The 71,047-nt window shown below is 47.7% G+C and overlaps 3 protein-coding genes and 1 long non-coding RNA gene across 9 annotated transcripts; 1 reads left to right on the top strand and 3 right to left on the bottom strand.

The window, feature by feature from the left end:
• Positions 1-1,960: 1,960 nt before the first annotated feature.
• Positions 1,961-8,794, bottom strand: LOC109748984 (uncharacterized exonuclease domain-containing protein At3g15140). The gene is made up of 6 exons (XM_020307987.4): positions 8,399-8,794; positions 6,965-7,167; positions 4,100-4,180; positions 3,607-3,732; positions 2,762-2,885; positions 1,961-2,668 (listed from the first exon to the last, which is right to left on the bottom strand). Exons 1-6 carry the CDS (start codon positions 8,777-8,779, stop codon positions 2,471-2,473), a joined length of 1,113 nt encoding a protein of 370 aa, XP_020163576.4. The 5' UTR covers positions 8,780-8,794; the 3' UTR covers positions 1,961-2,470.
• Positions 8,795-27,513: 18,719 nt separating this feature from the next.
• LOC109748989 (acyl-coenzyme A oxidase 3, peroxisomal) lies at positions 27,514-39,913 on the bottom strand. The gene is made up of 13 exons (XM_020307990.4): positions 39,249-39,913; positions 31,441-31,558; positions 31,243-31,350; positions 30,982-31,154; positions 30,797-30,896; positions 30,549-30,623; positions 29,889-30,019; positions 29,216-29,351; positions 29,014-29,133; positions 28,772-28,918; positions 28,450-28,554; positions 28,270-28,371; positions 27,514-28,167 (listed from the first exon to the last, which is right to left on the bottom strand). The coding sequence occupies exons 1-13, from the start codon at positions 39,731-39,733 to the stop codon at positions 27,919-27,921; spliced, it is 2,049 nt and encodes a 682-aa protein (XP_020163579.1). The 5' UTR covers positions 39,734-39,913; the 3' UTR covers positions 27,514-27,918.
• LOC109748990 (uncharacterized) lies at positions 34,837-38,980 on the top strand. The gene is made up of 2 exons (XM_020307991.4): positions 34,837-35,081; positions 38,768-38,980. The coding sequence occupies exons 1-2, from the start codon at positions 34,838-34,840 to the stop codon at positions 38,800-38,802; spliced, it is 279 nt and encodes a 92-aa protein (XP_020163580.2). The 5' UTR covers position 34,837; the 3' UTR covers positions 38,803-38,980.
• A 6,066-nt stretch (positions 39,914-45,979) lies between the features above and the next one.
• Positions 45,980-51,280, bottom strand: LOC109748983 (uncharacterized). 6 transcript variants are annotated; one of them, XR_012189204.1, is made up of 11 exons: positions 50,957-51,280; positions 50,677-50,851; positions 50,406-50,505; positions 49,996-50,053; positions 49,709-49,886; positions 49,227-49,290; positions 48,437-48,487; positions 47,237-48,286; positions 46,680-46,917; positions 46,537-46,596; positions 45,980-46,320 (listed from the first exon to the last, which is right to left on the bottom strand). It is a non-coding gene; the product is annotated as an uncharacterized lncRNA (long non-coding RNA). The 6 variants fall into 6 exon arrangements; XR_012189207.1 differs by having other exon boundaries at positions 47,237-47,452; XR_012189202.1 differs by lacking the exon at positions 46,537-46,596 and having other exon boundaries at positions 47,237-48,322.
• Positions 51,281-71,047: the final 19,767 nt, after the last annotated feature.

Here is a 71,047-nt window from a genome sequence, read left to right as displayed (position 1 = left end):
TCTGACCTCAGCTCAAGGCACTACGACGCCAAGATCCAAGACACAGCTCACCACCGGTCCGCTCGCCTCCGTCCCGGCACGATCGCCGGTAGGCCTCGCCTCAGATGGCTCATCCGGCTTCGCCTCGCCCCTGCCGGCTCCCCGACTCCGTCACGAACGCCTCACCTCCAAGGCTCCAACGGCTCTCCGGGTTTCTCTCAAGTTTCAGTCACCTGTCCAATACGCTCCTACAGGACGACCGCTAACCAGTCGCCTCCGACGGTGCCCGACCGTGAGCCCGCCTGACATGTGGTGTTGCTTTGTCTTTCCTCCTCGCTTGCCATCTCTGTCTCCATACGGCAAAGCTAGGTCCGTCGCTGCTAGGGAGGCAAGCTTTTTTGTGGCCTGGAAAAACAACTTGGTGGCGACGCTGGTGAGGTCCTCGGCCATGGTGTGTAGGTTGAAAGCCAATACTCTGAGAAGTGCTCGGTCCAGCTCCTGCAATGAGCATCCAGTGGGGCGATTGTATATTCATCAACATTTTGTCTCCCTCCAGCGACAACCTTCTGTTACGGCAATGGTAACTTTCTATGGCAAGCTGACCTTCAGCAGTTTGGTAGAATTCCTGGCATCCAACTATTCAAGTCACTATAATCCCATCACCAAGTAGATCAGCTCAGGTACATTAATTCTTTGGAGAAAAGCATTTCATTACTTCCACAATACTAACTTTTTGTGAGTAAATTTGGTGTATTTCATGAACCAATATATGAGTCATGCGTTTCTCCACATGCTCATCTATAAAATCAGTTTACTAGCCACATGATCTACCAGTTTGGACATTTTCTTCTTACCAAAGAGGACAAATGCACCCAATGTTTCCAATTTTGTCATCTTAATATTAAAAAAAATATTTGCAATAAAGTCCCGCTGCAACGCGCGGGGTATTTGCTAGTTTTGTTAATACATGAGCGCTATTATTTTTCAAGGAAAATCTCGAGGGACCATAATCATCTCACCAAAGTAAGATCACCACAACACGATTGCATTGGCCTTGTACAATGCAATGTGTTTAGAAAAATGCCTAGAGAAATAAATCAATTTTTCATTTATCGTCAACAATTATTTATAGAGAATAGACGTTTAATTAGGTACTCATCCTATAGGAATAAGCATTGGTACTTAAAAAACACTTTATTTTACTAAGCATGTTTATTTCGATAGAAATTTTTAATCTATTTATCAATTATGGCAGTACAGAGAATACTAGAAATAATAAAAAATTATAACCAAGTCCATGGACTACCTAGTAACGACTACAAGCACTAGAGCAAGCCCAAGGCGCGCCACCATCGTTGCCCCTTACTCACCGGAACCGGGCAAACCTTGTTGTAGTAGACAGTCGAAAAGTCGTCGTGCTAAGGCCCCAAAAGACCAACACACCAAAGCAGCAACCATCACCGATGAAGAGTTGTAGATCGAAAAAATCAAACCTGTAACTACACAAACGAAGACACAAAAATTGGATCCAAATAGATCCATTAAAGACCAGCACCGACCGAATCCCATGAGATCTGACGAAGACACACCTCCACACATCCTCCGACGACGCTATTCGTATCGTTGGAATGGGGATACGACGTTGGAGACATTATTCCTACTAAGAGACATCGCCATCGCCACACAGCCCAACCAAGACGCTGAACCTAACAAAAACGAGAATGGAATCCCTCCCACCGACGGGGGGCCGAGATCGTCCGCACCTCCATAAACCAAAGGCCATAGAAGGTGAGGTGGATCAGCGACAGCGCCAACGGGAGGAGGAAGGAGACTTTTCTTATGAAGTAAATACAACCTTTTTTGAGAGAACAATACTTGATTGTTTATATGTGGCTTCAGGTAGTCTATCAATTCGGCATTATTAGCACGTTGCATTGCGAAGACCTTAGCATCTCATTTAGGTTTGGCCATCCTCGTCGGATTGTAGACAAAAACTGATATTACCTTTGGGAATCATTTGGTACAGTCTGAATTATATATCTCTCCGAAATACAATAAATACACATGTGTTCGGCATTCATTTCAACCACAGCAACTGTGCATCTTCACATGGGTGCTGTCAAAGCATCAGCCGGTGGGAAAGCCACGTCGAGACTTTCGTGACTACCCACACACTGCTCAATTTGTACTTTGCTTGGCTAGGTGCTACGGTGACATCGCACACATGGATGCTATTTGCCATTTGGTCCCTCCCTTCACAGGCCACTACCTAGCTCCATGCACCCCAAGCCGTTGCTTTTTTTAGTCTAAAAAACAGATGCTTACGCCGGTGTCAATTAGGTGTTACCGTATGCATGTAGCACGTAAGTATGTCATTGCCAGATTTTTCAAAAGGTAGATTGGACCCAGTAACTCCTATGCTTTTTCACTGGAGTGCATCTTGTCATCTTCTAGCCGCACGAGAGTAAAACCCACATTTAACAATATCCCGTTACCTGATTCTGTTATTGAAAAGGAATTTCACGTCACTTGTATCCGGTTGCCTCCTCGCGGTGATTTGTATCACAGAACCATCAGCAAGCATGCGCTGAACAACTCTTGTAATGTTTTTCACGTCATCCATGCCGAGATGGTGGCTTCCAACAATTGGGATTTGAAGCTCCCTCATCATTGTCATCATTCCAGTTGCCTGGCAAAACACAAGCCATGGAGTGCACGCTTTAGTTCGAAGATAAACACCTCGTGAACAATCAGAAACTCTATTCTAATCTAATTCACTTACTCTTCTATTGTAGAAGTTGAGGTAGATATCCTTCAAATTGATCCACTCCATAAAGTAAGATGGCAATTTTATTTTTGAAACCTTGCACTGCTCAGGGACCTTCGTCTTCAAATCCCAATTACCACTGGTATATTGACAGAAACATGAGAACAGACACATTATAGAATCTTTAGCACTGAAAATAAATTCCACCATGGAAACCTAGCTTGGGTTAATAAAAAATGTACTGCAGACAGTGCATTTTGCATTTGGCAAAAACACATTAAGCCAAAAGCAGTAACCCACTGGTTCCTGACTAAACCAATTTTGTAACATGTGCGTTGATCTCCAAATCTAGTACTCCCTCCGATCCATATGACTTGTCGCAGCTTTAGTACAACTTTGTACTAAAGCTGCGACAAGTCATATGGATCGGAGGGAGTAGGCACTTTTGTGTTCTGAGAACTTGTGGATAACTTGAAGAAATTCCAGCCAGGAATTCCAAGTTCTGCCATTTTCATTAAACATTTCTAATCAGTTCTTAATATCCATGATCCCAACCCTTTTGTGTTCTCAGAACTTGTGGATAATTCGAAGAAATTCCGGCCAGGAATTCCAAGTTTTACCATTTCCATTTAACACTTCTAATCAGTTCTTAATATCCATGATCCCAACCCTTGCCTAAAGATCTGGTCTGGGAATGCTAACTCTGCTAGATTGGCTCAGACCAAAGGCATGTCAATTAATACTGGACAATGAAATTTTATGTTGCAGGACTCGATGATCGAATTAGGAATAAAATACAAGACACTTGTGAATGACGGTATTTTTCTTTAAGAAAATGTAGTATTAGGAGCCTAACGTACCAAGTAACGAATGCAGAACTGTTGAGGGATTCTCCTTGTTTCTGTTTCCACAATTTGTGACCTCCAATCCAGTCTTCAAACTCTTGAAGAACTTCCCCGAAAGGGATGGCAGTGTCATGCCATACACTTAAACATTGAACAACAGATAAAGTTGTTAGTATGTGTGACTCAAATTATTGAGAGCAAATGAATACATATCAGGCTTCTAGACTATTTTAGTGTGATAATCTAATGACATGCTGCAAAAGTTGTTGCATATACATCCTCCAAAAGGGTTACTAATGCATCCTTGTTGCTATGCAATGCATCCTCACGTGACCAGCCAAGTGACAGGTTACATCCACGATAAGACAGAGGGCAAACCAAGTTTGAACAAAAAAAATCTTGAATTCGCATGTTAACAGAAAAGGTCAATGTGTGCTAATTCTGTAAATTCATATCTCAAATAATGAAATAAATAGTTCTGAAGAGAGCAAAATAGTGCTGCACATACCGGTCAACTCCAAATTTTCCATATTTCCCTTCTATATATTCTTTTATTCGTTGCTCACTCATTGCAGTTGGGCGCACAAATCTACAATCAACATACAAGAGGGCAGAGTGTTGGCTAGTGGCTAATGATACTGTCAAAAGAAATAAGAAAATACCAGAAATGTATTAACTATCACAATCTACAGTTGTGCATAAGCCAAGAACACAGCACAGAAGAAGCTGACTTGTACAAGAGGGAAGAGGCATATGTTCTGGTGTCAGCATTTTATTTACTTATTCATGTATTTATTTCAATGTGGAATTCAAGCTTGTGGTGACGTATAAGAAGGAAATAGTCACATTCTCTTAATTATGGTTCATAAGTATTGATATCCTATGGTTTTATCAGATCGTACAAAACAAGAGAATGATGGATTCAAGAACTGGTTTTCATTTTTGAGTACATACCAAACTCAAAAAGAATTTGCTACATCAAATCATGGTTGAGTCTTGAGTGCATATGCATATAACCAGGAAAAATGTAGTGCTGCTCACCATTAGGTCAATATTTTGTCATGGTTCTCCATAGAACCCTTGATAGACTCCCCCTAAGGTAATGTTTTACCAAGTATATATATATATATATATATATATATATATATATATATATATATATATATATATATATATATAGGGATTGACTATTCGTCACCCTGGGTGAGGAATAGTTATTCTTCACCCACCTCTATTTTATCATCTATGCACCGTAATTTTACGTTTCGTAAATTTTGTCTTATTTTAGACATAAAAAGAGAACGGAAGAAAACCTACACTCGTCGTAATGTTTTTTTTATGTTATGTAAAATTACAAATGTAAAAACATAGTGTAAAATGTACATAAAATACAATTTTTGACCTATATTTTTTTTGTTATGCCAAATTTTATGCAGTAAATCAATATGAATGTAACTATTTGTATTTCGAATGTAATTTTTTATGAAATGATCATAAGATTACCTAGGATGAAGAATAACTTATTCTGCACCCTAGGAGTAGGATTTTCTACAAGTGCTTGCCACAGAACTAGTTAAGGGTTTCATTACATTAGAGAGATGCTCCCATATTTATTTCATATTTTTTGATAACTTTTAAACCGTTAAAAGTTTAGCGACCCTTAACTAGTTCTGTGGCAAGCTATGGTAGACACAGTTTTACCTATATATAGGAGTAGGATTTTCTACAAGTGCTTGCCACAGAACTAGTTAAGGGTTTCAACGGTGCAAAAGTTCTCAAAAATTCTGAAAAAATACTGAACCAACACACCTATAATATAACATGATCCAACGGAGGGATTAAAAAATATGACTGTATGTATCCTGGACAAAAAAAAAATAGTTCAGTATATATTTAAGTCGCGGTGAGCTGAAATGCTTATTATTTTTGCCAAGGACACATAGATGCATACTTTGACAATCCCTCCGTTGAATCATCTTATTACATTAGAGAGATGCTCCCATATTTATTTCATATTTTTTGATAACTTTTAAACCGTTAAAAGTTTAGCGACCCTTAACTAGTTCTGTGGCAAGCTATGGTAGACACAGTTTTACCTCTATATAGGAGTAGGATTTTCTACAAGTGCTTGCCATAGAACTAGTTAAGGGTTTCAACGGTGCAAAAGTTCTCAAAAATTCTGAAAAAAATACTGAACCAACACACCTATAATATAACATGATCCAACGGAGGGATTAAAAAAATATGACTGTATGTGTCCTGGACAAAAAAACAAATAGTTCAGTATATATTTATGTCGCAGTGAGCTGAAATGCTTATTATTTTTGCCGAGGACACATAGATGCATACTTTGACAATCCCTCCGTTGGATCATCTTATTACATTAGAGAGATGCTCCCATATTTATTTCATATTTTTGATAACATATATATATATATATATATGTCACTGGCAGCTTCTATGTACCTATCTAAGTCTAAGAATATTACCTTTCCCACTAATCATTTAATTTGCATCTTAGTACTCTGCTTTAATTGATTTGATTATTTCACAGCTTAATCTGCTTAGTCTCTCCAGTGTGGAACATAATAATAGAAGTGTAGGAAAAAAAAGATATGGAACACGTATGCCCCCAAAAAAGGGTCAACACAGCATCTTTCTTCTCGATTTCATCTTTATGTTAAGCTGGACATTTTTCATGCTCTGTCTGAGCTTGAGAATAGTTGCTGGTGATTGACTGAACATTCATAGTGTAGATTAGAGAGATCAATGTTGGAGGTCCTAACACTCAGTAACCGTTACTCGCTCAGTCACCTGACCTGGAAGTGATTATATGGTAAGCAGGTTTTTACTCATTTTCTTCTAAAATAATGGATCTACGTATTTATATTACTAGGGGATTAAAACTAACATCTTATTCTATTAGGAAAGCTAGAGTAGATGGAGCAGCAGTAGCAGCCATCTCCGAAAAAATGAGATGCAATAGCAGCAGCCCCTGGTGTCAGAAAGAGAATGAGCATGAGCTTCTGCCACTTGTGAGAGCAGCCAAAGCAATAGCAGGCTCCACCTCCGCAAAATGGAGATGCAGTAGCACATCCCCTGGTGCCACAAATTGTTATAGTGACTATCCCAAGTAATTTCCCATTATATTATACCAGTGCATTGAGTATTCACCCGGTTATATCAGTTACATATGTAGAGAACTTGGTGAAGGCACATGTTACAAGCACTCAGCCGAGTAAATCTGGTTTTTGTAACGCCTTGCTGGCAATCCCATGAGTCATCTATGGTCCAAAGAGTTCGATAATCATTCAAATAAGCATATAGAAAACCAAATAACTTTAATATTCCATGATTTACAAATAAGCTGTACCTGTGAAATGAATCAATGAACTCCATGCTATGTGCGTCAATCATCACAACCGGAAATTCAAGAATTTCAACCTTTCCCTCCAAATCAAGAACTAAAAAATAATCCAGTTTCTGAGGTTTCACTTTATCTGCAGCTGAGGCACTCACCGGTAGGTCCATCGACAAATTATGATTGAATTTTTCTAGATGCAAAGCATCATCCATCTGTGGAAATACGAATCTAAATTACTAGTGCTTTCACTAAATAATCAAGTATTAATGCAGTATTTTTATTAAGGGCTACAAAACTGTTTAAGGACATTCAAACGGAATGAACACTGCTACGCCAACCCAAAGATTTACTAATTTACTAATGTGAAAACTCATCTGATTACCATGCCACATAAAAGTTGGAGTACTCATCAAGACTAATTCGGAATGAACTGAATAAAGTATTAATTGGGCTTTAAAGAACCCATACCTGTTTAAACAGATACAGGACATACTGTCAATACGAAATAAAAAATAAAGTAGCTTTCCACATTGTACATTCCTAAAACAAAACTATCAGTTAATATTGATGCCACAATATTTATTGAACTTCTAAGTAGAGTAAGAGTTCACGAGTGCAATGTTCTTTAACCTATTAGGGAGTCGTATCCAGATTTTCTAGCAGTCCAAAATTCAGCCTTCCCTTCTTGTCTCCCATCCGCTGTATATAGAAGAGGATAACTCGATATCCTGTTCAGCTCTTCTCATATAAGTATGTCTATATAAACTACTAAAATTCATGGCTTCTAGACATTTTCCCGGTAAATTCTAGAAATTTCTATCATTTATTTTTTAATTTCTTTTGCTTCTGCTTGATTTGGTAATCCTAACCTAATTCCTGATATTACGTAACAAATTTTACCAATAGCAGATAATACAAGCCGATTCCAGAAAAAGCTCCCTCTGATCCATATTACTTGTCGCTCAAACGGATGTTTAGAAATACGAGTTTTTCCTTATAGTTAGTCCGGACAATAGTTCTGCAAACTATGTTTTAAATCTTCGCCGAGTTAAAAGATATGATGTCTGTTCTACAGCTACACTGTATAAATCAAAATTTGACTCCTAACACATGCCACTCTTGAATTACGAAGACGTGTATCTGGACCCAAATGTTTGCTTTATGACACCACATACCACCTTGCCGTCCGTGTCACTGAAGAAAAACGCAAAATAACCATCAACAACTAGAAGATACGCCTTACAGTTCCAAGCTCATGATTTCACCAATGCCTCACCCCAAAATAACCGTCAAAGACTTCTTCTCCTGGCATTAATCGAGTTCTTATGTGCTAGCAAATGTAACCAATTTATAGCTACCTACGCGAACACAGAGATGGCTCGGCACGCGGAACAAACTAGTAATGAAGCGACAATGAGGGGAACAGACGGGAAGAAAAATCACCATGGTGCATTTTCCCTGGGTGTAGTACAAGCACGTGGGCTTCCACGGCCGCCTGGAGGTGTACCTCAGGGCTTCCGCCACCTCCCCCTCCTCCCTCGCAGCAGGAGGGAGAGGAGAAGCTTGGGAGAGACTGGCATCGATGGGGAGGCTTCTTAGGTGAGAGAGGCGACGAGTCGAGACAGAGGAGGTAGAGAAGGGGCGCAGGAAGGAATGGAGCAGGGAGGAGGTGGTGGTGGAGGAGGGGAGTAGAAGGAGGCGGGAAGAAGATGAAACCCTAGCGAGCGCCATTCCAAACGATGCTTCCGGCTGAGTTGCGAGAAGCTGATGCGGATAGGGGATGATGGCATCGACTGGGTCAGAGAGCCAGTCTGTTGGGCTCATGGGCCTCTGGGGCAGAGGCAATTGCACCCCATGTACAAGATTTTAGCTATGTCTAAAAAAACAAGAATTTAGCTTTGTCTAAAAAAATGTGCAAGAATTTAGCTACGCTAAAAAAGATTCTCAAAAAGAAAACTACGCTAAAAAAAGGGTACAAGAATTTAGCCGTGGACTTTTATGTCAGTACATGCAAATAGAACACATATTTGTAAGGGAAGGGATAATCACAAATATGTGACAATTTTTGTGGACGATGAAGACCAACACAAGCATATCCATTGCTTTGCATTGTGGAAGATAAGTATACTGAAGAAAGATGGTAGTATAGGTTTCAACTTTCAAGACCTCTAGTGTTGCAATATTGCAATGTTAAATCCAAACAATGTTCAAGGCTTTTATCTTAACCAGATTCACTATGCGTGATGGAGGATTTTGTATCATGGAATGTTAGCAAAAAAATGGCATCTTTTCAATCAAGTGAGTGTATCACCCAGAATGGAACCATTAACATGGAGGAAAACTAAGGAGGACCAACAGATTTGACTCTTGTGCCATCAGCCCAGTGTCAAGTGTCATCTAGTCGCTGAAGGTACGGACGAAGATTAAAATTCAATGTTGACGAGCACTCATGGGGATTTACTCCCTGCCTCAGCATCCTTGCCAACAGACACATCATTACTAGCTTTGAGTGCACCTTGTGCAATATGTGATACGTCTCCAACGTATCTATAATTTTTTATTGTTCCATGCTATTATATTATCCATTTAGGATGTTTTATATGCATTTATATGCTATTTTATATGATTTTTGGGACTAACCTATTAACCTAGAGCCCAGTGCCAGTTTATGTTTTTTTCCTTGTTTTTGAGTATCGCTGAAAAGGAAAACCAAACGGAGTCCAATTGACCTGAAAATTGACGGAGATTATTTTTGGACCAGAAGAAGCCCACGGAGCATCGGAGATGAGCCAGAAGAGTCCCGAGGCACCCACGAGGGTGGGGGCGCGCCCTACCCCCCGAGAGTGCCCCCTACCTCGTGGCCGCCTAGGAGACCCCCTGACTTGTTCCCGACGCCAAAACCTCTTATATATACAGAAACCCCCAGAACATAACCTAGATCGGGAGTTCCGCCGCCGCAAGCCTCTATAGCCACCAAAAACCAATCGGGACCCTGTTCCAGCACCCTGCCGGAGGGGGGGATCCCTCACCGGTGGCCATCTTCATCATCCCGGCGCTCTCCATGACGAGGAGGGAGTAGTTCACCCTCGGGGCTGAGGGTATGTACCAGTAGCTATGTGTTTGATCTCTCTCTCGTGTTCTTGATTCGGCACGATCTTGATGTATCGCGAGCTTTGCTATTATAGTTGGATCTTATGATGTTTCTCCCCCTCTACTCTCTTGTAATGGATTGAGTTTTCCCTTTGAAGTTATCTTATCGGATTGAGTCTTTAAGGATTTGAGAACACTTGATGTATGTCTTGCATGTGCTTATCTGTGGTGACAATGGGATATTCACGTGATCTACTTGATGTATGTTTTGGTGATCAACTTGCGGGTTCAGTGACCTTGTGAACTTATGCATAGGGGTTGGCACACGTTTTCGTCTTGACTCTCCGGTAGAAACTTTGGGGCACTCTTTGAAGTTCTTTGTGTTGGTTGAATAGATGAATCTGAGATTGTGTGATGCATATCGTATAATCATACCCGCGGATACTTGAGGTGACATTGGAGTATCTAGGTGACATTAGGGTTTTGGTTGATTTGTGTCTTAAGGTGTTATTCTAGTATGAACTCTAGGATAGATCGAACGGAAAGAATAACTTTGTGTTATTTTACTACGGACTCTTGAATAGATCGATCAGAAAGGATAACTTTGAGGTGGTTTCGTACCCTACAATAATCTCTTCGTTTGTTCTCCGCTATTAGTGACTTTGGAGTGACTCTTTGTTGCATGTTGAGGGATAGTTATATGATCCAGTTATGTTATTATTGTTGAGAGAACTTGCACTAGTGAAAGTATGAACCCTAGGCCATGTTTCCTAGCATTGCAATACCATTTATGCTCACTTTTATCGCTTGCTACCTTGCTGTTTTTATATTTTCAGATTACAAAAACCTATATCTACCATTCATATTGCACCTGTATCACCATCTCTTCGCCGAACTAGTGCACCTATACAATTTACCATTGTATTGGGTGTGTTGGGGACACAAGAGACTCTTTGTTATTTGGTTGCAGGGTTGTTTGAGAGAGACCATCTTCATCCTACACCTCCCATGGATTGATAAATCTTAGGTCATCCACTTGAGGAAAATTTGCTACTGTCATACAAACCTCTGCACTTGGAGGCCCAACAACGTCTACAAGAATAAGGTTGCGTGGTAGAAATCAATATGCCATGCTTTGTTCCTATGCCCGAGGGTGAAAAAGATTTGGAGAGTGCTAGGCATGATCATGTGATCATGAATGGATGAAACCTCGGTGCTAGGAAATTTGCTTGCGGAGAAAAATGAGAGGGCGCAACTATTCTCAGATGTTCAATGAATGAACTCATCGCCACAGTTGTCTAGTACACTTAGTGGGAGAGGAGGAAAGCTTCTCACGGCGAACCTATACAGCAGCATACGCGCTCTCTACGCATGTAATTTGAAAGATAACCGTGAACTATACAAGATCCATGAAGCAGACTACAAGTCATATATGGAGACATTGCTAGCAGAAACCATGCGAAGGCCTTGTAAAACTTAGCATTGATGCTTGCTTCAGTATTGATTTAGGTTCAGGAGGGTCTAGGGCAATTATCCGCGACATGAATGGTCACTTCATGGTGGCTAGTTGCAGCACCATTCCATTTGTGTCACGTCCAATATGTGATCCTATCCGCGAGGAACTCAAAGGTCCCGCCAAGGATAGAACCGCATATTGAAGACGCTTTTGCAAGGTGGATATCATTACATCGTACCATATACAACACAATTGGGATACATTCAAAGGCATACAAACGCCTCGTGGATACAACAAACACCATACAAAAGAGCAGCATCCGACTACGGATGAAATCAAATGAAAAACACGAACGATATCCACCCTGGTAACCCAGGCTGCCGACCAGGAACCTATCCCTCGATCGAAGAAGAAGCAGAAGAAGAACTCCAAAACAAGCAAGCATCGCTCTCACGTCATATCATCACGTTACCTGTACTTGCATCTGTTGTTGTAGTAATCTGTGAGCCACGAGGACTCAGCAATCCCATTACCATGGGTATCAAGACTAGCAAAGCTTAATGGGTATGGAAAGGATAAGTGGTGAGGTTGCAGCAAGCACTAAGCATTGTATGGTGGCTCGCGGGCACATCTCACGAAAAGATTTAACCCTGCAGGGGTGTCCCAACTTAGTCAATCACAAACTCTCACGATCCACGGAAGTACATCTCCATCTCGGGACAACCCGGTCAAACTCGGAATCCGGTGCACAAGACATTTTGACAATGGTAAACGAAGTCCAGCAAGACCTCCCGACGTGTCGACAATCCCGATAGGAGCCGCGTATCTCGTTCTTAGGACACGGCGGATGAGCGAAGCGTACAGTAACTGATGTCCCGAGTTGCCCCATGTAGCCCGCACGGTGCTCTAGTTTGGACCAGCACCATCAGCACTGGCCCCCTGTATTATGTTGAATAACGAACCTCGGGTAGCGCTAACTCCCTATGCGTCAAATTTATTATCATGTTTATTATGTTGGGCAAATGTTAAAACCAATGTTGGGCCTTGCTGGAAGAGTTTTATTCAAAACGAACTGTCAAGGGGGAGCCCATAAACCCCGACCGTGTTAGGAACGCAAATCAAGGAACATAACACCGGTATGATAGAAACTAGGGCGGCAAGAGTGGAACAAAACACCAGGCAAAAGGTCGAGCCTTCCACCCTTTACCAAGTATATAGATGCATTAATTAAATAAGAGATCTTGTGATATCCCATGATATCCATGTCCCATCATGGAACAACCTACAACTGCACCTGCAACTAGCAACGCTATAAGAGGGGCTGAGCAAAGCAGCAACATAGCCAAACAATGGTTTGCTGGGATGATGGAAATGTTAGAGGCTTATCATGGCAATTTGGGAGGCTGGACAAACAAGTGGTAGGTAGCGTGACATAGCGATAGCATCGAGACAACTAGCAAAGCAAAGATAGTAGTGATATCCAAGGTAATGATCATCTTGCCTGAAATCCGGCTTGGAAGAAGATCGAGTCCATGAAGAAGACGAACCAACGTAGTCGAACGAATCCTCACAATCGCAACGTAACCGGAACTATCGAGAAGAAGCACAACCGGAAAGAAGCAAACAACTCGGTAAACAAACAACACAATGATGCACAACCAAGTATATGCATGACAAGATTAAATGTTGTTACTCATGGCAAGAGATGATGCATGAAAGAACCCCACATCAAGCAAGTTTAAATGAGGCCGGAAACAACACATAACAATTCCGAAAAAATCTCCATATGCATATTTCAAATTTGGTATTGTTCTGTCCTAAACTTGTTAAACAGCAAAATAAAGTGCACCATGTTAATCTATACATTTTTCCTAGACAAGTTACATATAAAGTTCATTTAATTCGGAGCTACGGTTATTTAGTTGTGAAATAAACCCTACGTGACAAGCGGACCTACTGCGACAGGCTCGAGATGGAAAGAGGTCGGACTCCTCGTCGGTGACGAGATCCGACGGAGTCGAGCTAGGGAATCACATGGAACACACGTAATAGGATGCAGTCGAGGGGGAAGAAAGATTGGGAAGGTGCGCATGCTCGCCAGTCACCACGAACACGCTCGGGTGCTCAGCTTGGTGAGAGATGGACGGAGGGATGACGGGGCTCGCTGAACTTGGCGCTACTCTGGACCGTGAAGAAGACGAAGCGGAGGAAGAGGGCGTCATGGAGGGAGTCAATCGCGTCGGCTTTGGGTCCTTCCGGCTCCTGTCCTTGATTGAACACGAAGAAGAAGACGTAGGCGAGTCGACCAGGAGCGAAGACAACGACGGAGGAGGGCTATGGTCGCGGTGGAGCCATGGAACTGCTCCGGGAGCTCTCTGGTGGAAGAGGCGACGACTATGCTGGGTGACTCACCTGCGGCGGCGGCGGCGGAGGGAGGAGAGGGAAAGAAGGGAAACCCTAGGGGCGAGGCGCTGGCTTTATAGGAGGGGGCGCTACAAGACCTCGGCCACGGTGGGCACGGCCATGTGCCCCTGGCTCGGGCGTTTTTACTATGAGAGGGTAACGAGCGAGGGAAGAGGAAGAACAGTAGCGAAGGGAGACTGGCAAGCGGGCCCGGCGTGGTTGTCCACGTGGAAAGGGCTATCCACGGGAGCAAGGAGGCGCAGGAGAGAGGCCTTGTCGACGGCTGGGCTGCGGGTGATGTTGGGCTGCGTTTGTCGGCGTTCTGGGAACGGGGGTCCCCAGACTTGCCTGCCTGCGGCCTGCGGCATGGCTCAAGGGGTGGCCCAGTACGGCCCATCTTCATCGACTCAAGCTCAAGACCCTCGCGAGGGGCCAAGCCTCGCAGGGCGGACAACGCAAGGCTTCCTCAGGAACGGCCTCACCAGGCAGGCTCGCGGGGAGGCGGAGTGATCAAGGCAAGGGTACTTCGCGAGGTGCCCATGACGCAAGCCATGACGATCAAGGCCAGGCGGGCGCCGGCCTGCGCAGTGTCCTTGTTTCCTCTTCGGTGCAAAGGGGGCAAGCTCAGGCGCGGAGTACCGAGGCATCAAGCAAAGGTTACCATTTCAATGCAACGAGACCAAGACCAGCAGAGCGGCAGGAGGAGGTCACCGTGGAGCCCAAGACGACGTCATCGCCAGTTCCTTTCGCAGTCGAAGACCACCTTTAGTCAGGATAACTTGTACCAGATGTTCCCCTTCAAAATGGCCGTTGTTGGCGCCCTTCCCGCTCAATATTTGGGAAGAGGACCAGGGCCTCTATATATAGAGCTAGCCACCACAGTAGAAGGAGGATCGATCCTAGCTCAAACACACCACACCAGCTCAAGAACACCCCTCGCGAGGCTGTTCTTCCTCTGTACTGTTCATCATCAGCCCCTGAGGCAATCCACCACACCACACACTAGATTAGGGTATTACACCACAACGGTGGCCCGAACCAGTATAAACCTTGTGTCCCTTGTGTTGTTCATCGGGTAGCTTAGATTCGCAGCGAGGCGTTCGGGCGTGGATCGGTAGGGGGAAGATCTTCGCGCGCACCCCAGAGTTTGAACCTTAAGGGTTTTGCCGGAACCCCATATCCGACATTTGGCGCGCCAGGTAGGGGTGCGCCGGAATCTTTCTTCCGCCGCCCCGCGTTCGATCGTTCATCGCATCCATGCCTGACGCTCGCCGAGCTCGTGCCGAGCGTCGGGCTGCTCTCGCCGCCTCGCCCAGCCGGCTCCCGTCGGTGGGCCTCCCCGTCGTTCCCCTTCGCCTGCCGCCAACGCCGCCACCGGCCCGGCGGGGAATGAGCAGCAGGCATCGTCGCTACATCCCTCGGTTCGGCGGGAAGGCCGCACCGCCACTCCGTCGCTGACTCCAGCTGGATCGTCGTCTCACGCTCGTCGCGCCCCCACGGACGCACATGCCGCGTTGCTCCTGGCACGTGAGCTCCTGCACTACCGCCCCGTTGACGACCTCTACAAGGCGTGGCTCGCTCGTATCACCGAGCTCGTCAGCGCCGCAGGGGGATCTCCTGCGCCGTCCCTCTCGCTGCCTCGCCCTCCGTCTTGCGTGGGTGATGCAGCTCAAGAGGCGCCTCCGCCGCCTCCTCCCCAAGAAGGCGCCCTGGCTCCAAGGCGCGCGGCCCCTGGACGAGACCCGCCGCGTCCGGCGCCCGCCCGACAAGAAAGGAGCCACCAAGAAATCCCTTGCCCCCAAGAAGATGTTCGCGTGCTTCCTGCTCCAGCGCGTCATGACCGCGTCCCTGCGCCAGCACGTCAAGACCCCGCGCTGCCCCTGGCGCCGGCGCGCGGGAATCCCCAGGAGCAAGCTCCGCGTCTGCAAAGGGCTCCGGTGGCCACCGCAGGCTGCCGCGCCTTCACCACCGAGCTACGCAGTGTCGCCTGGCCGGGTAAGTTCAAGCCGGACCCGCCTCCCCGCTACGAGGACACTGCCGACCCCGCGGAGTTCCTGTAGCTCTACGAGCTGGGCATCGAAGCGGCCAACGGAGACGAGAAGGTCATGGCGAATTGGTTCCCCATGGCGCTCAAAGATGGTGCCCGCACCTGGCTCCTGAACCTGCCTCCTGGCACGATCTCCTCTTGGGACGAGATGCGCACCCGCTTCATCGCCAACTTCCAGGGCACTCGTGACTGTCCTCCGGCCGTGGGTGACCTGCGTCGCATCAAGCAGCAACCAGGAGAAACCTTGCAGAAGTACATCCAGCGCTTCAACAGCGCTCGCCTCAAGATTCCCAAGGTGACTGAGGAGGCCATCATCTCAGCGTTCTCTGATGGCGTCCGCGACGTCAAGATGAAGGAGGAGCTGGCAATCCACGAGGAACTGTGCACGTCCCTAGAGTTGTTCAACCTGGCGACCAAGTGCGCAAGGGCTGAGGAGGGGCGCCTCTCCCTTCTCGAGCTCCCATTTGCTGACCCTGAAGAGAAGAAAGCCAAGGCCAAAGATGTGAAGCGCAAAGGAGCAGCCGTACTCGCAGCAGAGGCAGACACGAAGCACGGCAGGGACCGGCCGGAGTCATCCAAAGGCAGCCGGTACTGCGTGTACCACGACCTCCACACCCACAACACCAGCGAATGCCAAGAGCTCAGGGCCGTGCGAGAAGGACGTATCGGTCGACGCCCCGAGCGCAATGATCGGGGCTACGACCGAGGAGGAGGAAGAGGTGGAGGATGATGGGACGACCGGGGCCCTCGCCAAGGGTGGCGTGACCGACCTCATGAGGACCGCTGGCAGGACCAGCCTCGCGAGGAGGCTTGGAGGGATCAGCCTCGCGAGGATCGCCCGCAGGGCAACGCAGGCCTTCCTCCTCTGCCGCCACCACCAAGAAGGAATGACGACCACCACCAGAACGAGGGGGCTGGGGGCTTCCAGGAGCCACGTGCTATCGCTTGCATCCTGGGCGGCGCCCAGGCCCCAGCCTCTCAGCGCATCTTCAAGCAGTTCGCTCGCGAGGTGAACGCAGCCCTCCCCAGGCTCGAGACCACGCGCCCTCTCAGGTGGTCCGCGTGCACCATCACGTTCAGCTCAGCGGATCAGCTCAAGTGTGCGGCTACGGCCGGCGTCCTCCCAATGCTTTGTTCTCCAGTCATCAGCAACGTGCAAGTCACCAGGACTCTCATTGATGGAGGGGCAGGACTCAACGTTCTGTCCGTCGAGACATTCAACGACCTCCAGGTGCCTCATGATCAGCTTCAGCCAACCAAGCCTTTCTCCCGAGTCACTGACGGCTCCACCACCCCGATAGGGCAGGTCCGCCTCCTTGTCACCTTCGGACAGCGCAAGAACTACCGCACCGAGCTCATCGATTTTGATGTTGCCCACATTCGCCTGCCATACAATGCCATCCTCGGGTATCCGGCCCTGGCCAAGTTCATGGCAGTGACTCACCATGGTTACAATGTCCTCAAGATGCCGGGAAGCGGCAGAGTCATCACAGTCCCTGGGAAGAAAGGGATGCGGTGTGCTCTCTCCAACGTGCCTTCCAAGTCGCCTCAGTTGAGGACCAGGACGGCAGAGGCATGAACCTTCCCGAGGCAGTCCCCAAGAAGAAGACATCACCCAGCTCAATGCCTCAGGAGGTAGGCATCTCCGGAGGTGCCGCATCAGGATCTGCGCCCGTGCAAGGGGCGCCTCCCTCCAGCGCATAGGAAGGCGCGCCCGGCGCCCTCCTCGGGCAAGGCTTGGGGGCTCTCTCCTGGAGGGCCTCTGACTTTGCCAGGATCACGAGGGAGGCGCTCCGGCACCACTTGGAGGCGTGCTTCGCGGCACGTTCCCCTCAGGAAGGCACGAGGCAAGGAGGGCCCAACCCTCAGGAATTCATCACCAAGGTCACTCAGGAGCTGCAGGAATCGAGAGTCATGCGCGGCAACCGCCGCTTGCCCGGTGTAGCTCCTCATCCAGGTGAGGATGGCGGGCTGCGCGTCTGCATCGACTACCCAAGGCTCAACCGAGTCGCGTCTCAGGAGCGTTTCTGGCCTTCGCGCGTGGGACGTTGCGAGGGTCCGCCTCACAGCTACGTTCGCATGCCTTTTGGCCTGCCGAACGCAGCTGCAGCTCACCAGCGCCTGATGCGGAGCATTCTGGAAGCTCAGGAGGTCAGGCATCGGGCCTTCTTGGTGGAGATGGAGATGGACCTTGAGGAGCCGCCCGGACCCCCAGAGCCTCCCGAGGCTCAGGGCTCCGATGGCTCGTGAGGACCGGCTTCTTCACCGTGCATCGTCAGCTACTCCAACACCCGCTCCGCAATGACACCAGGTGACATCTTTCAAGTTTCATTTCAGTTGGGAGCGCCCTCAGGGCTGCATTATTCCCAGGTCGCGTGGGTCCGTCCCTACGGCGTGTATCCGTTTTGCTTATGTCTTTAGTTCACTTTGCTGGGGGCGCCCCTCGGGCTGCATCATCCCCAAGCCGCCCGGGCCTGACCCAGTGGCATGTATCTTCCCAGCGTCTATCTAAGTTGGTCTGCCTTCATGATTAACCTGCCTATGATTATCATCACTCGCCTATCGCGGCCCCTTTTTCTCCCACATGCAAACCGCTTGCACGTTAAAAGGGGGGCGCCTGAGCATCGCGACTCAGGAGCTCTTACTGACTCTCCAACCCTCACCCCCTGGCCTTGTCCACGGCATCGCGACCTGGCATACCAGCGGTGGGTGAGCTCGCTCGAGGGCCGGGACCTGAGGACGTAGAGCATTTGCATCTAACCACCTTGCAGGAACATTCAGCCACCAAAGGCCCAAGATCAGGCGCAACCCGCCTTGAGGTAGGGCCTCGTGAGTCCCGCGCTGGCTCACGGGTGCCCAGATACACCTCGTCTAGCCCTACCGTGCCGGCCACATGTCAGGGCGGGGCTGTACACGCCCCGGGGGCTCCTCCCGGAGGGGGGCCCCTCCCACGTATAGTGGAAGCACCATGCTCCACGCTGGCTGACGACACTGCTGAGGAGCGGCTATGCCCGTACACATACGGAAGCGCTATGCTCCGCGCTGGTGATAAACAACTGAGGGCAGCCCACGGCTGTATCAACCTCAGGGAGCCCAGAGCTCAATGTCTGGCCTCATCGCAATGCCTCCCCTCAGGAGCGCCACGCGAGGGGGCTGGACACGGGGGCTGCGCCCGGGTCACGCTCGAGCGCACGCCACCCAGCCAGGTCCCCCGGACCTGGTCGTCGCGCGCCCCTCCCCGAGCGGAGCCAAGGTATGAAAACCGTTTGAGCGTCAAGGGGGACTCCTGAGCATCGCGACTTAGGAGCCTAACTGGTCACGTAGCCCCTCACTCCTTAGTTCCGAAAGGCTAACGGCGGTTGAGGTATGCGCGGGGCCCGACCCTGCCAACGTAGAACGACAGATCTACTCCTACACCCCCTCCCTATTTGTTGTTTGCGCGTCAAGGGGGACTCCTAAGCATCACGACTCAGGAGCCTACTTGCCACGTAGCCCCTCACTCCTTGGTCCCGTCCTAGTTTCCGGTCGGGGCTAACGGCGGCTGAGGTATGCGCGGGGCTGGGCCCTGCCGACGTAGAACACAAGGCAAATAGGAAGGAAACCGCAAAATCTCGCAAATTCAGAAGCAAATATTACAAACCATAAATTGTCCTCACGATACCAAACCCAAGTTTAAACGCCTCCACGAGGCATAGTGCATGTCGCAGGAATTAAAGCAGGAAAGAAGCCGCAAGGAGATCACCCCTGAGCAGCGCCGTCGCTCGCGGTGGGGCCGCGCTTGTCAGCTCCACCTCCCGAGGCCGCGGAACCAGCGGTACCTGCCTTGGGCGCGGTGGCGAAGGCGCGGAACTTCGCCAGCAAGGCTTCCGCTCGACCCTTCACGGCTTCAGCAGCAGCGGTGGAGTGCGCGGCGTCCACAGGCTCCAGCAGATCGTCAAGGTTGGCGTCGGGGTTGCGAAGGTAGACGTGGCTGAGGACCCGCGTCAGCGCCGCGGAGGAAAGGACACGAGCTTCAACCTCGGCCATGGGGCCGATGCCGGTCACGACCTCCTCAAGCGCCTCGACCAGGAAGGGAAGCAGCTTGGCAGGGCCGTCAGCGGCCCCGGCTAGCGGCTTATCCAGACCATTTTCATAGAGCGACCGCAGCGCCTCGCGAGATCTCACCTCGTAACCCTCGAAGGCCACGCGATCCTTAGCCAAGACCTTCGCCTTGGCGTCCAGCTCAGTCCTCTCCGCCTTCAGCTTCTGCTCCAGAGTCCTCAGTCGGATGCGATCGGCGGCCAGCTCAGCGTCAAGGTCCCCGATGGCGGCCTCCTGAGCCTTCATCTCTTCCTCCTTTGCCTGACGGTCACGAACCTCCTTGGCGAGCTCATCGCGCAAGCCTCGCAGCTCGTCCTCCAGCGCTTTGCAGCGGCCCCGGACAGTTGAAGCATCCTTCAACGCCTCGTCGCGAGCGGCTATAGCCTGGGAGGTGACTTGCTTCTCCTTCTCGAAAGCTGTCACAGCCTGGCTCAGGGCCGCTCGGACGGAGGCATCAGAGTGAACCCAGCCAGAGACCAGCTCCAGGCGCCCAGCCACCAGGCGGGGGTTGGCGCCCTGGAGATCTTCTCGTAGCCGACTCAGCTCATCAGCAGCACGGTCCAAGGCGGCAGAGGAAGCAGAGGAGTCGGGGACCGGAGGAGCAGGAGGAGAAGACGGCAGCGTGATCACGACGTGGGAGGCCTGGAGCTCCTGAGCCCTGGCAACCTCGGCAACGGCATCAAGCATAGGCACCTCCAGAGTCAGCGGGGCCACGGGGGCTGACACCCCGCCAGGGCGCCCCTCCTGGCCTCGCGAGGACGACCGAGCAGGGGAGGTGCGAGCTCCACCGCCTCCCCTTCCCGCAGGCGAAGGCGCGGCCACAACGGACGAGCTTGCCCCGAGCGGAGCTGCTGTGCCCCCCTTCAGCCTCTTCGCCGCAGACGGCGGCCTACCCGGACAATGGAGGATGTCAAGCCCTGACAACAAAATAAGAGCAAGGCAGAGTTCGAATACTTACTGGTTAGACGTGGCGAGCTCCAACGGCCTCCTGCCGAGCTTAAAGCCCGAGAGCCTCTTACGAGGCGCGACCTCGGGAGGTCCAGAAGCTGAGGAGGGCACACCAGAGGGGCCAGAGCTAGCTTCGGGCGGTGCCGGGGAGATCAGCCCCGACCTGTCCTTCTTCGGGATCACAGGCGGATCCTCTCCCCCTCGCTTGGCGTCGGCCTCGTCGTCATCCGGCAGGTTGCGGAGGATATTGACCCTGCGCCAGGGGGAAGTCTCCCCAGTCCCCTCGGTGGTCTCCTTCGAATCGCGCTCCTCCCCATCATCATCCTCCTCTCCTCCGTGAGAATCATCGGAGGACAACTCCACCATTGCCGCCGCCGCCTGGCCCTCAGGAGGCACCGCCGGCACCAGACCGTCCTCGTCAAAAGTGGGCATGGCGTCCACCACCCGCTCCCGGTCGTCGCGAAGGAACAAGGGGACAGGAGCACCCTCCAGGCCTGCCACATCCTCTCCAACCAGGAAGCGTAGTGCTGCGGCCAGATCTTCATCAGCCAGGGCGTCCGAGTTCAGGCGGAGATTGGCGTCCGCATCCTTGAGCCTCCACAACGGGCGCGAGTGCGCCTGAAGTGGGGCCACCCGATGCGCCAGGAACTCCCTCAGGAGCGTGGCCCCGGTCAGCTTCGCCGCCTTCATGTTGCTAGGCCTCAGGTCAGCGTTCATCTTCTCCAGCACCAGCTTCGCCCGCCGGTTGTCAAGCTTCGCACGGGACCACGCCTCGTCGTCCTGGGGCTGCCCCGTGGGCAGCGCCAACCGAGGGTTAATGCATCCGGCATCCAGCATGCCCCACTTGCTCCTGAAGCCGTCAGCCCTCTTCCCGGCCTTCAAGATTGCGTTGGCTTTGGAGTACGCGACAAAGCCAGCGCACGCAGAGGCATGCGCGCCGGTGACTCGGAGGAAGAAGAAGTGGCGCAGCAAGGCCACGGAAGGCATCACCCCGACGTGCGCTTCGCAGTCGTAGGCGAAAATCGACAGAAGAAGAACAGAGTTGGGATGGAGATGCAGAGCCTGCAGCTTATAATGGCGGAGGACGGCATAGAAGAACTCGGAGAAAGGAGGCACCAGGCCGGCTATGACGGCACTCATGAAGAAGGGGTAGAAGGTGCTCCCCTTCTCCTCCGGCTGGGCGGAGCCGGGTCGGAGCGCGGTCTCCCCCATCTCGCTGCCTGGCGCCGCCGTCATCAGGCGCGTGAGGGCGAGATTCTTCTCCGTCATGTTTGGGGGATCCAAAGCCGGCGAGTACCAGGCCAGTGGAGCCTCGGCCGCGGTCTTGCGGGGCGCCATTGCTCGCTGAAGGGGAAGGGGTGAGGCGGATCTGGAGATTTCGGAAGCAGGAGGGCAAGAGCAAGAAAGGGGATCTGGAGCAAGGCGAATGGGAGCAATGGAGGTAAGCCTAGCCCGAGCCAGCCTTTTTTGTCAGACGGACAGTTGCCGAGGCAGCGTGGGGAAGCGGAGACGCCCACATCCAATCAACCGCCACGCGACGCCCAAGGCCGCAGGCTGTTGGGGCCCGCGGCGCTCCGCGCTTGCCCTTTCGCTTCGTTGCTAAGCCAAGCCCGAGCGCGCCTTGGGCCCGGGGGCTACTGTCGGCGTTCTGGGAACGGGGGTCCCCAGACTTGCCTGCCTGCGGCCTGCGGCGTGGCTCAACGGGTGGCCCAGTACGGCCCATCTTCATCGACTCAAGCTTAAGACCCTCGCGGGGCGGACGACGCAAGGCTTCCTCAGGAACGGCCTCACCAGGCAGGCTCGCGGGGAGGCGGAGTGATCAAGGCAAGGGTACCTCGCGAGGTGCCCATGACGCAAGCCATGACGATCAAGGCCAAGCGGGCGCCAGGCGGGCGCCGGCCTGCGCAGTGTCCTTGTTTCCTCTTCGGTGCAAAGGGGGCAAGCTCAGGCGCGGAGTACCGAGGCATCAAGCAAAGGTTACCATTTCGGTGCAACGAGACCAAGACCAGCAGAGCAGCAGGACAGAGGTCACCGTGGAGCCCAAGACGGCATCATCACCAGTGCCTTTCGCAGTCGAAGACCACCTTTAGTCAGGATAACTTGTACCAGATGTTCCCCTTCAAAATGGTCGTTGTTGGCGCCCTTCCCGCTCAATATTTGGGAAGAGGACCAGGGCCTCTATATATAGAGCTAGCCACCACAGTAGAAGGAGGATCGATCCTAGCTCAAACACACCGCACCAGCTCAAGAACACCCCTCGCGAGGCTGTTCTTCCTCTGTACTGTTCATCATCAGCCCTTGAGGCAATCCACCACACCACACACTGGATTAGGGTATTACACCACAACGGTGGCCCGAACCAGTATAAACCTTGTGTCCCTTGTGTTGTTCATCGGGTAGCTTAGATTCGCAGCGAGGCGTTCGAGCGTGGATCGGTAGGGGGAAGATCTTCGCGCGCACCCCAGAGTTCGAACCTTAAGGGTTTTGCCGGAACCCCATATCCGACAGCGTTGGAGCCGCGCTGGGTTGTTGCCCTCCTCACCTTCTTCCCTATTTTTCAAACAAAAAAGAAGAGAGAAAAGTGCAGGGAGTTTGGATAGGGTAGTGGCCAAGATGAAAATATTTCTGGACTGCTGGTATAATGGAAAATTAAGTAAAATTAGTTTGGACACATTTAGAGGTAGAAAAATAATTCAAGTTTGAATTAAATTCAAACTTGGGCCATTTTTAAACCCAACCAAAACAACTCCAAATGGAGCAAATTTGGCAGAGAGGTGAGGACATGGTCTAAAATAGATAGGAAAAGATTGAACATTTATGGAGGAAGAAAAATGTCACTAGCAAAAATGAAAGAAAGAAGAAGGAAGGATGAGGTGATGGTGCATTGATAGGTTGAGAGAGGAAACAAGGGGCTGAACGTCAACACACACATAGAGCAAGTAAAACAATAAGATGAATCTCACAATGCACATGATAAGCATAATGAAATGCAAAATGACAAGGGCGCAATGCAACATAACAAGTGAGATGAGCATGGTGCAAGAAGCAAAGATATGACAAGGCACTCAACATGATCATTGCATCAACATAGAGGAATGAAATATGCAAAATACTTATGATAATGCAACAAACAAAATAAACACACGGCAATAACGAAAAATAAATGGAAGGCATCTAGAGCGTCAATCTCGGGGTGTCACAATTTTTTAGTGATTCATCGATCGCGGGGGCATGTGCGCTCCGAGATGGACTAATATTGGATGGTAGCATTGGATGCAACAAGTTAATTGTTTTATTTGACTGCCTGAAGATTATTGAAGTCATGCAAAGTGGTGGAAACACAATAGGCCCTACCGCGGCGATTTACGAAGAATGTTGTTTTCTTTGTCTTAACTCTGGTCATGTTGTTTTTTCGCATTGTCATAGAGAAGCCAACATGGCTGCCGATCTGTTAGCTAGCAAAGTGGAGGACAACACTATGCTTTTGCATGATGAGCCTCCTGATTTTCTAGTCAATGTAATCACAAATGATGCATCTCTCTTTGTCCAAATAATATAAATCACCATAAAGGATTTTCCTTAAATAAATTGGTTCATTCTGGGTCCAAATCCCTCATATGCAAAACATTCACCAACGCTACACAAACTTAGCTTGCCGGTGAATGTTCCTACCAGCCAAGTTCTTTACGTGGGGTGCAATTGCTAACCCAGGGCAGGTTTGTCTTTCTCTCTCTACCTTATGTGATCAAAATTAAAGATGGTTACATTTTTCATTAGCAATGCTTATGTTTTCTCAATTATCTATTTTTCTTTAAGAAAAATCAAGTACAACTTATACATACACAATTGTTAGAAAAAAACTTAGACATACACACATCTGTTAAATATTGAAGTCATTGAGCTTCAAAATTGTTGATGTAATCGCATAAGAGCAACTCCAACATTTCCCCAATCCATTAATTAACCGTTGTTTACAGAAAGTTGAGGCCAAAAAACATCTCCAATGGATCCTGTAAATCTCCTTTATCTTTAGAGGTTCTAGTAAAAGGGCCTCAATCTCACCTCAGGTTTACGGGAAGATGTCCTTCCCGTAAATATTTGGCGTCAGTTCCATCCCTACAAACTTTGCTCTATTTTGTGACGCTTCACTTGTGTCATGTATAACCCTTTTTCGTCGCGGAAAATACACTGGCGATGTTTTCCAACCGTCACCCCCACCGTCACCGAAGCACCGTCGTAGAAAATAAAATCTCAACGGTACCACTTTCTTCCTCGCGCAAGATCGTGGCCCAGTTCTTTTGGCCGATTCTCCCACAATCTTGAGAATCCACCCTCCGCCTAGCTTCTCCTAGAATCTTATACCTTTTTTTACAATCCTAGCTTTTCATATCCTAACTAGCTAGGATTGTAAAAAAATGGGCTCAAGATTCTGGGGAAAGCTGGATGGAGGGTTGATTCTCAAATTATGGGAGAATCGACCAAAAGAACTGGGCCCGTATCTTAGGTGACGGACGCAAAATCATCAACTAAACTATCTTCTGCGATGGCTAAAATATGTCACTAGAACTGTCACCGTATATACTAACAACGACCCAACATGTTTGACCAGTCAACGAATTTGACGTATGGGCCAATAATATGCTGACGTGTCACCTTACAGCTGGGCCAGGCCGAGGTTTTATCACTTAGGGTGCCCGTGAGTGATAATAAGGTTTGATCGATCAAAGATCCTGACATGTGGGCCCATGGGATGCTGACGTGGCTGCTTACATGTGGGTCCAGAAGCTGGTGATGACACGCATTTCCGTCACTATTATAAGAGAACCCTAGCTTATGCGTTATTCCGTAAGGGGCTTATTTGGATCCATATGTTTCATGCTATGGTTAGATTTATCTTAATTCTTCTTTTATAGTTGCGGATGCTTGTGAGAGGGGGTAATCATTCCTACATATCAAACTATCAAAGTAGTGAACATGAATCAACTAAGCATAGTGAACATGACTAGACGAGAATTCGCTTGTGTCGTCGAGAACGCTTTGCTTATTATAAGGGCCATCTTGCTGCACCTTTGCTACTATTGCTACTTGCTACTTGTTACGAATTACCTTGCTACACAACTATCTATTATCATTACCTACAACACTTGCAGAGAATACCTTGCTGAAAACCGCTTGTCATTTCCTTCTGCTCCTTGTTGGGTTCGACACTCTTACTTATCGAAGGACTACGATTGATCCCCTATGCTTGTGGTAAGCTCCTCCCCATGAAGCCAGAGCCGGCATCCCCTCCATGCTCTCTGCCGCCCAACTGCAGCGTCCGAGCGTGAAGGAGGAGCAGATCTCGACGTTGCCCTGACGCATCAAGGAGGAGCGCTGCTCGCCACCACTGCCCAATGCGATCGCGACGAACTCGCGCGGCCGCATTCTCCACTACCTCGACGGCGGCGGGGGCGGCGGCAGTTGTTCTTCGTCCCGGAGCGCCATGACAGCAAGGTCCACTGTACACCGACAGGGAGCAGCCCCGGTGGGACGGGCGCAACGTGGCGCGCTGGTCCAAGTTCGCGGCGGGCCCGAACTTGGTGTACGCGTGGGCCCTGGGCCACTCCGTGATGACGTCAGAGACGGCCAAGCGTCGTCTCCGCTGCCTCGACGAGGAGATGGCTAAGTACGGCGAGGAGTGGTCTCTCAGCGAGATCGCCGCCGCCAATGTTGGCTCCTCCAAGGACCGCCGCCCTCTCCCCCGGCCTAGGTTCTCGGTAGCCGCGGCCGCACTGCGCACGCACCCTTCCACCGCCCGAAGCCCGACTCCGATGACGGATCCAGCGACGATGATGGAGGAGGAGCCGCCGACCAGCCAGGCATGGCCTATCCGTCAAGTATAGTGTAGTTTAGGGTTTTTATTTTAAGGTTTTTAGTTTACCGGACAAAATATCTTCCAGTTTTATGTAAAATTATCCGAGTTTACATGAACTTCTTTTGGTTTATATCAAAATTTGCCCGGGTTGCAGGAATTTCGTCTTGTTCAAATAGTTGTTGAAATGTATGCGGCAGCGTTGGATGGCGGCCTCCGGCATTAGTGTCCCCGGACAGACGCGGGAGGAAATTTACGGGTCGGCGTTGGAGATGTCCTTGAAGAACTTTTTGTTGGTCTGTAGAATTGGAAACCATATGATTTTTTCATATGATTTACTACCTCCGTTCCTAAATATAAGTCTTTTTGGAGATTTCAAATGGATTACCACGTACGGATGTATATAGACATATTTTAGAGTGTAGATTCACTTATTTTGCTTCGTATGTAGTCACTTGTTGAAATCTCTAGAAAGACCTATATTTAGGAACGGATGGAGTACTTCGCATGGAATTCTATATGAAAATTTCCATCAACGAATAGTACAAAATTTTCTTTCTTTGTTTCAATTATAACCATATATGTCATCCACATAATCTTTTGGAACATTCTGGCGCTTTTTCTCTAGCACAACCAAACAACACATATTGTACATTCACTCGGTTTCTGTAGAATTCTGCATGTCATGAAATCCAATCCAACAGATATTGCACTGGCTCTGGCTTATTGCTTTGTGTACGGTTCAACAACATATTGTCAAAAAAGAAAGAATTTACAGCAAACAACATTGTGTACACTATTTACGCTGTGAGCCCCTGTCAGGCCATATCAGCTTATTCAGTTTTATTGGCGTAATTTAGAGAAGACAATACATGAACTGATGCATACATCAAATTCCCTATTTTCTGCGCAGATCAGCATCTTCGACCGTACACTTCAACAACTATTATTGTAAACTGTGTAAACAACATGAAGCAGCAAATGCATTATGCACCTGTCTTTGTTTAGTAATCAGTATTTGGCTGCCCCATCTGTAATAGTTTCACATTTACGGGGCTACGTCCTCATTGGTGTCTGAAGGTGTATAGTCATTCGCTCCCGGAAGATAGAGCATTTGCTTCGATCCAGTCGAAAGCAAGTGGACTGAGGAAGGCATCAGGGATTCCGAAAGAACCGACAATAGCAAGCGCATGGGGCCTGAGTTCACTGCACAGTATCATGACTTCTTTCCTCACGGTGGTTACATTGTCCCGCGACAAATAACCATATCTCAGAAAAGATGCAGATTCATCTATGCACACCATAACATACATAGACCTCAGTAACACCAATACATCCTGCGAATGACAAATTCAAGGTATGATGAGGATTACCTTTACAAGAAAAAAAAGTCACACATCATTTTGATGATTCCAGTCATCGGTGGGAAGTGAATATACCTTTAAAGACCCAGCAGGAGCATTCATCTCGTCCTCCAAAAATATTTGCAAAATTGTGCGCTCAGTAAATGCTCTAGCTAAGTCTTCAGCAATTTGGTAGCTCTGGGCAAATGTCATTCGCGTTAATCTTAATGGAAATTTAGATCAGCAAGAAAATGTGCAGTAGAAAGTAAAATTTACCAGCATCAGAGCCCTTTCTCTGCTTTCCCCTTGTGCCAGATGGCGAGCTACCTCCTCTGCGAACTGTTTCAGTAAATCCCGCTCCCTCAAGCAGAACAAATCCATCTAGCCATATGCACATAGCCAACATAAAGACAGGATTTATCCCATGACAATAATAATAATAAAAGGGCGGCCCGGTGCACGTAGCTCCCGCTTGCGCAGGGTCCGACCACTTTGGGTCTTTTGCACGTAGCCTTTCCCTACATTTCTGCAAGAGGCTGTTTCCAGGACTCCAGACAGAGAAATCTTATCGCTAATGAACTGCAGTAAAATTCTTTACCTGGAACTTGGAGCTCCTTAATATGACACTTGTCAGACTATGGGGAATAACAGGGCAAGGACCATTCAGATGTTCCAATCCCAATCCCTTGAATGACTTCTTCTTCCTTTGCGTCGTTAAAAATTCAGCGTATAGGGCTTTGCTTACCTGCGTCAATGAGATTAAATTAGGTACAATGAAGACAAGTTTGAAGTATCTTCCAGACACATGCATGGACAATGAACAACAATAAATGAAATAACCTGCTGGAGTAGAACATTATTGTCACCCTCAAATGTAGACTGAACATCAAATTCGGCTTTGAAAATTCCAACGCGATTCTCGGTCTTTAAACCTTGGCCACCACAGGCCTCACGACACTCCTAACGGAAGAGAAGGAAAATCCAGTGAAAACCACTGATCCAAATATAGAAAGAAAAATGCTGATAACCCTTTTAACAATACCTGAAGCGTGGTCATATTCTGCCAGGTTAATGTAGCCTTCAGAGCACTAGAGTAAACATGTATCGCTTTACTAATTTCAGGTGTTCTTTTCACATACATATTTTTCATAAAATTACTAGCACTGCTCATCATACATCTGCATAATAATAAAAAAAGTATTTAGCATATGATGGTCTGTGCTAAGTAGCAGTGAAAACATTGGCAAAAAAGGAAGGTTTGCATTAGAGAGTCCAATTAGGGGTGCAAATTTCTGAGGACTAGGGTACCCTCCAACCCTCTTTAGTTCAATCAAATGAACTAAAAGTTTCAAAAACTGATGTGATTTTGGAAATTTAGTTCATTTGGTTGAACTAAAGAGGATTGGAAGGTACCCTACAGGTTACACATTTGCATCCCTAAGTCCAATTACATGGTGTGGAATATTTTTGCATCAAAATGCTAATAGATCCTATAGTTTCATCACTATGATTACAGATTTGGCATTTCATAATTAGAACACTAAAATATAATCCATTGCCACATAGAATAGAGCAGTAACATTAAACGATTAGCAAGACATAAAAATAGGCGAGCTGGCGCAACAAATTCGATATGCAAGAACTACCCTTTTGTGAGAAATGATCATATTGATTTGACTGAAAGTACTATAAACTAAGAAGAGCTAGTAGCATACACTTTTGCAAGCAAAGGTAGGAGGCGCCTCTGGTGACTGGGATAATCAAGTAACAGCATTTCAGGACCATCTGGTGTAGTTGAAAAGGCCCTCCTTGACAAAGCATATCTCACAGCAATTGCTAGGCCTACCTGTAAGCATGGGAAAGAAAGAGTGCATAACCACAGTTAAAATAATATGTAGGCATGGAAAATGGATCGAAAGCTAATTCCTCTGGGTGACTAGTACTGACTACTTGCTTATTGCTGGCACTATCTGGTCTGTACTAGGCCAAATGTATTCCTCAAAACAAAAAATGTCATGATGTTCCATTGTTGGCTGGTAAAAAAGCTGGAAACAGCTGGTTCCATCAACACACGGTCAATGTTCACATTTCAACCAAACTTATCTGGGTGATGAAAAGTTCAGACTCATAACCTGTCCCTGTCCATATAGATGATATTCGCCTTCATTTGAGCTACACAGACCAGCGCTAGACAGACCAGCAGACTACCTTTACCAACTTCCACTGGTTTAACCTAACGAGTCCAATTTCAATCATCCTATTTCTGCAAGCTTATGAAGTTAAATACATCTATATTCTATACCTATGGAACTCATGAAGAAAAGTATGGAATAACTTCCATGTATTTACCGAAAAGGAAAGGCCACCGAACATACCTTTGAAATATAAACCGCATTAACTGCAATATTTACCCGGCCAAGAGTAAGAGGGGACAAAAATGCTGCAAACCTCTGCAAATAAGAAACTTTGTTAATTTGGAAGTAAGAATAAAACGAACGTAGCAAACTGTGAAGCTCTTTTGACAGCTCTCCCCTTTTCTAACTCTGTGTGTGTGTGTGTGTGTGTGTGTGTGTGAGAGAGAGAGAGAGAGAGAGAGAGAGGGTGGATAGGTGGGGTCCGGTACCTGATCTGGGTTATCTATCATGCTAACATATTTCCCATCTGGCAAAACATCAGCAACCAGATTCAGCAAATTCTCTCGAGGAACACGTATATTGTTAAACCTGAAAGGACAGTCAAACTTGTTGACATACAATGAATGCCATACGGATACAGTAGACCAAAGGATCTACAAATACAATGACTCACCAAATCCGACCATTATCAACACCATTTAGTCCAATCTTATGGCCACAGTCAGCTATATGGATATTAGGCAACACATTTTCATCTTGATCCCTGATCTGAGCTATGAAAGCGTGGACTCCTTCATTTCTTCCATTTATATGGAGCTGAGCAAAGACGATTGTATGTGTAGCATGCTGCAAAAGGACATAAACACTTATAGTAGCTTATAAAGACATGTGAAGCCTATATGTACACAAGAAGGTAAGTGAGATTTCATCTCACATTAGCAGCTCCACCAATCCAGTACTTCTGAGCTGACTCGCAGGGAGTATTTATCACAAACTCTCCTGTTTTGGAATCATAAGTTGCTACTGTCTCAATTCCTCGTACCTTCAAGTTCGTCAATAGAAGAGAAGGAAAGCTTCATCAGTACAACTAACATAGGTTACACAATCAAGAAAAGACATTGTCACCACTTACATTGCTCCCATGACCCAATTCTGTCATTGCAAAACAACCTTTGATAACATAGTTTTCTGTGTCCAACAACCATTTGTCGTGATGGCGCTTCGTTCCAAGAAACTTGACAGCGCCTCCCCTTAAATGCACACATAAAAAAAGGTAAACATCAGAAGATTCTCAATGAAAGGTGGAACCTGTTTCATCCAGAACATCCCAGAAATCACAAGAAAATCTTAGAAATTATCATTCTAGTTTTCTGGACAAGATTGCTGATCAAGAATCCTAATTCTCGCTATTTGGAATGGATCCAATTCTATTGAGTCTGACTCATAGTGATCATTTCTCTTTAGCAAAGAATGACCTTGGTTATCAAAGGATTGAACAACCGGGATCCATTTACTTATGATACCTAGTTGGCATTGATAACAAGGATCTAATGAATTATGAGTTTAATAGATCCTCTTTAGCAGAAAGACGTATATTCCTTGCTCAATATCAGACAATCACTTATTCCCAAACCTCGTGTGGGACTAATCGTTTTCATTTACCATCTCATGGAAAACCCTTTTCGTTCCGCTTAGCCCTATCGGGTATTTTAGTGATAGGTTCTGTAGGAACTGGACGATCCTATTTGGCCAAATACCTAATGAAAAATTACGATTTTCCTTTCATTACGGTACGAGGGCTTCTTATTCCACAAGAACGAAAGCACCTTTTCATTCTTTCATATATTAGGGGGCTTTTACTTGGAAAAGACAATGTTCCATACTAAAGGATTTGGGTCCATAACCACGAGTTCCAGTGCACTAGATCTTGTAGCACATACTAGCATACAACCCTCCAAAATTGATAACCAAAAGCATATCCCTAGACCATCACAAAAGAGGACAATAATAAAAAAGAAAGCACTAAACTTTGAACCAAAATAGGTGTGATCTTCAATTTTCATCACTATTTCTGACACCATGTTCACCTTAAGTTGTGCGCTAAATATCCTAGATTCAAAACTATTCAAAGATATCCAAAAAATAGAACAGAACGAAAAATCCAAATTTTGGCACAATTTACAACCGTCGGGCAGGCACAAATTTTTAGAATGCTAAGTGACAAGCTTCCAGGTTCCAGTAGCCAATGCTAGCATCATTTCCCAGTGGTGCACATTCAATAATCAAAATTGGAAATAAGAAGCAATTCCACATTGGTAGCAAATGGTTATCCAGAGGAAATAGTAACAAAAAGGAAAAGGCCTATACTCCTTTATCTTAAAAGAACAAACTAACGTGGTAAGCTACTTAGCCAGCTTTCATAATTAAGTGCCGCCACAGCGTCACTGTATCTGTATGGATAGGAGTAACTCTTATTGTGAAAAGAGCTACAGTATACACATTAGAAGTTGCCAGTCCAGCAAAACAGAAAGACAAATTAAATGCATAGAAAAGAAACCATATTGAGAAGCCGGACAGCTGAAATAACCAGATGGTGCCGGTCCAGTCGACTGTCAGCCCACTGGTCGTGGAGGCCCAGCCCATCCGGAGCGCATATAAATTCCTGTGGCTGTGTAAAAGTTCGCTGGATCCCTGGCTAGGTTTTCCAGCCACCAAATCGGAAGTGCGGCGGCTAGGTCGCGGTGCGCAATCGTCTTCTCCGCCCTCCTCCCCCTCCTTCGCTCGTGTGTTCCTTTGCGGAGGTGGTCGCCATGTGTTCTCGCGAAGACCGGCGCACGACCAAGCGGCCTCTGGACCCGCTGGATCGGGAGGCGGAGCACCGCAGTGAGCAAGATCTGCGCGAGCAGGCGCAACGCAAGCGGCCGCTGGCTCGCAAGGGGGATTTGGATCCTCCTCCGCAGTCGTGGAACAAGCAACAGGATAGAAAGAAGGAGGAGCGAAGGCGTCGGAGTCAAGATCTGCAGCGTAAGGATAAGCAGCACCAGTTTTGCGGCAACCGGGTTGGAGATCCTTTCGCGAAGAAACCAAAGCATAAGCCGTCCGGGTCGCTGGCTCTGCCAGCCCAGGCGTCGCTGGCGCTGTCTTCCTCCTCGCAGGGCATGGCCTTGGCGCCCATCCTGGTCGAGGAAGCGGACCGGCCAGAGTGCTTCAAGTGCGGCCGCATTGGGCACTTCCAGTCGCAACGCCAGTTCAAGCCGCTCTGTGTGTTGTGCAAGGAAGATGGGCATGCTTCTGCTTACTGCCCCTCCCGTGGCAAATCACTGATGCTTCAAACTATGGGCCACGCAATCCCAGGGGAGGGCTTTTTCTGCTTGCAGTTCGAGGAAGAAGACGATGAAGACAGTGGGGTGCTTGGGGGCAATGCGGCCATCATTTCGGCAGATCCAGGCACCCTCTCTCAGCAGATTCTGGAAGATGAGCTCAGGAACCTTGTCGAGGGGGCTTGGGTCTGGCAGGTTGTGCAAATCTCAGAGGCGGAGTTCACGGTAGTCTTCCCAACCCTGGACATGTTATGGATGGCCACCCGCAGTGGTAAGTTGTTCCTTCCCCTCAACAATATCACAACAAGGATCCGTGAGTTGGTTTGGGAGGAGCCCAAGGGGGAAGTGATGCCGGAGGTGTGGGTGAGGCTCTCGGGCGTGCCCAAGAAGCACCGCCGCGAGGACAGGCTGATGGCTGCCATGTCTATGATTGGCCGCCCTCTGGTGGTGGACGAGCTCTCGCTCATTCGTCCGGGGCCAGTGAGGATGAAGATCGCGTGCTGTGCTCCAGCCAAGCTGCGGGGCATGGTCAAGATCTGGTTCAACAACATTGGATACAACATCACGTTGGAGCCGGAGCTCAAGCCCATGCGTAAGAGTGGAGGCCCGCCTCCTCCTAATCAGAACAATGGCAAGGGTCTTGATGGCGATGACAAAGACAAGGAAGAGAGCATGGACGACGAATCCATCGACACTGAAGCTTGGGACAAGTTGGGCGACAACGGAAAGGATGGCGGTGCTTCTAATGGGGCCACTGCCATGGCGGTGAATTCGGTGCCTCCCCCAACCCCATCCTCGCACCCACAGGCCACGGCTAAGGGCGGGCCAGGCAGTGCTCGCGCCTCTAACTTGCTATCGCCGCTTGTTCCTTTGGTGCCGGTGGTGCCAGAGGCTGATCCTAAGGGCATCCCAGTGTCGTGCGAGGGCTCTGGTCTCGCGGTGCGGTTCTCTCCGCTGTCCGTGAGCGTGGGTGGTAGCTCTCCCTCCAATGTGCTCGACAAGACACTGCCGCTCACACCGGCGCCTACCACTATCAACCTGCCTCCTGAAGATCGTGCAGACATTGGCTGGGCTAGCCATGCGTCTTGGGGATTCAGCAAGAGGAACTCTGGCGGCCAAGCTAATAAGAAGACAGGCCGCAAGAAGGCGTCCAGGACGGTGCCAGTTCTGGAGGGTACGAGCGCGCCGTAAACTCCCCGTCCGGTGGTGATGGCTCTCGCCTCGCCTCATCCTGCCTCTGGGACTGGGGGAGGGGAGCGCTCCACCCCTCCCTCCGGTGACCCGCTGCGCGACAAGGTGGCGGTGGTGGCACTTATCTCCAAGGCCAAGGGTTCCAAGGCGGCTACGGTAGGTCCCCGTCGTTCCAGCGTGAGGCCAAAGGGCCCCAAGGGCGATCTCTCCTCTCTCGAAAGCGCAGAGTTGCTGATAGCAAAGAAGAACCTCGAGCTCACAGGTAACAAAGTTTTAAGATATTCCATTCTAGATGCTTTCTCTGATGATCACATGCTCGGGTTTTTGGATGATTGTGGGGTTGATTCTTCGTGCGCGGGCTCCTCTGAAGATCTTCTTTCTCTCATTCAATCGAAGGAGCTGGTGCAAGCTGCCTTAGCGAAGGTAGCTGCGGCTAAGACTGCGACGGCTGGCATGCAAGTAGGGGCTTCCGTTCCCAATTCAATGGTGCCCACTGCCCATGGAAGAAGGGGTGGTGGCTGGGGCTGCTGCTCTTTCCTCTCCTCGCTGTACTGGCACGGTGAGGCGCGTGGCCAAATCTTAGAAAACGTATTATCTAGATGAGGTACCTTTTCCGGAACATCCGTGGGATCGGCCATGTTGGTAGGAAGACGCAACTGAAAGTGTACATGCGTAATGAATCGGTTTACGTTGTTGCTCTGCAGGAGACAATTAAATCTGATTTTAGGCACCACTATTTTCTCTCCAGTGACCCTCTAGAACGCTTTGTTTGGCGCTGCACTCTGGTGGGCTGCTTCTTGGCTTTAATCGTGATTGCTGCGACGTAGTTTCCTGGGGCGAGGGTGTCTTTTTTCCTTTCTGCTCATATTAGATATCATTCTTCTCTGTGTGAATGGGTGGTGATGGTTGTGTATGGGCCGGCAGACACCCATTCTGTGGATTTCTTGGGAGAAACCCAGGCCAAGGTTGTCGCGGTTGCCGCGGCTCACCTGCCCATTGTGGTTGGCGGTGATTTTAATTTGATTCGCTCCCGTGCTGACAAAAATAACGACGACATCTATTGGCCACGTGTGTGGCGTTATTAACAATGCGGTCGCGGCCATGGCGCTTAGGGAAGTGGCCAGATCGGGGGTATGGTAACTAACAAGCAGCTCGCTCCGGTCGGTAGCGTTCTGGACCGTGTGTTTGTGTCCTCTGAGTGGGAGATGTCGTTCCCCCTATGGAACCTTATCACTGAAACTCGCACAGGTTCGGATCATATCCCACTTGTTCTGTCCTTTGGGGAGGACAGTTTGCGGCTAGATTCTTCTTTGAGAAACAGCTTGGTTTGAAGTGGAGGGCTTCAACCAGATGTTCTTAGATAAGTGGGATGCAGCCCTTGCCGGGGTTAGGTCGCAGCGTGGCCCCCTGGACATGTGGCTTGCTGCTGCGGCTTCGTGTGTTGCTGCAAGGCTGGGGAGCCAAGCGGGTGTGTTGCTGCAAGGCTGGGGAGCCAAGCGGGGGCACGACGACAAGCTGCTCAGGGCTAACCTGGTCTCGGAACTGGTTGCCCTGGATGTACAGGCTGATCAGAGACAGTTCTCTGAGGCTGAATGGGCGCACCGATACGCCATCGAAAATTTAGTGTTGTCCATTGTTCGCTCTGAGGAGCAGTACTGGCATCGTAGGGGTGGGATGAAGTGGACTCTTAAGGGCGATGCAAACACTGGCTATTTTCATGCCTACGCTAATGGTCGTCGTCGCAAGTGTGCGATCCTGCGCTTGCAATTGGAGCAGGGGCTCCTCCTTAGCCAGGGAGATATTGCTAAACACATTTACGATTCCTACATCCAGCTTATGGGTTCCGAGGAGCCTAAGTTGGCAGGTTTGCGTCACGATTTGTGGGATCAGACACAATGTGTTTCCTCGCAGGAGAATGAGGAGCTACCCCTCTCGTTTTTTCCCAAAGAAATCGATGACGCGCTCTGTGCAATGAAGTTGGACACTGCTCCGGGCCCTGATGGTTGGTCTGTTTCGATGTTCTGTAGGTTCTGGCCTGCTCTGAAGGGCATCTTTTTTTTTCATTTTCAACGGGTTTGCATTAGGAACCGTAGATATCCCGCGCCTCAACTTTGTTATTCTCTCGCCAATCCCGAAAGTGCAAGGTGTAGACAGTATCCATCAGTTTAGGCCGATTGCTCCCATCAACGGCGTTTTTAAACTGTGTGTCAAAGCCTATGCTTCCCGTATAGCCCCGATAGCACATAGGGTTATTCATAGATGCCAATCTGCATTTATCAAGGGCCGTTTCATCCTGGAGGGCCCCGTTGCGCTGTCTTGCAGCTGGTCTTTGTGGGGGGGGGGGGGGGGGGGGGGGGGGGTCAATGGGGAAACTGGGCACTTCTTCCGGAACAAGAGGGGCTTGCGACAAGGCGATCCTCTATCGCTGCTTCTCTGTAGTTTTGTTGTGGATGCTCTTTCTGCTATGTTTGACATGGCCAAACTAGCGGGCCACATCAAGGGGGTTGTGGCCCACCTTATCCGGGGGGGGGGGGGGGGGGGGGGTCGCAACTGCAATATGCAGACGACACGATGTTGCTTTTCGAGCCGGATCAGCATACCATCACCACTGTTAAGCTGCTGCTGCTTTGTTTCGAGTTGATGGCCAGTGCGAGGTGGTGTCCATGGGATTGGACATCGCTGAGGGTAGGAGGGTTGCAAACCTTCTCAATTGCAAGCTAGGCAATTTTCCCATTTCTTACCTGGGTCTCCCAATCTTCACCAAAAACATTTCCATAGAGGAATGGGAACCTATTTATGTCTTCTGGGTCTAGGCTGATCCTTACCAATTCTAGCTTGTCTTTGCTGCCCATGTTTACCATGGGTATGTTCCTCCTAGCTGATGGGGTTCATGCTAGTCTGGACTCGCCTCGTTCCAGGTTCTTTTGGGAAGGGGCTGGTTCCAAGCGTAAGTATCACATGGTCAAGGGGCAGCAATATGCCGCCCCAAGAACCAGGGAGGGCTAGGGGTGATAAACTCCAAACTCATGAACGTAGCTCTCCTCTCCAAGTGGATCTGGAAACTTTCCCAAAATGCTTTGGGGCTTTGGGCGGATCTTCTTAAAGCCAAACATTTTCCCAACAGATTCTTTTTCGAGTCTGCTGCCCGCGGCTCGCCGTTCTGGAACGGGATCCAAGTGGCTTTTGCCTTGGGGGCTAAGTTTGATGTTAACAACGGCGGTCAATTCGCTTTTGGTTCGACTCGTGGGTGGATATTCAGCCGCTTTTGATGGAGCTCCAGGCCCTGTTTTCGCTCGAGGTTGAGCCAAACATTTTGGTGGCAGAGGCCTTGAGTTCCTCACCACCGGCCATTGCCTTTCGCCATGAGCTCTCCCCCATCGAGCGTGGCAGCTGGGCTTGCCATGCACTAACGTGGGTTCGATTAGTTTGAATAATAATCCTGACCAGGTGTAGTGGCACCTCTCTTCTTCGGGGCAGTTTTTGGCTTAGTCATTGTACGCCAAACTTACCAAGGGCCCTGTTTTGAATGTAGCCAGAGAGCTTTGGAAAACCAGAATTCCCCTTAAAGTCAAGATCTTCTTATGGCAAATGTTCCGCAATCGCCTCCCTACCCCGGTCAACATTGCCAAGCGCAATGGACTTTCCGAGGGCCAATGTCTTGTGTGTTCGGTACAGGAGGATGGCAACCACACATTCTTTCGCTGTTATTTAGCTAAATTTGCTTGGATTGCTGTTAGGGAGGCCGTGGGGGTTAGCTGGAACCCTGCTTCTTGTGCCGATTTGCTTACTTGCTTATCTTATGTGCATGATTCTTCTAAACTTGTGATGTGGAGCTGTGTTGGGGCATTGCTCTGGTCACTTCGGCATATCCATAACAAGATAACGATCGCAGGGGTGTTTCCGTCGTACCCAGCTGACTGAATCTTTAAATGCATCCTGTTTTTGCAGGAATGAGCTCCGCTGGGGAGGCGTCAAGACGCTGATGCCTGCAGGCGGCGATGGCTAAGCTTCGTTGTACCAGTACCGGCGCGTTGTGCCTTTTGGTGTCCCGAGCCTGCGTGCTCTGTTCGGGCTGATGGCCCTGTAAGCTGACTATTTCTATCTGGTTGTGTGAACCTTTTCGTATGACTATTTCTACCTGGTTGTGTGAACCTTTTCGTATGACTATTTCTACCTGGTTGTGTGAACCTTTTCGTATGACTATTTCTACCTGGTTGTGTGAACCTTTTCGTATGACTATTTCTATCTGGTTGTGTGAACCTTTTCGTACCGTTTGTTCTATGTACTCTGCATGTTGTATGGGCTTCGTTCTACAAACTGTATTTTGAAAATCAATCCTATTGTGTCTTAAATGTGTTGATTTGAAATATTCTGCATGAAAATATAGATGAAGTTTAATGGCGAGGGGAAGTGGCAATGAAGCAGGTACCAGAGGAAGAAGTGGACGCCGACCTTGATGGCGAGGGAGTGGTCGTAGACGCCGAGGCACTCGAGCAGCGCGAGCTTGCGAAGCTCGGCGTCGGGCCCTGGCTCCGTGAGCCAGCCACGGAACACGCCCCGGCGCGTGAGGTACCCGATCCGGCGCATGGTGGCCTCCCTCTGCCCCTCCTTCCCCTCGTTGTAGTCCGGCGACACGAACACCTTGCCGCCGGCGCGGCGGGGGCAGAAGAGCGGGCTCTCCTCCATCGCGCCGTACGCCCAGTCGCGCTCCCTCAGGTGGTGCCCGTCGAGGAGCGCGCGGAGCTCCATCGGCGCGAACGCCGGCGGGGCCTCGGACGATTCCGGGGGCGCGTAGCTCAGGCACGGGGAGAACTGCAGCCCCGCCACGGCGGCGGCGGCACCGGAGGGGAGGCCAGCGAGGTGGCGGGCGATCGCCGCGGCGCGGCGGGCGGCGGCGGTGGGAGAAGCGTCCATCAGCGGCACACGTCTGGAATTGGTTGGCAAGTCAACGTGGATTGGTGGGTTGGGAGGGAGGGAGGAGGGAGGGGAGGGGAGAGGGGCAGATGAGAACAGAGGAGGGAGAAGCTTGCGAGATGTTCCAAGCTCCAGGCCAAACGGATTTTTTCAACAGAAATGCCACCCACGGCAGCGAACGGAATTTTTCTGACGTACGGCCGCGACGATTTATTTTCTTGACGTACGGACGCAACGGTAAGTATTCTTTTTGAGACGGCCCTAACAGAATTGGTACTTCCTTCTATCTATCTTACTTTTGATCAAACAAAAGTATGTAGCACCAAAATACTACATCCATGTTTGCGCGCGGCGCTAACCGTCAGGAAGACAACATGTGTACCTTATATGTAGCACCGAAATACAACTAGATACACTCATGTTTGCGCGCGGCGCTAACCACCAGAAAGACAACACGTGTAACTTATCCTCTCCCCAACGCCTGTATCCACTCCTTCCTCGCGACCGTCCGGGCAGCAAACTCCATGGATCCAGGCCGGCCTTCAACTCCTGTCTCCTGTGTTGTTCGTGTGCCCCTCGGGGCAACATTGCCATTCCATGGTCGGGCTCTTCGCCATGGCCGCGTCATCGTCCCATGGCCGCGCTTGAGAGAAGCTGCAACCGGCAGCGCAAAATGCTACAACCGGTGGCAAAAATAGCTTCAACCGGCGAAATAAAAAGTTTTAAAAGACAGACCAAGATGCTGGTCGTCGGCGCACTCCTGCAACAAAAGCTGCAACTGGTGGCCTGGAAAGCTACAACCAGCGACGGGAAAGCTTCAACCGAAAATACGGAGAAGCTGGTCGCCGGGGCACCGAGCACAAAAAAGCTGCATCCATTGAATTGGAAGCTTCAACTGTTAAATTGAATAGCTTCATCCCGCTTTATAGAAAGCTTCAACCGGCTTCATAGAAAGCTTCAACCCGCGAGTATACAAACAAAAAGCTGCAATCGTTGACATGAAAAGCTTAAACCCTAGTTTTGAAAAGCTTCAACCATTTTTTATGCATCCGACTACTGCGATGGCTTCATTGCGGAGCTGCGGCAGTGAGGAACTCTAGGGACCGACTACTGGACGGCTTTCGCCGGAGATGCGGCCTTCAACGATGAATGGCGTTGCTGCAAGCTGGATGGGGCGGCACTCCCTTTGTCGAAACTGCGACCTTTGCCGGCAGGAGCTGCTTGCGGCGGAGCCGGCGAGAGCCACGGCGAGCGGAGGATGCTTCAACAGGGGGGGCACGCTGGGAACAAGAGACGCTGCTGCCGGTAAGGAGCGTCGACGGTGACGGATTGAAAGAACATGCGGTGCCCCCATGTTTGGTTTTGGTAATTGATGACAATCTCTATGGACTAATGGTTGCCTTGAGTTATATTTGAAGGATTTGTCCATAGGCATTTCTTGAAGTTCATGTGTTGGTTTCAAGGAGTTTATGTGGTGACCAAGGTGTTATTAAGGAATTATCCAAAGATTGGTCATGTGAGAGTTGAGCTTATTGCAAGCATGTCTTGGAGAAGAAGATTGTGTGATCATTCATGTATATCTTCAAGACATCATCCAAATGAAGAGAGTTGAAAAGATTCATGGTTGATCAAGACTAAGTTAAGAGTGAATCAACTTGATCAACTCACAAAGCGTAGAAGATGTACCGAGAGGGATCAAGCGATCCCATGGTGTGGTAAGCATTGTCAATTACGCTTTGTGTACTAACCCATGATCTTCGTGAGAGTTCTTTGTGGGGTTAGGTTGCAGTGTGCAAGTTCAAGTGAAGCATCATGAAGAGATCAAATGCTTAAAGCTTGCCGTCCATTGTGGTGACAATGGACTTGTGAAGATGTTGCGGTATGCAAGTTCAAGTGAAGCATCATGAAGAGATCAAATGCTTGAAGCTTGCCGTCCATTGTGGTGACAATGGACTTGTGAAGATGTGCGGAAGAGTGGCTCACCCATAGTGGAGTATGGGGGAGCAATCAACTAGTCTTCATCGAGCCAACGCAACCAAGAAAGGTGGTCCAACTTGAGGGAGTCAAGATCGTCATCATCTAGCTCAAGTGGACCATGTGCAAGGCAAAGGTTTGCTCTTGATAGGTTTTCTATTTTACCAGTCTCATAATGGTAGGTGGGAGACCGGGTTATAGGATCGATTGCCGTACTATCAAGGGGGGCTCTCGATGAGTAGCTTGATCGTATCGTTCATAGAGAGCTCAAACCATTGCATCCTTGCATCATCTTTATTGGTTCTTGTTTGGTTCTTCTCTTTGTGAGTTTTGGAGCTTATGGTCATCTTGATGACAAGCTCGAGTTCATCGAAAACGGAGTTCATTCGCATCTTCTATGATGTTTTCGATGTTGGAGGTTATGCCGGTTCTTCTCGGTTGGAGGTTTCACTCCTCTATTTGTTGGCATACCTCCCCTGCCTCTTCTTACTCTAACCAGTCGCTGTTTTGATGCTACTCGTCTTCCTCTATCCAACAAGCTTGAGTTTGCTCAATTCGGAGCTCATATGCAGAAGTTATGGCAGTTTTGGTTTCCTAGCGGTAGTACCGCGGGCCGGAGCGGTAGTACCGCTTGGGTGCTACAAGCGGTAGTACCGCTCCTGAGCGGTGGTACCGCTGGTAGCCCCCAGTCGTAGTACCGCTGCGGCCTCGTGCTAGTACCGCCTCGATTCGAGGGGTCTTTTTTCGTGTCGGGTTTTACGGTACTGGCCACGGCAGTGGGGGCCGTTGTACCGCTCTGCCACTGCGGTAGTACCGCTTTGGGCCCAGCGGCAGTACCGCGAGGGGGAGCGGTAGTACCGCTTATAGGGGCAAGCGGTAGTACCGCTTATAGGGGCAAGCGGTAGTACCGCTGGCCAAGCGGTAGTACCGCTCTCTGCGGGGCTGAAGTGGGGTTAACGGTTGGATTGTTCCCCCCACTATATAAGGGGGTCTTCTTCCCCAATGAACTTTATCTCTTGAGTTCGTGTTCTTCCCCCATTGTTGACCTTCTTCGAGCTTGCTAACTCTCAATCCCTCCATGGATTCTTGCTAGTTTTTGAGGGAAAAGAGAGAGGAGATCTAGATACACATTTTCACCAATCACTTTCTCCTCTATGTGAGGGGAACCCATTGGATCTAGATCTTGGAGTTCTTGGTGTTCTCCTTCTTGTTCTTCCTCTCATTTTCCTCCCTAGCATTAGTTGCTTCGGTGGGATTTGAGAGAGAAGGATTTGGGCACTCCGTGTGCCCTTGGATTGCATTTGGTGCATCAGTTTGAGTTCTCCACGGTGATATGTGGAAGTTACAAGTTGAGAAGCTTATTACTCTTGGGTGCTTGGTGCCCTTGAGCTTGTTCCTCTTGGGTGCTTGGGCGCCCTAGACGGTTGGTGGTGTTCGGAGCTCAATCATTGTGGTATAAAGCTCCGGGCAAGCGTCGGGGTCTCCAATTAGGTTGTGGAGATCGCCCCGAGCAATTTGACGGGTACCGGTGACCGCCCCCAAGGGTTGCCAAAGTGTACGGGTTCGGTGACCGCCCCCAAGGGTTGCCATTTGTACGGGTTCGGTGACCGCCCTCAAGGGTCCCTTAGTGGAATCACGGCATCTTGCATTGTGCGAGGGCGTGAGGAGATTACGGTGGCCCTAGTGGCTTCTTGGGGAGCATTGTGCCTCCACACCGCTCCAAACGGAGATTAGCATCCGCAAGGGTGTGAACTTCGGGATACATCGTCGTCTCCGCGTGCCTCGGTTATCTCTTAACCGAACCCTTTACTTACGCACTTTACTTTGTGATAGCCATATTGTTTCTTGTCATATATCTTGCTATCACTTAGTTGTTTATCTTGCTTAGCATAAGTTGTTGGTGCACATATGTGAGCCTAGTTGTTGTAGATTTTGTGCTTGTCAAATTAACCGCTAGGTTTATTCCGCATTTGTTCAAGCCGAAACCGTAATTATTTTAAAGCGCCTATTCACCCCCCCCCCTCTAGGCGACATCCACGATCTTTCACGGATGCGTTCCCCTAGAAGCGTTGACCGGGAGGAAGAAGAAAGAGTTGGGGTTGGGATCCAGATCAGATAGACCGCGGCGCTCCCGGCCAAAACTTTCGGCCGGCGCGCCTATTGGAAATATGCCCTAGAGGCAATAATAAAATGGTTATTATTGTATTTCCTTGTTCATGATAATTGTCTATTGTTCATGCTATAATTGTATTAACCGGAGACCGCAATACATGTGTGAATACATAGACCACAACATGTCCCTAGTGAGCCTCTAGTTGACTAGCTCGTTGATCAATAGATGGTCATGGTTTCCTGACCATGGACATTGGATGTCATTGATAACGGGATCACATCATTAGGATAATGATGTGATGGACAAGACCCAATCCTAAGCATAACACAAGATCGTGTAGTTCGTTTGCTAAAAGCTTTTCTAATGTCAAGTATCATTTCCTTAGACCATGAGATTGTGCAACTCCCGGATACCGTAGGAATGCTTTGGGTGTACCAAACGTCACAACGTAATTGGGTGGCTATAAAGGTGCACTACGGGTATCTCCGAAAGTGTCTGTTGGGTTGGCACGAATCAAGACTGGGATTTGTCACTCCGTATGACGGAGAGGTATCTCTGGGCCCACTCGGTAATGCATCACCATAATGAGCTCAATGTGACTAAGTAGTTGGTCACGGGATCATGCATTACGTAACGAGTAAAGTGACTTGCCGGTAACGAGATTGAACGAGGTATTGGGATACCGACGATCGAATCTCGGGCAAGTAACGTACCGATTGACAAAGGGAATTGTGTACGGGGTTGATTGAATCCCCGACATCGTGGTTCATCCGATGAGATCATCGTGGAGCATGTGGGATCCAACATGGGTATCCAGATCCCGCTGTTGGTTATTGGCCGGAGAGATGTCTCGGTCATGTCTGCATGCCTCCCGAACCCGTAGGGTCTACACACTTAAGTTCGATGACGCTAGGGTTATAGGGAAAGTTAGTACGTGGTTACCGAATGTTGTTCGGAGTCCCGGATGAGATCCCGGACGTCACAAGGAGTTCCGGAATGGTCCGCAGGTAAAGAATAATATGTAGGAAGTGAGGTTTTGGCCACCGGAAGTGTTTCGGGCGTCACCGGTAATGTACCGGGACCACCGAAGGGTTCCGGGGGTCCACCGGGAGGGGCCACGAGCCCCGGAGGCTTGCATGGGCCAAGAGTGGGAAGGGACCAGCCCCTAAGTGGGCTGGTGCGCCTCCCACCAGGGCCCAAGGCGCAGCTAGGAGGGGAAAAGGGGAAACCCTAGGCGCAGATGGGCCTAAGGCCCACCCTAGGGCGTGCCCCCCTCCATCCCATCTAGGGCTGCCGCCCCCCTAGGGGTGGGAACCCTAGAGGGGGCGCACCCTCCTCCCCTCCTCCTATAAATAGTGGGGGTTTTGGGGCTGCCAAGGACACGAGTCTTCCTCTCTCTTGGCGCAGCCCTACCCCTCTCCCTCCTCGTCTCTCGCAGTGCTTGGCGAAGCCCTGCTGGAGTGCCACGCTCCTCCATCACCACCACGCCGTTGTGCTGCTGCTGGACGGAGTCTTCCCCAACCTCTCCCTCTCTCCTTGCTGGATCAAGGCACGGGAGACGTCACTGGGCTGCACGTGTGTTGAACGCGGAGGCACCGTTGTTCGGTGCTTAGATCGGATTCGGCCGCGATCTGAATCGCTTCGTGTACGACTCCAACGACCGCGTTCTTGCAACGCTTCCGCATCGCGATCTTCAAGGGTATGAAGATACACTCCCCTCTCTCTTGTTGCTAGAATCTCCATAGATTGATCTTGGTGTTGCGTAGAAAATTTTGAATTTCTGCTACGTTCCCCAACAGCGCTGGCACCTAGCAGTCGCCTAAGTAATATGAATTGGAGAGACTCTATATTGTCAAATTCCAAAAAGTCTGGTACTACTATCTTCATTCCGAAATATAGGACCTTTTGATAGGCTACTACGTCCATTCTAAATATAAGACGTTTTGGTATACTAGTTATCCCCATTAGCCTATCAAAACGTCTTATATTTTAAAACAGAGGTAGTAGCACGTTTAAATATATAAATGTAAACGTACGTACATTTGGCTTGTACATTGGGGAAACTATCATGTGCTTCTGAACACACTAGATGACCCGGTTGCGCCAATGGCGCAAGAAGCCAGTTAGTAGCGATGTTAGTAGTGAATAGGTAGGGGATGTAGCTACAAACATAATGCAATGTGAATTTATCAGAGATAGTAGAGTGAGGTAGATCGTTTTACAGAAACACATACATAGGCAGTTGTAGAGCTTATTTAGTCATCTTCTTAGTCTGACTGGTTTTCAGAAGGTGTGAACATACGAATAAGCAGTGTCACTGTCGCATAATGCTTGCATGGTATACTTCCGGAGGTACTTGAAGGCTCATGTGGCAAATGTAACAATTGATGTGTGATTTTTTTGCAGCGATGAGACGCTTCAATTTTCTGACTTGATCTTTGTAAAGCTTCACTTTGTTACCCCATGCGCAATGATCATCAAAGCTTCCAGCCGGGTTCCCCTATGAATGATTTTTAAAATGGCTGGTGTAAGCATAAGTATGCACTGGTATTAGAAGATCAAATGAAAACATTGTTTGCATGTACGGATTATGGGCCTAATTGCAGGTGCTGATGTTTATAATTAGTAGGAGGTTTTTGAAAGATTAGCATCTATAGGAAGACAAATTAAATAAGGCATTTTGGTATTACAGTGGCACAGGTAGATGGTTCTGTACCATCGGATGTGTGCTTCTTTTGCTTGTCTTTGCTGGCTTTCTTGCGATGATGTGAAGGGCCTTTGTAATTATGGACAGTAAGATGCCTAAAAGGTGAATACAAGTAGGAGGTTAAAAAGGAAAAATTAGCAGGCTGCACTTACCACTACCATCACCGATGTTGATAACAGCTGGTTTGTATTTGCTGCGTCGCTGGAGTGAGATTACATTGTTAAGCTGAGGAAGTGATTCAGAAGACCCGCCATCATTACTGCCGTCACTGATGTTGATAACAGCTGGTTTGTATTTCCTGTGTTGCTGGAGTGAGCTTACATTGTTAAGCTGAGGAAGTGATTCAGAAGATCCGCTATCATCATTGATGCAGATAACATCCTGCAATTTCTGCAAGGAAATGCCATGTTGTTACTTGGTTTAATCATGCCCTTTCGTTTTACTCTGTACCAGCTAGAAAAGTATGTACAGCTAGTAGGTTGTTGTCAACTTTTACTTCAGAATATAATTCACATAGGGTACAGGGTAATTGAATGATGATGAATCGCGTACGCAATTCGTAGGTAGTTATTTGAAGCTGTGAAAATCGGAGAAATGCAACTCTGCTAGAAAAAACAGGCAGGCAGAGGCGAAAAAGTGTAACTACTCTAGATTGAAATTTGAAATAAACTTGATTAGACTCATCTGCATGAAGGAGGGTAAAATGGACCTGCTTTGACTGACGGCCTGTCGAAGTGGATGTAGGTGCAGACGTTGATTTGTTGTTGACGCGAGGCTTGCGGCGGCAATCCGAACGGGTTTCTTCGCGCTGATCCAATCAGTGGCCTTTGTGTGCCTGGAAGCAATAGCTGCCTTGTGGCCGTCTTGCCATGATGCGGCCGCAGAGCCAACGAACTTAAGAATCTTATGGCTGGAATCTCTTCTTCTAAATTCAAAGGAAACATCAAGCGATTCCAGCGAACTTAAGAGACACTAATACAATAATCAAATCGATTAATGACATATGTTTAATCAGGGAAGGTGGGATCAAATTAAGGAACATATATCTTCACAAATTACTTTGTATGGCTAAGGCCAAAGGTGAGCTGATCTAAGAACAGAAAGAAGATGAAAAATCACATTATTTCACTACAGAATAATCCAAGCACTTGTCTAATTACACTAAGCAACAAACTTCCTTGTATATCATCTTATAAGGGTAGCCATGAAAGGATCTGACTTGTGCTTAGAACTTGTTTGGCAAGTAACACAACCCACAATAAAGCTTCGGAGAAACCTACAACTAAAGATAAAATAGAGGCACGCCACAAATTTAGTTCTATAAACCAGCATCATAATTTGCACAGACAATTTGCAGGGCTCTAAAGTTACAATTCTACTGGACCACCTTGTTATTCATTAAAGAAGACCATGTCAACAGTGCAGATGTATCAAACATATCACTCCAAATTTTAAGCATCAACAAATTATGTTTTACACTGCTCCCCATAGGCTATATGATCTGAATACTGACAAAGTTACATAAACAGTAAGAAATGCAAAAACAGGAAAGCGATTTGCAGTCTCGATATCTCTCTCGCCTGATGTCGTCACTGACGCTTTCGTCATCCCTAAGACCCTCCATCGGCTTTCTGCTGCTTCAAGCTCTCAAAACAACATGCACCTCACACGAGAGAGGAAACACCAGATGAAGCGGTCAGCAGCCCATCAATTCCATGTACGCATCGAATCCGATCCGATCGGCGCAACCAAAGATGCACTTGCTTGTCAAAATTCAGAAAAATAGTGCATCGTACTAAACATTTATTAGACATAGTGATTGTTAAAGAACATGACTAAGAGTTGACTAAACTCTGAATACAGGAGATTTCAAATTACTGAAATAGCACTTGTTGGTCACTTGAAATACCTGGGCATGGATGACAATCTCTCCACGCACATCATACTCACATTTTAAACCCTGCAACAGTCATAAGATAATTAGTGAAGTGGCTTTGTATTAGAAAATGAATATAGTTGATCAAGTGATAGTCAAGAATCAATCAGCGACTTGAATAAATATAATACAAAATGCCAGTAAATTTTTGGATGTGTTGTAAATCTATTAATGCCTTAGAATCAAGCTATCACCCAACAGATCCTTGGCTTTTGATCTGAGGAAAAAGAAAAGCGAGTATTAGACTAAACTTACACACTTACTGGCATACAAGCTGACATATTTAACACTAAAATGAGTGTTATTAATCAAAAATATGTGCATCTACGCAGGCTCCTTGTATTGTTTTGATTTTTCATCAAAACTATTTTGTAAAACTTGCATACTTATGGCTCCAGATAGCAGCTCAGAACTTGTTCAATCTTCCCATTTCAGTTCATGCACAGTTGACTCATAGCTGCACAACAAATAGCAGATTTATGTCCTTATCTACTTACTGTCCAATTACTTTCTAACTCTGTAGCAATTAGACAAGTGGTGTCCTGTTTAAAGATAGGGAATTAGGGAAACCCCATCTGCACCTGTTTATAACATTGAGGCTTTATGGGATCCTTTTATTGTCTAAAATATGTAAGCTTTCCATGGAGATATTTACAATATATGTGTTCTATGTTATGATTTGTCTTTTACGGGACCTCATCTTATGATTTTCTTTTCAACAAACAAGTTATTAAATATTGAACCTTAGTGGCAGTAACCTTACCTATGCCCAATCATAAATCAAATGACGACTCCCTTTTCCTCTTCCAATTTCTTGAGTTTCTCATCTGATAAACAACGACGAGATATATGTGGTGAAATGAAAATAAATGCCAGACAACTAAATGATCCACCCCAATCTAAATAGCTCAACTCTTAGTAGAAAGTATGCAGGCAACAAACAAACTGTATGACCCAAGGAAGCTATGATGTTAAATAAACCTATCTGATTATTCTAGTTGTTATGATGATAAAAAAATCACATTTAGTTGATTCTATTTGCTGGGACGATAGATGATCCTATTTGATCCCTGGATTTAGTACTTGCACATTTCTCTGTTATTTCCTTGCTATCTGCACGTCATAATCCTAATTGATTAAATACACATTCCTCTTCATCGGTCTAACTAAGAACAAGAAATGCAGAAAGCAACAGCTAGGCCAAAACAGCCAAAACAAGGGAGACAACATTGCAAAGTAATGAACCTTGAGGCATCCATCTCTCCCTGACAGAATCACGGCGCTTCTTGCTACTGAAGGCGGTATTGATCCCAATCACCACAAAAGCCTTTTTCCTTTCCTGCCTTGTCATCCGCACTCTTAAGCAGCTCATGCTTGCTGCACCGCGCTGCCAGCTCCATCTGCAGCGTGGCGATCGACTTGTCTAAATATGTAGACACAATTATGATATATTCCAATTAGTCCCCCAATAGAAATATAATGCAAAAATGCAAACAAATTCAGATTATTTTTCAATATTCAAGTCGACGTACTGTATGGCCTCATGAGTCTTTGCCACTTCCCCATCACGTCCCTGTCGTCAGATGGTTTCTGAAATCAAGAAAGGATGTTCACAGAATTACAAAACAAAGAGGAAACTGAAGAACATCAGGATTATCTTCTTATTAAAATATCCATTTTCACTCCGTAACTCGCTCTTGTAAAAAATAACATGATTTTATATTATCTTCAAAAACATGTTCTTTTTCTGAAATAAACCAGGAGCCAAAAACAGATGTTGTCGATCGAAGTATCAATGGGTGTTTACAGTCGTTTCTACATTGATAAAACTAATGATGTCAAAGTTTACAAACATGTAATGTTTTTTTTAAATGCAACAGAAAATAAGTAGGAGAGCAGCGGGCTAATAAGGTTGATTGATTAGTCAGCTGGCCTTGCGTACCATCTTGGCAACAAAATCTTCAGAAACGATGTGTAGCTCCTCTTCCTGTCACCACAGCTGCACCACCACCTGGCTCTTTAAATCAGGCATCGCTCTGAACCTGACCAAACCATCGCCATAGAACACGTATCAGCTGCAGGCCTACGACGAGCAGAGCACTCCATCGGCGAGCTTTCAAACGAATCCAAGAAAAAGAAAGCGGGGAGAGCAAGGACTCCGCTAGGACGAGGGTCAAGCGAAAACGAATCTAGGGGGAGAGGAGAAGGCTCACCGGTCGGTGAAGAGCACGCCAAGGACGAAGCTGCAGGCGTAGAGGAGCAGTACCGTCCTCGAGAACACCAGCCTCCTCTCCCCTGCGGCGGCACCGCTCTTGGCCTTCATCTTCCTCAGAGTCGCCTCCGTCCCAGCTCTCTCCGGTGTTGCCTGACTATGCATTTGAGCAGAGTCTTTGCAGGAGAGTCCCAGCAAAAGAATAACCACCAAATTACACTGCAAATCCTAGCCATGAACAAGAAGACAAAATCAACATGATGTAGTACGTAAGATCTCACCATTCTCTGTCCAGATGAAGAAGAAGGGAGAGAAAGCTAGAGCCCGCTGTCCCGCCGGGTCCGTCGTCCGTTGGGGCCGTCACAAACTGCTGGGCCTTGGCGTCCTTCTCTCTAGCAACAGACGCCTAGGGACAAGGACGACGAACGGACCGGTGAACCTCCTCGTGGCCGACCTTTACGAGCAGACCGAGAAGAGAGGGCTATAGAGAAACGGCGGCGGCCCGACGCGGGGTGCGGAGGAGGGGTGCGGGGAGAATGGGGGATTGGTGGGGAGGAGGGATGTGGGGAACTGGGGATCGAGGAGGACGGGGACCGCACGTTCCTAGGCTAAATTTCGTGTTTTGATCCTTTTTCAAACAATTTCAGGATCTGACCCCGGTTCGATTTTTTTTGAGATTTGACCCTTTTTCCTACCGCCAGAGGGGGTTATACATCGTACCGTCAGGGCCCCTGGCGGTAGGGTATTAGTCCACGTCAGCTCGCAGAAACGGCTGTCGTCCCCCTCCATCGCACCCTACCGCCAGGACCCCTGGCGGTAGGGTCCGGACAGTTATTCTGCCCGAGACCCCACGCCCCTTCCCATCTCCCCCCCCCCCCCCCCCCCCCCCCGTCGGCAGTTTCTCCCCCAAGTCGCCCCTCTTTCCCTCTCTCATCTCTTCCACTCCCCCCTCGGATCTTCACCGATTCTTCACCGTTTTGGCGGATCGAGATGGCCCCGAAGAGAGAATCGTAAGCTCCTCCGATCCCTCCAATTAGTTTTTGCAAACTTGCTTCCGATTCGACGCATTATTTGCTTGAAATCCCTCATATTTTTGAACTTTAGATTGGATTTTTTTCACCTAAGATTGATTGTAGTTGTAGTTCTTAGTTCTTTAGTAACTAGTGGTATTGGATATGAACTCTAATCAATAGTTCATATGTTAGTGCGAAGATGAACCCTGGTTCATAATTTTTTTTGTTAAAAAAATTATGATGTAATGCATGTGGGAGGAATTGATTGTAGGTAGATGATGCATGTTGATATGATGATATGAAGATGTTGGAGGAATTTTTTGTTTACAAATATGATCATATGATGCATGTTGGAGGATTTTTTTTTTGTTTAAAAATATGATGATATGATGCATGTTGGAGTGTTGATGCATGTTGATATGATGATATGAAGATGTTGTTTGGAGATAATACATTGAAGATTATTGTTGGAGGATTTTTTTGTGATATGATGCATGTTGATATGATTAAAGAGGGGAAGGATTTTTTTATATGAGTAATGTTGATATGATTTGATCCATCATGATGACATGATGCATGGTGATATGATTTGATTTTTTTTGTGATATGATGCATGGTGATATGATTTGATATGAAGTTCTTACGGTGTTTTTGTTTATGAAATTTTATTAAGGCGGCCACCTCTTGCGGACAACATCGGCCCACGGTACTCCATGCTGGACTGGGCATTCGACAAGGGTCATCGTGCCCGGTTCATAGAGAACGGATAGGTAAGTGATATGAATGAAATTTTAATCAAAGTTTTCGGATTGATGAAAATGATTTCCTAACTTTTGGCGTTCACTTTTTGACAGATGCTCCAGCCACTGCGCATGAGGGGTCACGGGGTTCATGGGCATATGAACTACGACGATCGCTACGCGCCGTTCTTCAAGAGAGCCCGACTATTGGGTTTCGTGTTGCAGTTCAAGCGTCAGCTGCCGACGCTTGTCCACGCAGCTCTCACAGCTCTGATTGACCGGTGGCGACCGGAGACCCATTCTTTTCATCTGCCATGCGGGAAGATGACGGTGACCCTCGAGGACTGGGAGATGATTACTGCCATGCCGATCGAGGGTCATGCACTCACCGGTCGAGTGGAGAGGACCAACTGGCAGGAGAGGGTCACCACCCTCATCGGCGACTGCCCCAGTGCCAAGAGCAACCGTACATCTGGTGTTCCGTTGATCTGGCTCTCGGAGCAACGGAAGACATGCCCCGAAGGCGCAGACGAGGCGACTGTGGAGTGGTACGCGAGGGCCTACCTGTGGTATCTTCTCACGGAGGTCGTGTTTCCAGACAGCTCCGGGAACTCTGCCAACTGGTCGTATCTGTTCTTCCTAGCTGACTGGGATGCAGGGTACAGTTGGGGGTCCGCATCTCTCGCCTACCTATACCGTTCGGTAAGAGAGTGTCTAATTGCCTACCTACCTAGGAAAGTATGTCCATGACATTTTCTTATATCTGATCCTCATTTGATGTTTTGCAGCTTGACGACGCAACGCAGAGGACGGGAGACAAGTCCAATATGGGTGGCTTTGTCTGGGCCTTATCCATTTGGATGTGGGAGCGGCTGCCGGTGGGGCATCCGGAGAAGATGCCAAGACGCCCATGGGAAGACTATGGCGAAGACGGCGACGAGACTCGAAACCCCACCGTAGCTTACGAGTGGGATGTTGTCAAACTCTACACGGGCCTAAACAAGACTTCGTACAAGACCTACACCAACGAGTTGGACGCTTTGACGCATACACAGGTATATGAACTCGCTCAACACCTTTCTCTTTGATTCCACTTTTGACCGAGAGTGGGAACTTACCAATGTATATGTAATAGGTAAACTGGTGGTCGTATCGACAAGACCGAGAGTGGGACTTTGATCTGAATGTGATGTGCGATGCGGACCGTGGTCTCTGGCGGTGCATCGTGCCCATGATCTGTGTGTACGCCGTCGAGTGGCACTTGCCACACCGCGTGGCCACGCAGTTTGGGATTTTTCAGCATACCCCACCGGGCCAGCCCACCGATACCGGTGGCCACGCGCTCCACCTGTGAGCGCTTTGTTCTCCATGCCCATGATTTCATTACGCTTATCATGTTTATTGTTGCTTATGATGATCTCATTGCGCTTATGATGATTCTTGTTGCTTATGCCTTGCAGGATGAGGCGGCAGAAGAATCAGTCGATCACAGACTGGGGAGAGGAGCATAAAAATCATGTGACGGAGTGGAACCGATGGAGGTACCGGAAAGACGGGGAGAGGAGGGTGACTGACTGGGATGCTTACCTGGGTCGACACATGAGGTGGTACGATGATGGCCAGAAGCACCGTCTTCGTCTCAGGCCTCGGTGGACGGCGGAAGACATCGCGGAGCTGGAGAGGGATGACCCCGAGGAAGAGGCCTACCAGACCGGCATCAGAGACATGCACAGTGGCTTTAGGGAGTTTGCCCCCCTCATCAACAGAGTGGTAAGTTTGAACCGACGGTTGTATTTAAACTATTTCATTCGTCATCGTAACTGACTTATGCCATTGCAGTCTGGTGAGCTGAACAGATGCATCTTTGAAGCCTCAGATGCACTAGGTGATGTCCCCGGGAGCATACAATCCGAGAACAAAATGAGGGGGACGATGAAGGTACAATTTCAGCCTCCTCGGAACAGATGCATCTTGTTCACTTTGCAATCATAAACCGGATACTTATTATGCCCTTGTTTCATTGTGAGTGCAGAAGTTCGTGAAGCGTTGTCGCAAGCTAGTAGGGCTGCTTGGGTGTGCTGGAGGTGGGTCGGTTGAAGCTTATCGGCCTGTAGCCACACAGGGTCACATCGGCTCATCGAGCCAGGTTCCCTCGTCGTCTAGGTTGGCCGAGGAGGAGGAGGAGGATGATGAGGAGGAGGCCACATATGAAGAAGGGGAGGAGGAAGAGGGGGAGGAGGATGAGAGCAACGGGGAGGAGGAGTACGATGAAGATTATGGACCTCCACCAACTCAATCATCTCAAGCATCTCAGCTGCCGAAGAAGAGGAATCCGAAGAAGGATTTGCTAAGTCCGGACCCTTTCCAGAGACCGCTTCCTCGCCGGCCCAAGAAGAAGACCGAAGAGACTCGTTCAAAGAGGAACGAGGACCGTACCTCCAAGAGAGGAAGGAGCAACTGATTATGATCTTCGATAGAGGGCTCTTGGAGTTGGGTTGTCTATATGTTTGCTATTAGGTTGAACTTCATTTGGTTGAACTTGTCGGTTGTGAAACTACGTGGAACTATGTGTTTGCTATTTGTGGACCTATGTGTTTGCTACTATGTGGAACTCCGTTTACTGATTAGTTGAAGTTCATTTGAAATGTTCTATGCACTTCAGGTTATCTTAATATGGGTCTATGTGATACCCAAGTTTAATTGTTTAAAATCGGTGATATTGCTGTCATATTTTGTGAAACTTGTCGTGATATTGCTGTCTGTCATATTGAATTTGAAAACAACCAAACAAAATGAACCTGAAACAACAAAACAGAGGACCCTACCGCCAGGCACCCTGGCGGTAGGGTTAGACACCCTACCGCCAGAACCCACGGCGGCAGGGTGAACCTACCGCCAGGGCGCTTGCATATTTCGTTACAGAAACTTTACACTGCAAAACACAACCCTACCGCCAGGAGCCTTGGCGGTAGGATCAGACAACCTACCGCCAACCCCCATGGCGGTAGGGTGAACCTACCGTTGTCGAACCGGGGTCAGATCCTGAAATAGTATACAAAAAGGGTCAAAACACGAAATTTTGCCTCCCACCGCGGTGAAATCGACCCCCCCAATTCACTCACACAAAAGCAAAGCAATCTCACATGATTCTCTCGACCCCACAGGTAACGAGCCCCACCTGGCATTGACCTATGAAGCTGCTGTTGATGTACAGAAGGACCAACGACTGACCAAACGCCAGGACATAAAATCAGCGAACAGTTAAAAAATCCAACGGATGACGAAGCTTAGCGCGCGCAAAGCCTCCAGAATGGCGGGTAGTGCAGCGGTGTTTATATGTTCCATGAAGAAGCTCTATGATGATGGGCTTCTAACTTCGTCTGACTTCGGGTTGTTTGAGACATGTGAATCATGTTTGCTCGGCAAGATGACTAAGTCTCCTTTTGCAAAGAGTTGCGAGAGGGCTTCCGAGTTGTTGGAGCTTTACACAGCTATGTGTGTGGTCCAATGAGCATGACTGCTAGAGGTGGCTATCAGTACTTCATGACTTTTACCGAGGACTTGAGTAGGTATGGATATATCTATTTGATGAGGTATAAGTCAGCAACTTCTAAAAAATTCAAAGAGTTTCGGAACAAGGTGGAAAATCAGCTAGGTAAGACTATAAAGTTTCTATGATCAGATCGTGGAGCTGAGTACATGAGCCAGGAGTTTGATAATCATCTGAATTCTGAAAAGCCGAGGTATAGTACCTCAGCTCACACCTCTGGGTACACCACAGAGAAATGGTGTGTCGGAACAGAGGAATCGTACCTTGTTAGACATGGTTCGATCCCCTTGTCATTATGGGGATACACTCTAGAAATAGTAGCTTTTACGCTCAACAGAGTACAATCTAAATCCATAGACAAGACACCACATGAGATGTGGACTGGAAAGAGTCCCAAGTTTTCTTTTCTAAAGATTTGGGGTTGTGAAGCATTTGTCAAGAGGCTTATATCGGACAAGCTTACACCCAAGTCGGATAAGTGCATATTTGTGGGATATCCGGTGGAAATCTTGGAATATAGCTTCTACAATCGTGAAGAGGATAAAGTGTTTGTTGCTCGGAACGGGGTCTTCTTGAGAAAGAGTTTCTCGGGCGGGAAGCCAGTGGGAGGCAGGTGCAGCTTGAAGAAGTTCGAGAACCACTTGGGGACAACTCGGCTGGTGATGTGATCATACCGGGCTATGTTAGGGAACCCGAGGTGGAAGCGGCACCACAACCACGGGGGTCGAAAAGATTGCACAGAGTGCACGATGTGTTGTTGCTGGAAAGCGATGAGTTGGCTACGTAGGCGGAAGTGATGGTGAGCCCGGATTCCGAGGCATGGCTGGAGGCCATGAGATCCGAGTTAAAGTCCATGGATGAAAATCAAGTCCGGGACTTGGTTGATCTGTCGCCTGGCGTCACTACCATTGGTTGCGAATGGGTCTTTAAGAAGAAAACCGATGTGGATGAAAATGTTCAGATCCACAAAGCTCGACTTGTCGCTAAAGGTTATTGACAAGTTCAAGGAATTGACTACGATGAGACTTGCTCACCGGTAGCGATGCTGAAGTCTGTGAGGATCATACTAGCTATAGCTGCATATTTCGATTACGAGATATGGCAGATGGATGTCAAAATGGCTTTCCTTCACGGAAATTTAACTAAGGACGTGTATATCGTACAACCCGAGGGTTTTATCGATCCGACTAGCGCTAGTAAGGCATGCAAGATCAGGAGATCCATTTATGGGTTGAGGCAAGCATCTCGGAGCTGGAATGTTCATTTTGATGAGATCGTCACTGGTCTCGGTTTCATCAAAAGCAAAGAGGATGCTTGTTTGTACAAGCAGTTGAGTGGGAGCTCAGTAGTGTTTTTGGTCTTGTATGTAGATGGCATATTGTTGATCGAAAACGACATTTTGATGTTGAACTCGGTCAAGGAGTCATTAAACGAAAAGTTTTCGATGAAGGACCTCGGTGAAGCAGTTTACATATTGGGCATTAAGATCTATAGAGATAGATCAAGAAGGCTGCCCGCCTTAAGTCAGAGCACGTACATAGATAAAGTGTTGAAACGGTTCAACATGATTGAGGCCAATAAGGGATTCTTGCCTGTCTCACATGGTATAAGGCTAAGTGAGACTCAGAGTCCTTTGACATCTGATGAGCGAAGCAGGATGAGTCAGATTTTGTATGCCTTGGCAATCGGATCCATCATCTATGCCATGATATGTACACGATGTGATGTTGCTTTTGCAATAAGCCTAACAAGTAGATACCAGGCCAACCCAGGTGAGAGTCACTAGGCGGCGTTAAAGAATATTCTGAAGTACCTGAAAAGGACTAAAGAGATGTTCCTAGTTTGTGGAGGTGAGGAAGAGCTCGTCGTAAAGGGTTACGTCGATGCTAGTTTCCAAAACGGCCGAGATGATTGTCGATCACAGTCCGGATTCGTGTACATCATGAATGGAGGAGCAGTGAGCAGGATAAGTTCCAAGCAAGATATGGTGGTCGATTCTACCACAGAAGCCGAATACAATGTGGCTTGTGAAGCTGCAAAGGAAGGTGTTTGGATCCGGAACTTTCTGGATGATCTTGGTATTTTTTTCCAGCCTTGGTAAAACTATTGGACCTTTATCGCACAAGCCAAGGAGCCGAGGAATCACCACAAGACCAGACACATAGATCGGAAATATCACTTGATACGAAAGATCATAAAGAATGGTGATATAGAGTTATGCAAAATTCACACGGATGCAAATGTTGCAAATCCATTGACTAAGCCGCTTCCACAAGCCATGCATGAGGGGCACGTTAGAGCTATGGGCATTCAATGGCTATTTCATTGACTCTAGTGCAAGTGGGAGACTGTTGGAGATATGCCCTAGAGGCAACCATGTATGATGATATTTCCTACGTGTTTATGAATAAAGATAGTCCTTGGACATTATCAATGATGTGTATCAGCAAGTAAGTGACTTTTTTGTGGGACTATGCATTGTTTGATGACTGTCCTAAAAGGTCCCTAGTCAAAAGGGTTGTGTGGACGCGCAACCGACTAGACTAGCATATGACACGGTGAATGACTCGGTCTCACTAGCCATGGAGCATTGGATGCTAACCGGATAATATGGACACAGAAGGATCTGGTCAGATTCAACATAGTCAGATCCGATCTGAGATAAGGTACGAGTCGGACAGACCCAACTATGAGGCGCAATGATAAGTCATTAGTGAGTCTCTAGTAAAACATACATTCTATGCCCTAATGTTGGGAACATTGCATGGAAAACAAAAAAATTCTACGCACACGCAATGATCTATCCATGAAGATGCATAGCAATGAGGGGGAGAGTGTGTCTACGTACCCTCATAGACTGTAAGCGGAAGCATTTAATAACGTGGTTGATGTAGTCGAACTTCTTCGCGCTCCAGCCGATCAAGTACCGAACGTACGTCACCTCCGAGTTCTGCACACATTCAGCTCGGTGACGTCCTCCGTCTTCTAGATCCAGCAAGACGGCGAGGTAGTGGATGAGTTCCGGCAGCACGACGACATGGTGACGGTGATGGTGAAGTGATCTCCGTAGGGCTTCGCCTAAGCACTACAAAAATATGACCGGGGGTGTAAACGGTGGAGGGGGACGCCGCACATGGCTAAGACAATCTTGTGTATTGTGCGAGGTGCCCCCTCCCACATATATATAGGTGGGGGTGGAGGGAGCAGCCAGGAGGTGCCCCTAAGTTGGCCGAATCCTACTTGGGGTCCTCCCCAAAGTGGCGCCCCCAAGTAGGCCGAATCCTACTTGGGGTCCTCCCCAAAGTGGCACCCCCTTTCCTCGTATAAGTGCGGGAGGAAGCAAGGAGGAGGTGGCGCCCCCCCTTTCCTTTCTCCCCTGAGGAGGGAAAGGCAGGAGGGGCCACCCCTCCCCTTTCCTTCCCCTAGGGCCGGCCAACCAAGGGAAGGGGCGCACCAGCCCCCTTGTGGGCGGGTTTGTCCCCTCCTTTGGCCCATAAGGCCCATACACTTGCCGGGGGTGCCTGGAACCCCTTCCGGTGACCCGATGAGTACTCGGTGCACTCCGAAACACTTCCGGTGTCCGAATACCATTGTCTTATATATCAATATTTACCTCTTGACCATTTCGAGACTCCTCGTCATATCCGTGATCTCATCCGGGACTCCGAACAAGATTCGGTCACCAAATCATATAACTCATATAACACTATATCGTCAACGAACGTTAAGCGTGCGGACCCTACGGGTTCGAGAACTATGTAGACATGACCGAAACACCTCTCCGGTCAATAACCAATAGCAGAACCTAGATGCCCATATTGGTTCCAACATATTCTATGGAGATCTTTATCGGTCGAACCGTTATGACAACATACGTAATTCCTTTTGTCTATCAGTATGTTACTTTCCCGAGATTCGATCGTCGGTATCTCTATACCTAGTTCAATCTCGTTACTGGCAAGTCTCTTTACTTGTTCCATAATACATCATCTCATAACTAACTCCTTAGTCATTTGCTTGCAAGCTTATGATGTGTATTACCGAGAGGGCCCAGAGATACCTCTCCGATACTCGGAGTGACAAATCCTAATCTCGATCTATGCCAACTCAACAAACACCTTCGAAGATACCTGTAGAGCATCTTTATGATCACCCAGTTACATTGTGACATTTGATAGCACACAAGGTATTCCTCCGGTATCTGGGAGTTGCATAATCTCATAGTCGAAGGAATATGTATTTGACATGAAGAAAGCAATAGCAATAAACTGAACGATCATTATACTAAGCTAACGGATGGGTCTTGTCCATCACATCATTCTCCTAATGATGTGATCCCGTTATCAAATGACAACACATGTCTATGGTTAGGAAACCTTAACCATCTTTGATCAACGAGCTAGTCTAGTAGAGGCTTACTAGGGACACGGTATTTGTTTATGTATTCACACATGTATTTAAGTTTTCGATCAATACAATTCTAGCATGAATAATAAACCTTTATCATGAATAAGGAAATATAAAACAACAACTTTATTATTGCCTCTAGGGAATATTTCCTTCAGTCTCCCACTTGCACTAGAGTCGATAATCTAGTTCACATCACCATGTGATTAACACCCATAGTTCACATCGCCGTGTGACCAACACCCAAAGAGTTTACTAGAGTCAATAATCTAGTTCACATCGCCATGTGATTAATACCCAAAAAGTACTAAGGTGTGATCATGTTTTGCTTGTAAGAGAGGTTTAGTCAACAGGTCTGCCACATTCAGATCCGTATGTATTTTGCAAATTTGTATGTCTACAATGCTCTGCATGGAGCTACTCTAGCTAATTGCTCCCATTTTCAATATGTATCCAGAATGAGACTAAGAGTCATCTGAATCTGTGTCAAAGGTTCCATCGACGTAACCCTTTACGACGAACTCTTTATCACCTCCATAACCGAGAAACATTTCCTTAGTCTTGTAAGGATAATTTTGACCGCTGTCCAGTGGTCCACTCCTGGATCATTATCGTACCCCCTTGCCAAACTCATTGGCAAGGCACGCAACAGGTCTAGTACACAGCATGTCATACTTTATAACCTATGGCTGAGGCATAGGGAATGACTTTCATTTGCTCTCTATCTTCTGCCGTGGTCGGGTTTTGAGTATTACTCAACTTCACACCTTACAATACAGGCAAAAACTCCTTCTTTGACTGATCCATTTTGAACTCCTTCAAAATCTTTGTCAAGGTATGTGCTTTGTGAAAGTCCAATCAAGCATCTCGATCTACCCCTATAGTTCTTGATGCCCAATATACAAGCAGCTTCACCGAGGTCTTTCATTGAAAAATTCTTATTCAAGTATCCTTCGATGCTATCCAGAAATTTTATATCATTTCCAATCAACAATATGTCATCCACATATAATATCAGAAATGCTACAGAGCTCCAACTCACTTTCTTGTAAATACAGACTTCACCATAAGTCTGTATAAAACCATATGCTTTGATCACCTCATCAAAGCATATATTCCAACTCCGAGATGCTTGCACCAGTCCATAGATGGATCGCTGGAGCTTGCACACTTTGTTAGCACCTTTAGGATCGACAAAACCTTCTGGTTGCATCATATACAACTCTTCTTTAAGAAATCCATTAAGGAATGCAGTTTTGACGTCCATTTGCCAGATTTCATAATCATAAAATGCGGCAATTGCTAACATGATTTGGACATACTTAAGCATCGCTACGGGTGAGAAAGTCTCATCGTAGTCAACCCCTTGAACTTGTCAAAAACCTTTTGCAATAAGTCAAGCTTTGTAGACGGTGATATTACCGTCAGCGTCCGTCTTCCTCTTGAAGATCCATTTATTCTCAATGGCTTGCCGATCATTGGGCAAGTCCACCAAAGTCCATACTTTGTTCTCATACATGGATCCTATCTAAGATTTCATGGCCTTGATAACCCACAAGTATAGGGGATCGCAACAGTTTTCGAGGGTAGAGTATTCAACCCAAATTTATAGATTCGACACAAGGGGAGCCAAAGAATATTTGTAATTATTAGCAGTTGAGTTGTCAATTCAACCACACCTGGAGATTAATTATATGCAGCAAAGTGATCAATAGCAAAGTAGTATGATAGTTTTAATAATAGTAGCAGCAGCAATAGTAATGGTAACAGTGATAACAGTGATTTTGTAGCAGTGACAATAGTAACAACAGCAGTAGTAACTTAGCAAGATCAATATGTAGGAAAATCGTAGGCATTGGATCGATGATTTGTTGGATGATATTCATCATGTGACAGTTATAACCTAGGGCGATACGACACTAGCTCCAGTTCATAAATATAATGTAGGCATGTATTCCGTAAATAGTCATACGTGCTTATGGAAAGAACTTGCATGACATCTTTTGTCCTACCCTCCCTTGGCAGTGGGGTCCTATTGGAAACTAAGGGATATTAAGGCCTCCTTTTAATAGAGAACCGGAACAAAGCATTAGCACACGGTGAATACATGAACTCCTCAAACTACGGTCATCACCGGGAAGTGTCCCGACTATTGTCACTCCGGGGTTGCCGGATCATAACACATAGTAGGTGACTATAACTTGCAAGATCGAATCTAGAACATAGATATAATGGTGATAACATAAACGGTTCAGGTCTGAAATCATGGCACCCGGGCCCAAAGTGACAAGCATTAAGCATGGCAAAGTCATAGCAACATCAATCTTAGAACATAATGGATACTAGGGATCAAGCCCTAACAAAACTAACTCGATTACATGATGAATCTCATCCAACTCCTCACCGACCAGCGAGCATATGAAGGAATTACTCACTCCCGGTGGGGACCATCATGGAATTGGCGATGGAGAAGGGTTGGTGATGACGAAGATCGAAGATCCCCCTCTCTGGAGCCCCAAACGGACTCCAGATCTGGCCTCCCGATGGAGAACAGGAGACAGCGGTGGCTCCGTCTCGTGGAACGCGATAATTCTTTCTCCCTGGTTTTTTTCTAAAAAATAGGATTTTATAGCATCGGTTTTAGGGTCTGCGGGGTCACCAGGTGGGGACAACCCACCTGGGCGCGCCTGGAGGGGGTGGCACGCCCTGGTGGGTTGTGCCCACCCAGGTGCCCCCCTCCGGTGGTTCTTGGCTCCAGAAATTCTCTTTTATTGTATAAAAAATCCTCGCAAAGTTTCGTTCCAATCCAAGAACTTTTAATTCTGCACAAAAACAACACCATGGCAGTTCTGCTGAAAACAGCGTCAGTCTGGGTTAGTTTCATTCAAATCATGCAAATTAGAGTCCAAAACAAGAGGAGAAGTGTTAGGAAAAGTAGATACGATGGAGACGTATCAACTCTCCCAAGCTTAAACCTTTGCTTGTCCTCAAGCAATTCAGTTGATAAACTGAAAGTGAAAAACAAAAACTTTTACGAACTCTTTTGCTCTTGTTTGCATAAATAAGCTTAAACAACACCCAGGTTTTCAGCCCATACTATAACTAACCATGTCGACAATACTCTTAAAAATTATATTAACTCATATAAATGACATAATCAGCTAGCGAACAATAATAAGATATCTCAAACAGCAACACGTTATCAAAACAACCATGATACAATATGACAATACTGGTATCTCGCTAGCCCTTTCTGATACCGCAAAACATAAATGCAGAGCACCTCTAAAGTTCAAGCAGCGACTAAAAATTGTAATTAATGGTAGAAAAGATCCAGTCATGATGCACCCAACATTAGCTACACACAATGCATAAGCATGACAGCAGTGCTCTCAGGTTCTCGCGCTTATTTTAGAAAGTGATGACGCAATATAAAAGTAAATAGATAGTCCCTTCGCAGAGGGTAGCAGTGATTTGCAGTGGTGCGAGAGCTCAAGTTTTCAAAACAGAGGTAAATGATATTTTGAGAAATGCACCCTTCTTGTTTACTTCGCGACCATCAGTTATCAATATCTTCCATGCTAAACACATTAGCGGTGGTTCCCAAGCGATAAAGTAAAGGTTATTACTCCGTAGGAGTTTTTGTTTGATTATTTGTAAGCTCAATTCTTTTTGCAGTTTGGGACTGGGCATCCCTATTACCGCCCCCTTCTTGTGCAATGGCGAGTGAATAAGCACTCAACCTGAGAATAACCCGCTTAGCATGGAAGATACTGACTACCTCCTGTCGCTCTATGAATGATCCAGACACACAAAAAGGATATTTATTTGAAGTTTCTTTAGAGGTGGCACGTGCAAATTTACTTAGGACGGCAGGGTAATACCGCATATAGGTAGGTATGGTGGACTCATTTGGAATAACTTGGGTTTCAGGTTTTGGATGTACAAGCAGAATTCTCACTTAGTACAGGCGAAGGCTAGCAAATAGGTTGAGAAGCGGCCAGCTAGAGAGCAACAACGGTCATGAATATGCATTATGCATAAGTAACATTGGATACTAGCATGAGTAGGATATGAACACGATGACCATAAATATCATAGAGGCTATGTTGGTTTTGATTCAACTACATGCATGAACATGTGCCAAGTCAAGCCACTCGAACATTCAGAGGAGGATACCATATCATCATACTACATCACAATCATTTTAACGCAATGTTGACATCCAAGATAAATCATTATCCACTCCCAGCTACTTATGCATGGCATGAGAAACTATAATGTCTAATTGTCATTGCAAACATGTTTAATCATAATAGGCTGAATCATGGATACTAGGTTAAACATATTTACAAAAACAGAACAAGTCGAGTTCATACCCATTTCTCTCTGCCACGGTCAGTTCATCAAATATCGTCATTATTGCCTTTCACTTGCACGACCGAACGATATGAAAATAATAATAGTGCAAGAGTGCCATGGACTAAGCTGGAATTTGCAAACATTTTATTAAACAGGAGAAGGCAAGGTAAAATGGGCTCTTTGTTAGATCAACAATAATGCATATAAGAGCCACTCAACATTTTCATCGTGGTCTTCTCCTCGATACGACTCAATAAAAAGAAAAGAAATTCAGAGAAACACACTGAAATATTTTTGGAGTTTTTGGTTTTTCTTGAACAAGCAAACAAAAGAGAAAAGCAAAAACGAGAAAAACTATTTACACAGGAAAGCTCCCAACAAGTAAAAGAAGAACAAGGAAATCTTTTTGGGTTTTCTTTTTAGATACTACAACTAACTACACTAGAAAGAAAAATAAAAAATAAGCATGAAATATATTTTTGGATTTTCTCAAAAAAATTCAAACACACAAGAAGAAAGCAAGAAAATAAATTTAGCAAGGATAATACAATGAAAAAATGTGAACACCGACAAATGAAATGTGTGAACATAAATTTAATGTCGGTGAGAAATACGTACTCCCCCAAGCTTAGGCTTTTGGCCTAACTTGGTAATCAATAGTTGAAGAAACCATGGGGTCCCATGTTGAAATGCTGAAGAGCGGGCACATGTGGATCCCACTGCTGAGGCTCAGCCTGTGCTGCAGCTAGGTTGTTCCGGTAGGCAACGATGTCCGCATGCATAATCCTGTAACCACCCATGGCAATAGGATCAAACAGAGCAGGTGCAGGCAATGTAATAATATCACGAGTGTTCTCACTGAAAACTAAGTTATAAGGGACAGGAATGTTAGGGTAATCGCCTACAATAAACTGGTGGTGTTCCATGGCCGCGCGATCTATGTAAACCTTGGGCAAAGGATAATCATGCTGGCGTATCTGAACGTTAAAGTGAGTCGCCAAGCGAGTAGCATAAATACCACCATGTATTTTACCCTTGGATTTATTAATGTGAAGGCGGCGTGCCATAATAGCTCCCAAGATATAAGTGTTGTCGCCGTAAAATGCACGACGTAAAACAACAAAGTCTGGTGCACTAAGTGCACCTACTTTCTCTCTAGCAAGTATACACTTCGCAATAAATAGAGCAAAATAATGTATAGCAGGAAAGTGCAAGCTAGTGGCGGTAATACTCGACACCCCTTTCTCATCCTCCACTGTCAGAGTGCGGTAAAAACAATCAAACTCCGCGGGCCTAGGCTCTACTAAACTCCCGTCAGAAGGGATCATGCATATGTCACAACATTAAGTAAGCGGTATCTGATGGGTGTCAGCATATAAATTAAACTCCACTGCAGGGGGATTATTCCTAGGAAGGAAATTAAAGCTTTGCACAAAGGAATTTGTGAGGAGATGTTACTATTCATGTTCAGCTGCGATGAAGTCGGCGAGGCCGGCATTAGCAGCATATTGTGCAAACTCCTGAAGGATTCCGGCCCCTTCCATGAATGGGTTGTGCGGCCATTCGCACGGCCGTACCTCCGCCATTCTCCGGGTATGGAGATCACTGTCAGATGACTCCCCAATAACTCCCTTGGAGTTCTTCTTGGAAGCAAACTTCCTAAAGATACTCATCTTTTTGCTAGGAACAAAATTCTGAAATTTTTAGTCCACAAAATTTTCTCAACAAAACTTCATAAGATTGATAGCAACTACTCATAGGGATGCATAGAGGCCATAGCAAGCATTCAAACTACTTAGAACTCTAAGAATTCAACATGCAAGCTCATCTACAGCAGCACCAAGAGTAACTAATTATTCAAAATATAAACCACTAAAGCAAAAATGTGACGCCCCCGATTCAATCGTACACTAATCATGCACGCAAACGTGTACGATCAAGATCAGGGACTCACGGGAAGATATCACAACACAACTCTAAAACATAAATAAGTCATATAAGCATCATAATACAAGCCAGGGGCCTCGAGGGCTCGAATACAAGTGCTCGATCATAGACGAGTCAGCGGAAGCAACAATATCTGAGTACAGACATAAGTTAAACAAGTTTGCCTTAAGAAGGCTAGCACAAGCTAGGATACAGATCGAAAGAGGTGCAGGCCTCCTGCCTGGGATCCTCCTAAACTACTCCTGGTCGTCGTCAGCGGCCTGCACGTAGTAGTAGGCACCACCAGTGTAGTAGGAGTCGTCGTCGACAGTGGCGTCTGGCTCCTGGGCTCCAGCATCTGGTTGCGACAACCAGGTAGAAGGGAAAGGGGGAAAAGAGGGAGAAAAGCAACCGTGAGTACTCATCCAAAGTACTCGCAAGCAAGGAGCTACACTACATATGCATGGGTATATGTGTAAAGGGCCATATCGGTGGACTGAACTGCAGAATGCCAGAATAAGAGGGGGATAGCTAATCCTGTCGAAGAATACGCTTCTGGCCACCTCCATCTTGCAGCATGTAGAAGAGAGTAGATGGTAAGTTCACCAAGTAGCATCGCATAGCATAATCCTACCCGGCGATCCCCTCCTCGTCGCCCTGTTAGAGAGCGATCACCGGGTTATATCTGGCACTTGGAAGGGTGTGTTTTATTAAGTATCCGGTTCTAGTTGTCATAAGGTCAAGGTACAACTCCGGGTCGTCCTTTTACCGAGGGACACGGCTATTCGAATAGATAAACTTCCCTGCAGGGGTGCACCACATAACCCAACACGCTCGATCCCATTTGGCCGGACACACTTTCCTGGGTCATGCCGGGCCTCGGAAGATCAACACGTCGCAGCCCCACCTAGGCTCAACAGAGAGGTCAGCACGCCGGTCTAAATCCTATGCGCGCAGGGGTCTGGGCCCATCGCCCATTGCACACCTGCATGTTGCGTACGCGGCCGGAAGCAGACCTAGCCCTCTTAATACAAGCACGAGCTTACGGTCCAATGCGGCACGCGCCACTCAGTCGCTGACGTCAAAAAGAGCTTCGGCTGATACCACGACACCGAGTGCCCATAACTGTTCCCACGTAGTTGGTTAGTGCGTATAGACCAAATGGCCAGACTCAGATCAAATACCAAGATCTCGTTAAGCGTGTTAAGTATCCGCGAACGCCGACCAGGGCCAGGCCCACCTCTCTCCTAGGTGGTCTCAACCTGCCATATCGCTCCGCCACAAAGTGACAGTCGGGGACCGTCAGGAACCCAGGCCCACCTCTACCGGGATGGAGCCACCTGTCCTTTCAGCCCCCTCATTAGAATCACTTGCGGGTACTCAATGAGCTGACCCGACTTTAGTCACCACATGTGTCATGTATATAAAGCATATAGTATATACCCATGATCACCTCCCGAAGTGATCACGGCCCAGTAGTATAGCATGGCAGACGGACAAGAGTGTAGGGCCACTGATGGAACACTAGCATCCTATACTAAGAAGTAGGATAGCAGGTAAGGGTAACAACTGTAGCAACAATGACAGGCTATGCAGCAGAATAGGATTAACCGAAAGCAGTAACATGCTACACTACTCTAATGCAAGCTGTATAGAGAAGAATATGCGATATCTGGTGATCAAGGGGGGGGGGCTTGCCTGATTGCTCTGGCAAGAAGGAGGGGTCGTCAACAGCGTAGTCGGTCGGGGCACCAGCAGCGGCGTCGGTCTCGTAGTCTACCGGAGAGAAGGGGGGAAGAAACAATTAATACAATGCAAACAGATGCATAACGATGCATGACATGACAAAGCGTGAGGCTAGGTGTGCCCAAACGCAGTACTAGGTGATACCGGCGAAGGGGGGAAACATCCGGGAAAGTATTCCCGATGTTTCGCGTTTTTGGACAGATGGACCGGAGGTGAAATGTTGCAAGTTCGATAGGTTAGGGATGTGTGGCGGACGAATGGGCTGCGTATTCGGATTCGTCTCATCGTTCTGAGCAACTTTCATGTAGAAAGTATTTTCATCCGAGTTACGGATTATTTTATATGATTTTCTAAAGATTTAATCATTTTCTGGAATTACTTAAATTAACAGAAATGGAATTATGACGTCAGCATGACTAGAGGATGACGTCAGCAGCCAGCTGGTCGGCTGACCAGGTCAAACCTGACCTGTGGGTCCAGCGGGACCCACTGGTCAGTGAGAGTGGCTATAACAGTGAATTAACTAATCGAACTAAACTAATTAGGGGTGTGGGCCCCATATGTCAGTGAGACATTTGACTAATCTAATTACTAATTAAACTTTTAATTTCAAATTAGATTAATTACGCGCGGGACCCACACGTCAGTGGCCCACGAGTACCCAGTCAACAGTTGACTGGGTCAACCTAGTCATCTGGGGCCCGTGGGGCCTGCGTTTAGTGGCTGTGAGGTGGGGCCCGGAGGGCCACGTCGGCGGGCGGCGCCGGAGACACGCCGGCGACCATTTCCGTGGCGGAGCATCGCCGGAAAAACGCTACGGGGCACGGGGAGAGGTGCGGCTAGGCGCGTTCGATCGAGTGTCCGACGCCGCATCGATCTACGTCGGTCCCGTGGGCTAACTCGGCCAGAGTGGCGCGCTACATCGACGGCGGTGTCGACCATGGCGGACGCCGGTGTTCTGGTGTCATCGCGAACAACGACAGAGGCTGCGACATGCCCAAAAGAGGGGTCCTACGGGGTCCTAGAGGTGCCCGGAGCACGAGTACGAGCTCGGTTGAGCACTTTATCGTCGGTAGCGACGGCGACGAGCACCGCGGCGGAGTAAAGCTCGGGTGAAAATGGAAGTGGCGGCTACGGGCATCTACGAGCAGCGCTGAGAGAGGGGAAAGGAGAGACTGCTCACCGGGGAGGCACACGGAGGCCACGGTGGTGGCTTAGGAGCAGCAGGGCGTCGGCAATCGGCGGAGGAGCGCCGGCGACCGTAGGCGCGGAAGAACTCGATTCCGGGGCTGTGGTGGCGCCGAGCTCGAACCCTTGGTCAGAGATGGAGTAGAGGAAGTAGGCGGAGCTGTTGGACTCATCGGCGAGGTGCGGGGAGCATGGTGGCCGCGTCAATGGCGAACGGCGGCGACGATGGTGTTCGGGCGAGATGGAAAAGCGAGGGAGAGGAGTAGGCGGGGGAGAAAGATCTCGAGGGTTGTCGACGAGGCCTAGGGGACTCGTCCTTATCCCCTCGGCGATGTGGCGGCGTGGGGCGGCGAGCAGGTCAGGCGGGGACGGCGAGGGGCATGCGCCCTTGGTCGGTTGAACATAAGAGGAGGGGGAAGACGACAAAGGGAGGGGGAGGTGCTGGGCTGCTGGACCGATTCGGCCGGCTAAGGCCCAGGGGCAGGGGGTGGATCTCTCTCTCTCACACACCTCTTCTTTTACATTTTTTAAACTTTTTTGTTTTCTTTTATTTTCAGAAAGCAAAATAGTTTTATAAAAACTAATCTTGCACCTAAAATACCAATTTAACTTAGGCCACTACTATAATTAACTTGGCACCAAAATAAAGTAGTTTAGTATTTTTACCAATTAGAAAGGCAATTAAATTATCGGCTAGGACATTGTTTTATTTAGTTTAGGGCAGTGAAACACCTTATAAAAATGTTGGTTCACCACCAATAGTAACAAATGATTATTAGCCACATGATGAACATTTTAGATTTCATGTTTGTGAAATTTTGAATTTCACTTAGTAATTGAATTTGAATTTAAGTGGAATTTGAAAAGAGATAGGATCAAAGATGATCATGCATTGTTTAACAAAAGATTAGATTAAACCCAGGGGGTTACTGTAGCATGATACTCGGGGTGTTACAAAAAACTAATTGGACAAATGGAGGAGTCACATACCAAGTAACAATCCCCCGAAACAGTTTCGGAAACGGAGCTTTCGAGCAAAGAGATCGAAATCCGCGGGTTTGAGAGCAGGAACACGAGAGAGAGAGCAATGGTGATTTTTTTCTGGAGGTAGGTGGTGATGTGGGATGAAGAGATAAGTGAGGGGGCCCACGTGGGGACCAGAACCCACCAGGGCGCGCATGGGGGTCCTGGCGTGCCCAGTTAGGTTGTGCCCACCTGGTGCGCCTCCCTCTGATATTATTTGCACCAAAAATTCTTAAATATTCAGAAAAAATCGTATTAAAATTTCAGAGCATTCTAAGGACTTTTATTTTTGGGTCATTTTTTATTGCACGCGAAATTCAAAAAACAGACAAAGCATGGCATTTTATTTTATTTAACTAGTAAAAGCTGAAAACAAAAGGTAGGAATAGAAGGTAGTGCTTACTAAATTCATCAACT

Source organism: Aegilops tauschii, chromosome 7, assembly GCF_002575655.3.
Source record: "Aegilops tauschii subsp. strangulata cultivar AL8/78 chromosome 7, Aet v6.0, whole genome shotgun sequence".
Lineage (NCBI taxonomy): Eukaryota > Viridiplantae > Streptophyta > Magnoliopsida > Poales > Poaceae > Aegilops > Aegilops tauschii.
The sequence above is the reverse complement of the archived record's forward strand: the minus strand, read 5'-3'. Positions and strand labels throughout refer to the sequence as shown.

What these genes read in the sequence shown, in the direction of transcription:
- LOC109748990 (XM_020307991.4), top strand. Translation starts at nt 34,838, where the DNA reads ATGGCTCTCGCCTCGCCTCATCCTGCCTCTGGGACTGGGGGAGGGGAG. An exon ending in GAAGAACCTCGAGCTCACAG is followed by an intron (nt 35,082 to 38,767) that starts GTAACAAAGTTT and finishes CTGTTTTTGCAG; the next exon opens with GAATGAGCTCCGCTGGGGAG.
- LOC109748989 (XM_020307990.4), bottom strand. Translation starts at nt 39,733, where the DNA reads ATGGACGCTTCTCCCACCGCCGCCGCCCGCCGCGCCGCGGCGATCGCC. An exon ending in AGAATATGACCACGCTTCAG is followed by an intron (nt 29,134 to 29,215) that starts GTATTGTTAAAA and finishes CTCTTCCGTTAG; the next exon opens with GAGTGTCGTGAGGCCTGTGG. An exon ending in CTCCTGCTGGGTCTTTAAAG is followed by an intron (nt 28,168 to 28,269) that starts GTATATTCACTT and finishes TGTCATTCGCAG; the next exon opens with GATGTATTGGTGTTACTGAG.
- LOC109748984 (XM_020307987.4), bottom strand. Translation starts at nt 8,779, where the DNA reads ATGAGCCCAACAGACTGGCTCTCTGACCCAGTCGATGCCATCATCCCC. An exon ending in CCCAGGGAAAATGCACCATG is followed by an intron (nt 7,168 to 8,398) that starts GTGATTTTTCTT and finishes GTATTTCCACAG; the next exon opens with ATGGATGATGCTTTGCATCT. An exon ending in TCAACTTCTACAATAGAAGA is followed by an intron (nt 2,669 to 2,761) that starts GTAAGTGAATTA and finishes GTGTTTTGCCAG; the next exon opens with GCAACTGGAATGATGACAAT.